A 66,611-nucleotide genomic window follows, 5' to 3' on the forward strand; every position below is an offset into this window, starting at 1 on the left:
CACCTCTGCTGTGGAGGTAGCGTATATTCTAAAGAGAGTCACGGAGGACAAAGCTGCCCACCACACATAAATGGAGAAGGCTACAAAGGCAGGGAAGGGAAAGGGGAAAGCTGGGGACGGGAGCTCTTCCCAGGGTGGCAGCAAGGCATAAGCCACAGAAAATTCTGCCAGAGAAGAGTTTGCCGGGGATAGCTTTTCCGGGCTAGATCCTCTGGCCACGGTAGCAAAGGAGCTCCAGGAGGGAGAGGAGACTGAGAGGGAGGGGAGCGTGGCAGCATCCCCTGAGGAGGAGGAGTGGCTTGCGGCAGGACCGCAAGCTCCCGCACCGGATCCAGATCTGCGTACCCATAGGCGCGTTGTGGCCCGGGGAGCAGCGACCTCCAACCCGGCACCACCCGCCAAGAAGGTGAAGAAGACTTCCGCCAAGATCAACAAGGCCGAGGAGGCATGCCGTCAATCCCCTCGTCTTGCCCGGGCCAGGGCACCTTCTGCCAAACGGCCGGTGTCTTCGGAGGAGGAGTCCAACTACCGCTCTGGCTTGAGTTCTTCGCAGAGCTCACCTTCCCCAGAGCTCCTGGTATCACGGCAGTCACCGAAGCCATCGGGAGGTTCCACCCTTCCATCTCTGGAGAGAGGACGGGAGTCCCCTCCTCCCATGGAGTTCAATTTGAACTCCATGCTCATGGCAGAAGAGTAAGGGAGATTTCTCTTTGTGGTGGATATCTTCCTAAGTAGATTTAAATGTTTTTTGTCGACTGACCTCTTGTCCTTGTCGTTGCTTGCAGGGAAGTGGAGGAGGAGGAGGAGACCCTTTTCCACCACTCCCGAAAAAGGCTCCGGCACCTCGGGTCGCTGAAGGGCGCGGAGGGCTCGGCTTCGGTAGGGAGGAATGCAGAGGATCACGTGTTGAGCACCCAGCTTAGCTCCCAGCCTGGGAGCAGAGACTTGACCCTGCCCGCCGGAGATGATGGAGCCGCCCCTAGCAGAGCACAGCTCCCCTGTCGTCCGAATCGAAGACATGGCCATGGAATCCTCAACGGCAGAGATAGCGCGGACGCCTGCCGATTCTGCCTCGACGGAGGAAGAAGTCTGTGACCCGGCAATGACTATTGTCGAGGGAGCGGAGACCCCTGCCCGGCAGACCTCTCCGGGTACATAACTTGAATCTTCTTTTGGTTGTATCTGTTGTCTTCTTCCCCCCCCCCCTTTCAATGCTTTCATCCTTTTGTTGGCTTACTGGCCCCTCTCATCTGCAGATCCCCAAGTCAAGGAACCAGATTTGTTGGAGGTGGTGGCGGATATTGGGAGGTCCACCGCAGATGAAACCGTGAGGGTCGCGGCTGCCGAGGGGCAAGATCTTGTTGCCATGGGAACACAGGGTTCCTTGGCAGTGGTAGGGCATTCTCTGGAGAGCACCTCGGTTGAGGGAGTGATTATCAAGGAGAAGATTCCTCTTCAAACCATGGGACCGCTTCCTTCTCCCGTGAGTGCTGCCGATGCCCCGTCGACCTCCTTGAACACGCTGGTGTGGTATCGCAATTGCCCGATATCGGAGCCCCCGGTCCGTCCCTGTCAAACATAGAGCTTGACGAAGAGTTGCAGCGTCTTCTGGCGCCACTGCATCTGGGAGGCGAGGAGGCTGATGATTCTATAGTCGTCAACATGGACTTTTCCTTTATGGAATCCATGGCGGCAGGAGTGAAGGAAATGCAGGCCTGGCATCGCCAGAATTGGCAGGAGCTCAAGGCACGGCGTGAATCCGCCGACAAAGTGGACCAGAGGCTGAAGGGCAAGTGTCTGGAGCTGCGCGAATGGCACGAGAAGCAGTTCAAGGTGCTTATGAGGCAGCAAGAGACTCTTTAGATGATGAGGGAGGATGTTGTGGCTCGGGAGAGGTGTCTGGCAGATCACAAAGCATCTTTGGATGCCAGGGAGCAAGAGATCTCCCTTTGGGAGGAGAATCTTGAAGCCACCCTCCGTGCTAAGGATGAGAGTTTGGAGACCTTGGTGCAACAGCGCACCAAAGAACTGAAGGATGAGCACGGGGCTGCTCTGGACACCCTCTCTATTGATCATGCTGCCCAACTGAAGAAGCTTGTTGATGGTCTGGATGCCGCATCCTCTGCCAAGGCTGAGCTTGAGCGGCAGGTGGTCAAGCTGAATGAAGACCTTGCCGGGAGTGCCAAGGAGGCGGAGGCACTCAAAGAAGACGTACGGCAAGCAGAGCTCCATCTGGCTGTTGTGCAGTCGCAGCTCTCCTCCAAGACCCAAAGCCTTGAAGCCGCCAACAGCAACATTTTTTACATGACGACAAGGATTGGCTCGCTGGAGCAGTCGACGGAGTCCCTTGAGTCCTGGCAGCAGCTGCTATCTAAAGAGTTGGAAAACGCCAAGCACCTTCGGCAAGATGCATAAGATAAGTTGAAGAATCGGGTCGACATGAGCAACCTCTGGATCAAGAGCCTGGTTGATGTTGCCGAACGCCTTGGCGCCCAAGCTGTGGCGATGGGTATGGATGGCCCAGTCTACTTAGCCAGCGAGGAGGAGGTCCCGAGTGTCAAGCTGGGGATCTTCTTCACTGAGTTGATCGACAAGCTGAAGGTGCATGAAGAAGGGAGGAGCGAGCGCTTCACGACTGAATCATGGAGGCTTGCTCGTAATGCCCTCTTCATGGTCTTGAGCAACATCGCCTGCTGCCACCCCGAGCTCGATCTTGACGACGGCTTCAGGAAACCACCAGTGGGTGCCGATGTTGCTGTCGCTGAGCATAAGGCCGCTCCCTGTGCTGACAGGGTTCTCCATGTCTAAGTTATTCCTTCTGGTCCTGTAATGAAACATGACGCATACTTTGTGTTTAGTCGCTTTATCTCTAGTGTTTGTGCGAAACTGATATTCCTAGCTAGATCTTTAAATGCGTGTTTATCCCATTGAACTCTATACGTTTGTGTTTGTACGATCAATTCCTATGTATGCTCTGGATGCCTACTGATATCATATTCTCGTGATTGTCGTAAGGGTCCAGTCCTTAACAGTCATCTTGGCGTGGATGCGTCCCAGCAGGTTTTTCCTAGGTAGCTCTCGATGCAGCCTCTCGTCCTGCGAGTGTGGCTCTGGATAGGACGATGGTGCAATCAAAGAAACTAGCCGAGGTTCCATTCGCATGAGGGCTTTCACAATACGAACACTCACTAGAGCCAAGGGATAAACGACAGCAAAAATCTGAAACGCATCAACAAGAAGTGATAGCATGGACTTAGCTTTCGTTTTGAGCTACTTTTCCACCTGCTGGGTCACGTGCGTTCGACGCGTCCGCTGCGCCTGAAGGAGTAGAGGGCAATCTGGTGGCTCCTTCGCTCCCGACAAGGGCCGGCAAGCATTTCTTGTGAGTGGCGGTCATTGGGGCACTGTGGTGAGCTTCACTGGTCCTCTTCTCTTTTGCTTCCCTCCCCTTGAGTTAGTACGATGGCTGCCATCGCACGGATCATGCCAATGCAGGGCAATCTGGTGGCTTCTTTGCTCCCGGCAAGCATTTCTTGTGACTGGCGGTCATAGGGGCATTGTGGTGAGCTTCCCTGGTCCTCTTCTCTTTTGCTTCCCTCCCCTTGCGTCAGTACGACGGCTGCCATCGCACGGATCGTGCCAATGCAGGCAGCCTCGCCGAAGTGTGCTTGTCGGGGAATCAATCGACGGACTCATACCAGCATTTTTCTCAGGATTACCCATGGCAAGGGAAATACTGGACCAAGTGTCGCGTGGTAATCGTCGACGTCGATGATGCCGAGGCTAAAGCAGTTCGACAACTGACGAGGTGGAGGGATAGGAGGGAGGGAGCTCATTCCTGCATGCCTTGTGCCCCTTTCCCTCGGACGATGCCCGGATGGTGATAACGCCATACGAGCCGCCGGGGTTAATATATTGCCATCGGTGGTGGCCTTGGTCATAACCGTCGCCACGGCAAATCCTGGGGAGCAACAACGCGGTGAAAGAGTGGATCTTCCCCCTGCTTTGCTTCCACATCGCCGCAGGTGCCACGGTCGACGGCTCCGTCGAAGATGGAGACGGTGCTGAAGATGACGTGTTGGGCACGCTTTTAGGTTTGCACAAGCGAGCCCCCTACCTGATGCGCCAAAGATGTCGCGAGATATCCGCGGCCACCTATGGGACCGAGCGGCCCCTTGCTGGTTCGGCGAGGGACGTCGTGTTGCACAAAGAGCAGACCAGTGCGTGGCAGCATGGCAGAGAGCACACAAGCAATTTAAGCAGGTTCTGGCAGCCATGAGGTGTAAGACCCTACTCCTGCTTTGGTGGATTGATGGTGGAAATGAACATGGTGGTGCATGGTACACTTGCCCGGCAAGGCCTGCCTAAGGGCTACGGTGACCACAAGCGTATGGTGGCTTGGGTTTGTCCACTTTCCAACCCTCCAACCCCCTCCTACGAATGCCATGGGCCTCCTTTTATAGATTAAGGGGTCACCACGGTGGCAAAACAGTCATTACCCACTAATATGATAGCAAACAGTGCTATCATACCTAACTCTGCGGGCTGGCAGGGTGCATTAAATGCACCGCTCAGAGCCACATCACTAGCTGCCTGGCAAGGCATGCCGGGCTTATCTCGCCAGCTTCGCACCTGTTCTCTTGACACGTCGAGCGGACGGGTGTCACGTGTGGGTTTCTTCTATAGGAGATGGCTGCCATGTGGCAAATGCTGCCACTTAATCACCTTGCGGCTTGACACCGCACTGACTGACGACGTGGGTCGTACTTGCGTGGTTGGCAAGGTGGTTCAGGCCCTGCAAGCCCCGGCAGGTGCTGCCGGGGAGTCTTGGTTGCTTGCTTCTGGTGGTGGCCTGGCCCCTTGCCGGACTCGCCTGCCCGGCGAGGGAGGCCCTTCTCTTGCGGATATCCTGTTCCTTTGGCTCGATCTCGATCTCTCTGAGTTGCATGTTGGTTCTTCAAGTCTCTTGGTTCTTCAACCTCTGTCTTGCCCTTGTCTTGTTCGCGCATGAGTTAGGGGAAAATGCCTGCCCCTGTATATTTCCCATGACACCGTTGTTGTTGCTAATGTTACTATTTTGACTGACTTTGTTATACTTGAGATGCCCGAGGACGACAACATGTCGATTATCCTTTGTAGACCCTTCTTGAATACTGCAAGGGCTGTTATTGATTGCAATAAAAGCAAGGTAACTTTTCATATCAATGGTAATGAGCATACGGTGCACTTTCCGAAGAAACAATTCCAAGTGAATGGTATTAATGTTATTGAAAAATCTCCGACAATCACTATTGGAAGTTTTCAAATACCTTTACCTACTCTCAAAAAGAAATATGAAATGCTTACTGTTGGGGACATTCATATCCCATTGAGGTAACTTAGTGATTTAAGAAAGTTCTTCGGTTCCATGCTAATCGAAAGTGGTTGTTAATAAGACTTGATCAACCTTATTAATGGATCATTTTTGAATGGTATGAAATTGATGGATTTAGTAAGCACTACTTTCTGTCCCTACTTTTTATTCTCCGTTTTTATTAGTTAAATAAAATAAAATTCCATGTTTTATCTATTTTCTGAATCTCCCATGCAATAAAAATGACCCAAAAATAAAAGTTCTCAGAATGCCCTGAAAATTTAATATGATTTTTTCTGAATATTTCTGAATTTTTGGTGCAAATAACATCAGAGGGAGGTGCACCAGGTGGTCACAACCCACCTGGGCGCTCCAGGACCCCCAGGCGCGCCCTAGTGGGTTGTGGTCCCCATGTGACCCCCTCACTTATCTCTTTACACCACATCATCACCTACCTCCAGAACAAATTCTCCATTGCTCCCTCTCCCGTGTTCTTGCTCTCAAACCCGTGGATTTCGATCTCTTTGCTTGAAGCTTCGTTTTCGAAACTATTTCGAGGGATTGTTGCTTGGTATGTGACTCCACCGTTTGTCCAATTAGTTTTTGTTTTAGTGGTTTATATTTTGAATAATTAGCTACTCGTGGTTCTGTTGTAGATGAGCTTGCATGTTGAATTCTTAGTGTTCTAAGTAGTTTGAATGCTTGCTTTGGCCTTTTTGTATCCCTATGAGTAGTTGGTATCATTTTTGTGAAGTTTTGTTGAGAAAATTTTGTGGGCTAATAAACTTCAGAATTTTTTTCATAGGAAAACCATGAATATCTTTAGGAAGTTTGGCTCCAAGAAGAACTCCAAGGGTGTTATTGGGGAGTCATCTGATAGTGATCTCCATCCTCTAAGGTTGGCGGAGGTACGGCCGTGTGAATGGCCGCACACCCCGTTCCTGGAAGAGGCTGGAATCCTTCAGGAGTTCATGCAATATGCTTCTAATGCCAGCCTCATCGACTTCATTGCAGATGAGTGTGAACAACACCAAATCCTCACAAACATTTTTTTTCAGAGCTTTACTTTCCTGCCTAGGAATAATCCTCCTGAAGTGAGCTTTCATTTATATGCTGAAAACCATCAGATACCACTTACTGAATTTTGTGACATATGCATGATCCCTTCTGATGGGAGCTTGGACGAGCCTAGACTGGTTTGAGGCCTTTTATCGCACTTTGACAGTGGGAGATGAGAGAGGGGTGTCAGCTACCACTCTCGCTGGCTTGCATTTTCCTGTTGTTCATTACTTTGCACTTTTCATTGCAAAATGTTTGCTTGCTAGGGAGAAGGTGGGAGCGCTCAGCTCACTAGACCTTGCTGTTTTGCGTCTTGTACTAGAGGGTGACAACACTTATAGCTTGGGAGCTATTGTGGCTCGTCGCCTCCACCTTAATAAATCTTAGGGTAAAATCCATGGTGGGATTTATGCTACTCGCTTGGCAGCCCACTTTAATGTTGGGATACGCCATCATGATTACCCTCTGACCAAGGTTTATCTAGACCGTGTAGCCATGGAACACCATCATTTTCTTGCACAAGATTATCCTAACATTCCTATTCCTTATAACCTGGTCTTTAGCATTGAAACTCGTGATATTATTCTGTTGCCTGCCCCTGCTTTGTTTGATTCTGTTGCCAGGGGTGGATATAAGATCATGCATGCAGACATCATCACCTACCGAAACGCTCAGGCTGCTGCGGAGGCAGCACGGGAGGAGCCTCCGTAGTGGGATCAGTGGATGCCTGCTCCTCAGTACCCCTACTACCATCCAGACTTCTGATCGACTACCAAGTTAGGCCAAAAGCCTAAGCTTGGGGGAGTATGTGTTTCTCACCGACCTTACATTCATGTCCACTTGTTCATCCTGTCGGTGTTCACACTTTTTCATTGTATCATTCATGTTATAATTTTATGTTTCTTACTTTCTTCTTGTGTGTTTAAAAACTTTAGAAAAACCAAAAAAATTAGTTGTAGCTAGTTTACTTTCCATGCATGCTTATCTATAGTATTAAAAAGAAAACCCAAAAAGATTTCCTTGTTCTTCTCTTGCTTGTTGGGAGCTTTCCCGTGTAAATAGTTTTTCTCGTTTTTGCTTTTCCCTTTTATTTGCTTGTTCAAGAAAACCAAAAACTCCAAAAATATTTCAGTATGTTTCTCTGAATTTCTTTTCATTTTATTCGAGTTTTGCCAAGGAGAAGACCATGATGAAAATGTTGAGTGGCTCTCATATGAATAACTGTTGAACTAATAAGGAGCCCATTTTACCTTGTCTTCTCCTGTTGAATAAAATGTTTGCAGATTCCAGCTTAGTCCATGGCACTCTTGCACTATTATTATTTTCACATCGTTCGGTCGTGCAAGTGAAAGGCAATAATGACGATACTCGATGAACTGGCTGTGGCAGAGAGAAACTGGTATGAACTTGACTTGTTCTATTTGTGTAAATATGTTTAACCTAGTGTCCATGATTTAGCCCATTATGATTAAACATGTTTGCAATAACAATTAGAGATTATAGTTCCTCATGCCATGCATAAGTAGCTGGGAGTGGATAATGATTTATCTTGGATATCAACATTGCGTCAAAATGATTGTGATGGCGTATGATGATATGGTATCCACCTCTAAATGTTCGAGTGGCTTGACTTGGCACGTGTTCAAGCATGTAGTTGAATCAAAACCAACATAGCCTCTATGATATTTATGTTCATGGTGTTCATATCCTACTCATGCTAGTGTCCAATGTTACTTATGCATAATGCATGATCATGATCGTTGTTGCTCTCTAGCTGGCCACTTCTCAATCTAATTGCTATCCTTCGCCTGTACTAAGTGGGAATTCTGCTTGTATATCAAAAACCCTGAACCCAAAGTTATTCCAAACGAGTCCACCATATCTACCTATATGCGGTATTACCCTGCCGTCCTAAGTAAATTTGCATGTGCCACCTCTAAAAACTTCTAAAAAAATTACCCGTTTTGTGTGCCTGGATCGTTCATGGAACGACAGGAGGCAGTCGGTATCTTCCATGCTAAGCGGGTTATTCTCAGGTCGAGTGTTTATACACTCGCCATCGCACGAGAAAAGGCGGTAATAGGGATGCCCAGTCCCAAACTGCAAAATACAAAAAGAGTTAATCGCTCGAATAATCAAACAAAAACTCCCAATGGAGTCAAAACCTTTACTTTTTATCGCTTGGGAGCCGCCACTAGCTTGTTTAGCATGGGAGATATTGATAACTGATAGTCGTGAAGTAAATGAGAAGGGTGCATGTCTCAAAATATCATTTACCTCTGTTTTAAAAACTTGAGCTCTGTCACCTTTGCAAATCATTACTTCCCTCCGCGAAGGGACTATCTATTTACTTTTATGTTGTGTCATCACCTTCTTAAATAAGCGCTAGAACCTGAGAGCACAACTGCCATAAATTATGCATTGCGTGTAGCTAATGTTGGGTGCATCATGACTGGATCTTTTCTACCATGAATTACAATGTTTAGTCGCTGCTTGGACTTTGGAGGTGCTCTGCGTTTATGTTTTGCGGTCTCAGAAAGGGCTAGCGAGATACCACTATTGTCATATTATATCATGGTTGTTTTGACAACGTGTTGCCATTTGAGATGTCTTATTATTGCTCACTAGCTGATTATGTCATTGATATGAGTTAATATAATTTTTAAGAGTTATTGTCGGCATGGTTAGTTATAATGTTGGCTGAAAACCTGGGTGCTGTTTAAGCTTATTTATGCAAACAAGAGCAAAAGAGTTCATAAAAGATTTTCATTTTCACTTTCAGTTTATCAACTAAATTGCTTGAGGACAAGCAAAGGTTTAAGCTTGGGGGAGTTGATATGTCTCCAACGTATCTACTTTTCCTAACGCTTTTCCTCTTGTTTTGGACTCTAATTTGCATGATTTGAATGAAACTAACCCCGGACTGACGCTATTTTCAGCAGAACTACCATGGTGTTGTTTTTGTGCAGAAATAAAAGTTCTCGGAATGGAACGAAACTTTGCGAGGATTTTTTATACAATAAATAAGAATTTCTGGAGCCAAGATCCACCAGAGAGGGGCACCTGGGTGGGCACAACCCACCAGGGCGCGCTTGATACGTCTCCAACGTATCTATAATTTTTGATTGCTCCATGCTATATTATCTACTATTTTGGACACTATTGGGCTTTGTTATCCACTTTTATATTGTTTTGGGGACTAACCTATTAACCGGAGGCCCAGCCCAGAATTGCTGTTTTTGCCTATTTTAGGGTTTCGAAGAAAAGGAATATCAAACGGAGTCCAAACGGAATGAAACCTTCGGGAACGTGATTTTCTCACCGAACATGATCCAGGAGACTTGGACCCTACGTCAAGAAACAAAGGAGGAAGCCACGAGGTAGGGGGTGCGCCTCCCCCCCAGGCACGCCCTCCACCCTCGTGGGCCCCCTGTTGCTCCATCGATGTACTCCTTCCTCCTATATATACCTACGTACCCCCAAACGATCAGATACAGAGCCAAAAACCTAATTCCACCGCCGCAACCTTCTGTATCCATGAGATCCCATCTTGGGCCCTGTTCCGGAGCTCGGCCGGAGGGGGCATTCATCACGAAGGGCTTCTACATCAACACCATAGCCTTTCCGATGAAGTGTGAGTAGTTTACCTCAGACCTTCGGGTCCATAGTTATTAGCTAGACGGCTTCTTCTCTCTTTTTGCATCTCAATACAATGTTCTCCCCCTCTCTTGTGGAGATCTATTCGATGTAATCTTCTTTTTGCGGTGTGTTTGTTGAGACCGATGAATTGTGGGTTTATGATCAAGATTATCTATGAACAATATTTGAATCTTCTCTGAATTATTTTATGTATGATTGTTTATCTTTGCAAGTCTCTTCAAATTATCAGTTTGGTTTGGCCTACTAGATTGATCTTTCTTGCAATGGGAGAAGTGCTTAGCTTTGGGTTCAATCTTATGGTGTCATTTCCCAGTGACAGTAGGGGTAGCAAGGCACGTATTGTATTGTTGCCATCGAGGATAACAAGATGGGGTTTTCATCATATTGCATGAGTTTATCCCTCTACATCATGTCATCTTGCTTAAGGCGTTACTCTGTTTTCATGAACTTAATATTCTAGATGCATGTTGGATAGCGGTCTATGAGTGGAGTAATAGTAGTAGATGCAGGCAGGAATCGGTCTACTTGTCTCGGACGTGATGCCTATATACATGATCATACCTAGATATTCTCATAACTATCCTCAATTCTGTCAATTGCTCAACAGTAATTCGTTCACCCGTCGTAAATACTTATGCTCTTGAGAGAAGCCACTAGTGAAACCTATGCCCCCCGGGTCTATCTTCATCGTATTAATCTTCCAATACTTAGTTATTTCATTTGCTTTTATTTTACTTTGAATCTTTATCATAAAAATACCAAAAATATTATCTTATCATATCTATCAGATCTCACTCTCGTAAGTGACCGTGAAGGGATTGACAACCCCTTATCACGTTGGTTGCGAGGAGTTATTTGTTTTGTGTAGGTACTAGGGACTCGCGCAAAACCTCCTACTGGATTGATACCTTGGTTCTCAAAACTGAGGGAAATACTTACGCTACTTTGTTACATCATCCTTTCCTCTTCAAGGAAATCTAACGCAGTGCTCAAGAGGTAGCAAGAAGATTTCTAGCGCCCTTGTCGGGGAGTCTATGCAAAAGTGAACATACCAAGTACCCATCACAACCCTTATCTCCCGCATTACATTATTTGACATTTGCCTCTCTTTTTCCTCTCCCCCACTTCACCCTTGCCATTTTATTCGCCCTCTCTCTCTATCCTCCCTCTCTTTCTCTATTTGCCTCTTTTTCCCGCTTGCTTTTTATTTGCTTGTGTGTTGGATTGCTTGCTTGTCACGATGGCTCAAGATAACACTAAATTGTGTGACTTTACCAATACCAACAACAATGATTTTATTAGCACTCCGATTGCTCCTCTTACCGATGCTGAATCTTGTGAAATTAATGCCGCTTTGCTGAATCTTGTCATGAAAGATCTGTTTTCTGGCCTTCCTAGTGAAGATGATGCTACCCATCTACATAGCTTCGTTGACTTGTGTGGTATGCAAAAGAAGAAAGATGTGGATAATGATATTGTTAAATTGAAGCTTTTTCCTTTTTCGCTTAGAGATCGTGCTAAAGCTTGGTTTTTGTCTTTGCCTAAAAATAGTATTGATTCTTGGAACAAGTGCAAAGATGCATTTATCTCTAACTATTTTCCTCCCGCTAAGATCATCTCCCTTAGAAACGATATTATGAATTTTAAGAAACTTGATCATGAACATGTTGCACAAACTTGGGAGAGGATGAAATTAATGATACGTAATTGCCCTACTCATGGTTTGAATTTGTGGATCATTATACACATTTTTTATGCCGGATTGAATTTTGCTTCTAGAAATCTTTTAGATTCGGCCGCGGGAGGCACTTTTATGGAAATCACTTTAGGAGAAGCTACTAAACTCCTAGATAATATTATGGTTAATTATTCTCAATGGCATACTGAAAGATCTACTAATAAAAAGGTGCATGCGATAGAAGAAATTAATGTTTTGAGTGGAAAGATGGATGAACTTATGAAATTATTTGCTAGTAAGAGTGTTTCTTCTGATCCTAATGATATGCCCTTGTCTACTTTGATTGAGAACAATAATGAATCTATGGATGTGAATTTTGTTGGTAGGAATAATTTTGGTAACAACGCGTATAGAGGAAACTTTAATCCTAGGCATTATCCTAGTAATTCCTCTAATAATTATGGTAATTCCTACAAAAATTCTTATGGAAATTATAATAAGATGCCCTCTAAATTTGAGAATAGTGTTAAGGAATTTATGAATTCGCAAAAGAATTTCAATGCTTTGCTTGAAGAGAAATTGCTTAAAGTTGATGATTTGGCTAGGAACGTTGATAGAATTTCTCTAGATGTTGATTCTTTAAAGCTTAGATCTATTCCTCCTAAGCATGATATCAATGAGTCTCTCAAAGCCATGAGAATTTCCATTGATGAGTGCAAAGAAAGAACCGCTAGGATGCGTGCTAAGAAAGATACCTTTATAAGAGCGTGTTCTTCTAGTTCCTATGAAAATAAAGATGAAGATCTAAAAGTTATTGATGTGTCCCCTATTAAATATTTGTTTTGCAATATGAATCTTGATAATGATGGGACTGAATATGATCCACCTTTACCTAGAAGGCGTTCCAAAAATTCGGAGTTTTTAGATCTTGATGCTAAATTTGATGAAAGTGGGATTGAAGAAATTAAAACCCTAGATGTTGCTAAACCCACTATTTTGGATTTCAAGGAATTTAATTATGAAAATTTCTCTTTATTTATTGTATTTCCTTGTTGCAATCCGTGCTAAATTCTCCTCATGCTTATAGTCAAAATAAAGCGTTTACTAAACATATCGTTGATGCCTTGATGCAATCTTATGAAGAAAAACTTGAGTTGGAAGTTTCTATCCCTAGAAAACTTTATGATGAGTGGGAACCTACTATTAAAATTAAAATTAAAGATAATGAATGCTATGCTTTGTGTGATTTGGGTGCTAGTGTTTCCACGATTCCAAAGACTTTGTGTGATTTGTTAGGTTTCTATGATTTTGATGATTACTCTCTAAACTTGCACCTTGCGGATTCCACTATTAAGAAACCTATGGGAAGAATTAATGATGTTCTTATTTTTGCAAATAGGAATTATGTGACCGTAGATTTTATCATTCTTGATATAGATTTCAATCCTTCATGTCCTACTATTCTTGGTAGACCTTTACTTAGAACGATTGGTGCAATTATTGATATGAAGGAAGGAAATATTAGATTCCAATTTCTGTTAAGGAAAGGCATGGAACACTTTCCTAGAAATAAAATTAAATTACCTTATGAATCTATTATGAGAGACACTTATGGATTACCTACCAAAGATGGCAATACCTAGATCTATCCTTGCTTTTTATGCCTAGCTAGGGGCGTTAAACGATAGCGCTTGTTGGGAGGCAACCCAATTTTATTTTTATTCCTTGATTTTTGCTCCTGTTTAGTAATAAATAATTTACCTAGCCTCTGTTTTGGTTGTGTTTTTTGTGTTTAATTAGTGTTTGTGCCAAGTAGAACCGTTGGGAAGACTTTGGGAAAGTCTTGATATCTTGCTGTAAAAAACAGAAACCTTAGCGCTCACGAGAATTGCTGCCATTTTTATTTGGATTTAGTTAAATATTTTTCAGATGATTAATAGATAAATTCCTCACGTCCAGCAATTTATTTTAGAATTTTTGGGGTTCCAGATCTTGCGCTAGATACAGATTACTACAGACTATTCTGTTTTTGACAGATTTTGTTTTTCATGTGTTGTTTGCTTATTTTGATGAATCTATGGCTAGTAAAATAGTTTATAAACCATAGAGAAGTTGGAATACAGTAGGTTTAAAACCAATATAAATAAAGAATGAGTTCATTACAGTACCTTGAAGTGGTCTTTTGTTTTCTTTCGCTAACGGAGCTCACGAGATTTTCTACTTTAAGTTTTGTGTTGTGAAGTTTTCAAGTTTTTGGGTAAAGATTTGATGGATTACGGAACAAGGAGTGGCAAGATCCTAAGCTTGGGGATGCCCATGGCACCCCCAAGATAATCTAAGGACACCTAAAAGCCAAAGCTTGGGGGTGTCCCGGAAGGTATCCCCTCTTCCGTCTAGTTCTATCGGTAACTTTACTTGGAGCTATATTTTTATTCACTATATGATATGTGTTTTGCCTGGAGCGTCTTGTATTAATTGAGTCTTTATTTGTTAGTTTACCACAATCATCCCTGCTGTACACACCTTTTGAGAGAGCCATACATGATTTGGAATTTGTTAGAACACTCTATGTGCTTCACTTATATCTTTTGAGTTATATAGTTTTGCTCTAGTACTTCACTTATATCTTTTAGAGCACGGTGGTGGAATTGTTTTATAGAAACTATTGATCTCTCATGCTTCACTTAGATTATTTTGAGAGTCTTAAATAGCATGACAATTTTCTTAAATAATCCTAATATGCTTGGTATTCAAGAATAGTAAAAACTTTCTTATGAGTGTGTTGAATGCTATTAGAAGTTTGATGCTTGATAATTGTTTTGAGATATGGAGATGGTGATATTAGAGTCATGCTAGTTGAGTAGTTGTGAATTTGAGAAATACTTGTGTTAAAGTTTGTGATTCCCGTATCATGCACGTATGGTGAACCGTTATGTGATGAAGTTGGAGCATGATTTATTTATTGATTGTCTTCCTTATGAGTGGCGGTCGGGGACGAGCGATGGTCTTTTCCTACCAATCTATCCCCCTAGGAGCATGCGCATAATACTTTGCTTTGATAACTTTTAGATTTTTGCAATAAGTATATGAGTTCTTTATGACTAATTTTGAGTCCATGGATTATACGCACTTTTCTTCCTTCCACCATTGCTAGCCTCTCTAATACCGCGCACCTTTCGCTGGTATCATACACCCACCATATACCTTCCTCAAAACAACCACCATACCTACCTATGGCATTTCCATAGCCATTCCGAGATATATTGCCATGCAACTTTCCACCATTCCGTTTATTATGACACACTCCATCATTGTCATATTGCTTTGCATGATCATGTAGTTGACATTGTATTTGTGGCAAAGCCACCATTCATAATTCTTTCATACATGTCACTCATGAGTCATTGCATATCCCGCTAAACCGCCAGAGGCATTCATATAGATTCATATTTTGTTCTAAGTATCGAGTTGTAATTGTTGAGTTGTAAGAAAATAAAAGTGTGATGATCATCATTATTAGAGCATTGTCCCAGTGAGGAAAGGGTGATGGAGACTATGATTCCCCCACAAGTCGGGATGAGACTCCGGACGAAAAAAATAAAAATAAAAAGAAAAGAGGCCATAAAAAAGAGAAAATGCCCAAATAAAAAAATGAGAGAAAAAGAGAGAAGGGACAATGCTACTATCCTTTTACCACACTTGTGCTTCAAAGTAGCACCATGATCTTCATGATAGAGAGTCTCCTATGATATCACTTTCATATACTAGTGGGAAATTTTCATTATAGAACTTGGCTTGTATATTCCAATGATGGGCTTCCTCAAAATGCCCTAGGTCTTCATGAGCAAGCGAGTTGGATGCACGCCCATTTAGTTTCTTTTGTTGAGCTTTCATACACTTATAACTCTAGTGCATCTGTTGCATGGCAATCCCTACTCACTCACATTGATATCTATTGATGGGCATCTCCATAACCCATTGATACACCTAGTTGATGTGAGACTATCTTCTCCTTTTTGTCTTCTCCACAACCACCATTCTATTCCACCTATAGTGCTATATCCATGGCTCATGCTCATGTATTGCGTGAAGATTGAAAAAGTTTGAGAATGTCAAAAGTATGAAACAATTGCTTGGCTTGTCATCGGGGTTGTGCATGATTTAAATACTTTGTGTGGTGAAGATAGAGCATAGCCAGACTATATGATTTTGTAGGGATAACTTTCTTTGGCCATGTTATTTTGAGAAGACATGATTGCTTTGTTAGTATGCTTGAAGTATTATTATTTTTATGTCAATATTAAACTTTTATCTTGAATCTTTCGGATCTGAATATTCATACCACAATTAAGAAGAGTTACATTAAAATTATGCCAAGTAGCATTTCACATCAAAAATTCTGTTTTTATCATTTACCTACTCGAGGACGAGCAGGAATTAAGCTTGGGGATGCTTGATACGTCTCCAACGTATCTATAATTTTTGATTACTCCGTGCTATATTATCTATTGTTTTGGACATTATTGGGCTTTATTATCCACTTATATATTGTTTTTGGGACTAGCCTATTAACCGGAGGCCCAGCCCAGAATCGTTGTTTTTGCCTATTTTAGGGTTTCAAAGAAAAGGAATATCAAACGGAGTCCAAACGGAATGAAACCTTCGGGAACGTGATTTTCTCACCGAACATGATCCAGGAGACTTGGACCCTACGTCAAGAAACAAAGGAGGAAGCCACGAGGTAGGGGGTGCGCCTACCCCCCCCCCCATGCGTGCCCTCCACCCTCGTGGGCCCCCTGTTGCTCCACCGACGTACTCCTTCCTCCTATATATACCTACGTACCCCCAAACGATCAGATACGGAGCCAAAAACCTAATTCCACTACCGCAACCTTCTGCATCCATGAGATCCCATCTTGGGACCTGTTCCGGAGCTCCGCTGGAGGGGGCATCCATCACGGAGGGCTTCTACATCAACACCATAGCCTCTCCGATGAAGTGTGAGTAGTTTACCTCAGACCTTCGGGTCCATAGTTAATAGCTAGATGGCTTCTTCTCTCTTTTTGGATCTTAATACAATGGTCTCCCCCTCTCTTGTGGAGATCTATTCGATGTAATCTTCTTTTTGCGGTGTGTTTGTTGAGATCGATGAATTGTGGGTTTATGATCAAGATTATCTATGAACAATATTTGAATCTTCTCTGAATTCTTTTATGTATGATTGGTTATCTTTGCAAGTCTCTTCGAATTATCAGTTTGGTTTGGCCTACTAGATTGATCTTTCTTGCAATGGGAGAAGTGCTTAACTTTGGGTTCAATCTTGCGGTGTCCTTTCCCAGTGACAGTAGGGGCAGCAAGGCACGTATTGTATTGTTGCCATCGAGGATAACAAGATGGGGTTTTCATCATATTGCATGAGTTTAACCCTCTACATCATGTCATCTTGCTTAAGGCGTTACTCTGTTTTCATGAACTTAATACTCTAGATGCATGCTGGATAGCGGTCGATGAGTGGAGTAATAGTAGTAGATGCAGGCAGGAGTCGGTCTACTTGTCTCAGACGTGATGCCTATATACATGATCATACCTAGATATTCTCATAACTATGCTCAATTCTGTCAATTGCTCAACAGTAGTTCGTTCACCCATCGTAAAATACTTATGCTCTTGAGAGAAGCCACTAGTGAAACCTATGGCCCCCGGGTCTATCTTCATCGTATTAATCTTCCAATACTTAGTTATTTCCTTTGCTTTTATTTTACTTTGCATCTTTATCATAAAAATACCAAAAATATTATATTATCATATCTATCAGATCTCACTCTCGTAAGTGACCGTGAAGGGATTGACAACCCCTTATCGTGTTGGTTGCGAGGAGTTATTTGTTTTGTGCAGGTACTAGGGACTCGCGGAAAGCCTCCTACTGGATTGATACCTTGGTTCTCAAAACTGAGGGAAATACTTACGCTACTTTGTAGCATCATCCTTTCCTCTTCAAGGAAATCCAATGCAGTGCTCAAGAGGTAGCAGCGCCCCCCTCTACTGGCGCGCCCAGGTGGGTTGTCCCCACCTGGTGGCCCCGCAGACCCTGAAACCGACGCTATAAAATCCTATTTTTCCAGGAAAAATCAGGGAGAAATAATTATCGTGATCCATGAGATGGAGCTGCCACCACCTCCTATTCTTCCTCGGGAGGCCAGATCTGGAGTCCGTTTGGGGCTCCGGAGAGGGGGGTCTTCATTCTTCGTCATCACCAACCCTTCTCCATCGCCAATTCCATGATGCTCCCCACCAGGAGTGAGTAATTCCTTCGTAGGCTTGCTGGTCGGTGAGGAGTTGGATGAGATTCATCATGTAATCGAGTTAGTTTTGTTAGGGCTTGATCCCTAGTATCCACTATGTTCTAAGATTGATGTTGCTATGACTTTGCCATGCTTAATGCTTGTCACTTTGAGCCCGAGTGTCATGATTTCATATCTGAACCGTTTATGTTATCACCATTATATCCATGTTCTAGATCTGATCTTGCAAGTTATGGTCACCTACTACGTGTTATGATCCGGCAACCCCGGAGTGATAATAGCCGGGCCCACTCCCGGTGATGACCGTAGTTTGAGGAGTTCATGTATTCACTATCTGTTATAACTTTGTTCCGGTTCTCTATTAAAAGGAGGCATTAATATCCCTTAGTTTCCTATATGGACCCCGCTGCCACGGGAGGGTAGGACAAAAGATGTCATGCAAGTTCTTTCCATAAGCACGTATGACTATTTACGGAATACATGCCTACATTATATCGATGAACTGGAGCTAGTGTTGTATCGCCCTAAGTTATAATTGTCTCATTATGAATATCATCCAACAAGTCACCTATCCAATGCCTATGAATTTATCTTATATTGTTCTTGCTAAGTTACTATTGTTATCATCACTGTTACACTTGCTACAAAACTATTGCTATCATTGTTACCGTTACCGTTACCGCTGGTACTATTATCAAACTATAATACTACTTTGCTACTGATCACTTTGCTATAAATAATTAATCTCCAGGTGTGGTTGAATTGAGAACTCAACTGCTAATACCTTCAAATATTCTTTGGCTCCCCTTGTGTCGAATATATAAATTTGGGTTGAATACTCTACCCTCGAAAACTGTTGTGATCCCCTATACTTGTGGGTTATCATGGTCCTTGCCTTTGGGCGGGCCCGTGGTCGCCACATCGACGTCCTTCATCTTTGCCCAGTGCATCTTGACATGGGCAAAGGCCATTCGGGCACCTTCTATGCAGGCCAAGCGCTTCACATAGCATCAATCCAGGGCAGCGCGTCGCCAAGCCGCTTCACCAAACCGAAGTAGCTGCTGGGAATTGGTCCGGCTGGCTAAATCCTGACTATTAGATCCTTCATGGCCAAACCAGCCACCCTATGCATCTCCATCAGCTGCTTCAGTTGGTCGTTTAGGGGCGTCGGGTGCTCCGACGCAAGAAACTGCGACCAGACCAACTTCTCGGCCGAGTTCCCCTCCTGGGCTCGGAAGAACTATGCAGCATCAGCGACAATCCTCGGAAGATCCACAAACGCATCTGGAGAACTCCACACTTGAGTGAGCAAAGCATATCTTTGACCTCCAAATATACTCTGTAAAAGAAAGGCCTTACCAGCCGCTATCTGCTTCGCCTGACGGATCTCTTTGTGAGCACTCCGGGATTCGACCCGCGCCTCTTTAGCCTCCTGGAGGGCTTTGGCAAGTTCGGACGATTGGGCCGAAGTCTTGTCCTCCAAAGCCTCACATTTGATGATGGCATCCTTAAGCTCCTGCTCGACTTCGGCCACCCGAGCCTTGTGTTGACAGCGGGCGGCCTACTCGGTCTTCATTTTTGCAGCCGCTTTGTCAGCGGCTGCCTTGTTCGCCTTCGCCTTTTTCTGGACTTGGGCAAGGGCGCCTTTGAGGGTCTCAACCTCAGCCGCACCAACTATGCTCATAATCAAAGCATTACACGAGTTAATCTCAGAATATAACTATCACTTATGATCAATATATACAACTAAATTTTTAAACATTATACGCATACCTTGCGTCTCATCGAACCGCTTGTTAATGCGGTCGATCTCTTCATCAGCCACCCGAAGCTTTCGATTGAGTTCGGAAACCTCGGCGGCCTGGGCGGTTGCCGCCAATAGGGAAGCCTATTGCAATAACAGAGAAGTATGTTAGCTTTCCCAAAATTTTATGTGGACCTCTCGGGGGCTACTATCTGTATACAGGTATATTCCTCTATATATGGAAAAGTGTTTAGAGCATTACATTGCATACCTCGAAGCCTGTCAGTAGGCTGGTAAAGGCTTTGTTCAGTCCGCTCTTGGCAAACTGAACCTTCTCCACCACCACACCATCAGGGCGCGGTGCTCTTCCACGATGGAAGCACGTTGCGGTGCTTCCGCTAGAGTGTTCGGCGCCTCCGGGTTAGTGGAGGTCGCCGATGGAGCTGATGCTCCCCCTCCTTCAAAGGGGGCTGCTCACCTGATCCCGGAGCCGCATTGGTCTCCATAATGGTGTCCGGCTGGGGCCTGGATTGTTGGGGGTCCCCACTGTCAGTTGTCATAGGGGTCGCCTCCCCTATGTCTTCGACGGCCGAGGTATTAACCTCGGGCACTTTATCGACAGCCTCGCCTGCCCCTCCACGGCCAGGAGAGGTCCTTCGGGACAACACCTCAGTGTCATCCATGGTGATAGGCGAGGGGCTCGTGGCGGCGTCAAGCTCTCTGCCATCTCAGGTGGCAGAGAACTCCCCTCCAATAATGAAGGGTTTGGGAGATCACGGGGAGGGCTGAAAGGCACATGGCATAAATTATACAATGCAAATTGGAAGATCGAAGATAGACACTAGATCTTTTGATACTTACGATTCGGCCAGGGGCTTCACCCTGGCAGGTCTCTTGGGGACTGGTTCAGACTCTGAGTCCGAACCATCCGAGAAGGCCATCTTACCCCTCTTGGGCGCCTCCCCCTCCGGGTCTATGGAGGCCACCTTTTTCTTATTCTTCCCCTTAAAAGGGGAGTCGCTTTCCACTTCCTCCTCCTCCTCCTCCTCATCTTCCTCGTGGGAAGAGAGGGCCTCGGTCTCTCCGGACACTGCGTCCGAAGGACCCTTATGGCGGGGGCCGCCTCTGGCCTCCTTGCCCTTCTTCTCCTTGGCCTTCTTCTCCGGCACCTGATAGGGCGCCAATACCATCATCTCTGTCAGCTGGGGTGTGGCTGGGTCTTCAGCAGCAGTGCCGGACACTTGATCCACTCCTCCTTTGTCGTTCAGCCCTATACAAAGAACATGCAATACATTATATGTAAACATATTTATCGAATAGGTACTCGTGAAAATCATGCTTACCGGCGAGACCGGATTCTCTATGTTGAGACCGATGTCTTCGGTCTTCTTCGGCCACGTTTTTTGGGCCTTGAAAAGCAGCTTCCAAATGTCTTCGTGCGTCGTGCCGAAGAAGTGCTTCAAGGTCCGTGGCTCCTCCGGATTAAACTCCCACATGTGAGAGGCCCAGAGTTGGCAAGGAAGAGTCCGATAGAAGAGCATCACCTGAACCACGTCTGTGAGACCGGTGTTTTTGCCTATCATGTTGGTGATGTGCGTTTGCAACATCTGCACCTCCACCGTGGACCCCCAGTCAAGGCCCTTAGCGGTCCAGGAGGTGAGCCTAGTGGGGGATCTAAAGTCGGGCGTGGCTGCCCAGTTGGCATTGCGGGGTTCGGTGATGTAGAACCACTCCTGTTGCCACACCTTGACCATCTCCACGAATTCCCCTTTGTGCCAGACGGCATTGGGAAGCTTGCTCACCATGGCCCCGCCGCAGTCTACGTCTTGTCCATCGATCACCTTTGGCTTTAGATTGAAAACCTTAAGCCATAGGCCGGAGTGTGGTGGGATGCAGAGGAGAGCCTCGCACACGACGATGAACACTGATATGTGGAGGAAGGAATTTGGGGCTAGGTCATGGAAATCTAGCCCATAATAGAACATGAGGTCGCGGACGAAGGGGTGGAGGGGAAACCCTAGCCCGCGGAGGAAGTGGGGAATGAACACCACTCTCTCGCCGGGCTCCGAGGTAGGCGTGACCTGACCCTTGTTGGGGAGCCCATGCATGATCTCCTTAGATAGATAACCTGCGCTCCGGAGATCCTTGATGTCCTTCTCCGTAACGGAGGAGGCCTCCCACTTGCCCTTGGAACCGGATCCAGACATGGTTGGGAGGTTGGTGGCAGTGGGAAAGATCGAAGTCTTGGGCGCTGGAGCTCAAAGGTGGGAAGGCAGGAGCTAGAAGAAGGCGTGGGGAAGAAAGAAGGGATCTTTTACCCTCTTATAGGCAGTGAAATACCAAACGCCCCCACTCAAGCCTTAAAACTCGCATGTTCCCAAAGAGATTGTGTGAATGGCGCAGTTGGATTACCCAAAACCGTATTGATGAGAATCCCACAATGGGCGAGCACGATCTCTGTTTTGACAAAATGTGCCAATGGAGGCTATGCCTCGAAACACGAAACGGGAGGCATGAAAACAGTTCAAAATGTTAAATAGCCAAAATGTGACCCTTCGTAGGAAAAAGTTGTGAGGAAAAGACATTGTTTTATTTTGATATCTTGCCTTTGTGGCTAAGGGTTGTATCAATTATACAGAGTCGGGTATAGTTCCTTTGTGTAGGAAATTATCCTAAAGTGATCGGGAGAAGGAACCCGCCTTGCAATGCCGAAGACAATCCATGTGTCGAACATATCATTATCGAAGACTGGTTCAGGGGCTACTGAGGGAGTCCTGGATTAGGGGGTCCTTGGGTGTCTGGGCTATTTGATATGGGCCGGACTGATGGGCCATGAAGATACAAGCAGAAGACCCCCCCCCCCCAGTGTCCGGGTAGGACTCCCATATGCATGGATGGCAAGATTGGTGTCCGGATATGTTATTTCCTTCCTCTACAAACCGACTCTGTACAACCCTAGGCCCTCGGGTGTGTATATAAACCGGAGGGTTTAGTCCGTAGAGGCGATCCGAATTCTCATAGGCTAGACAGCTAGGGTTTAGCCATTACGATCTCGTGGTAGATCAACTCTTGTAACCCCTATACTCATTGAATACAATCAAGCAGGACGTAGGGTTAATTACCTCCTTTAAGAGGGCCCGGACCTGGGTAGACATTGTGTACCCTTCGTCCCTTATTACCATTAATCCTCAGACGCACAGTTCGGGACCCCCTACCTGAGATCTGCCGGTTTTGACACCGTCATTAGCCCATATAGAGCCTTTTTCAAACTGAAAACTTTGTTAGGAAACTCAGGGTGTTCAAAGCCAGGTGGTTGTCTAACATAAACTTCCTCATCAATTTCACCATTGAGGAAAGCACTTTTCACATCCATTTGATAAAGCAAGATATCATTGTAATTTGCATAAGCGAGAAGAATACGAATTGCCTCAAGGTGTGCAACAGGAACATATGTTTCACCGAAATCAATACCTTCTACCTATGTATACCCTTGAGCGACAAGACGTGCTTTGTTTCTCACAACAATGCCATTTTCATCTTGCTTATTGCGGAAAATCCATTTAGTGCCGATGATATTGTGCTTCTTATGATTCGATTTATCAACCAATTCCCACACATCATTCAGTTCAAATTGCACCAGCTCCTCTTGCATAGCATTCATCCAATCTGGATCATTCATAACTTCTTCATACTTGGTAGGTTATGCCAATGAGACAAAGGAGAAACTACCACAATAGTTAGCTAAATGAGTGCGTGAATGAGTTGTGGCTCGATATCCTGGATTCTCGAGTTCATCGAGGATTATTGAAGGATCAACTCAATTATCCACTCATGGATGAGGATTTTCATCTTGATGATCATTATCATTTTCATCAGCATCAGTATTTGTATCGCCATTCCCTTTGGGATTTCCATTTTGATCGGCATTTTGGAATTTGATTGTGATTCGCATTCGGAGTGGCATTTGCTTTGGCAGTGGCTTGGGGTGTTCTGATTCGAGCCATAGGAGCATCATCATTGGAAGACCCGGGATCATTTTCCTCAACTGGCTTGATGCCCCCAATAGCCATTTGCCGAATAGTATCCGAAATTAGTGGTTCATCTATCACATTTGGCATGTGCTCCTTTTGGGAGCCGCTAGATTCATCAAACCACACATTTACCATTTCCATAACTTTCCCGTGGTGAGAGTTATAGACACGATAAGTATGCGAGTTCGAGCCATAACCACGAAGAAAACCTTCATGTGCCTTAGGTGCAAACTTGGAAGAATGATTCATGCCAAGAATATAATAAGGTGCACCAAAAACACGTAGATAAGAAACATTTGGTCTCTTGCCAGTGATAAGCTCATATGAAGTTTTCTTAAGGAACTTGTGAAGATAAACACGATTGATAACATGATAGGCAGTGTTAATAGCATCAGCCCAGAAGCGAATAGGAGTTTTATACTCATTGAGCATTGTTCTCTCCATTTTGATGAGAGTTCTATTCTTTAGTTCAACAACTCCATTCTGTTGGGGAGTGTAAGCGGCGGAGAACTCATGAGTAATACCATTTACGTTGAGAAAATCATCAATATTAGTATTTTTGAACTCAGTCCCATTGTCACTTCTGACATGCTTAATTCGCACATCATATTCATTATGGGCCTTCTTAGCAAAACTATTGAAGATGTCTTGGGTCCAGGTTTTGTCTTCAAGAAAGAATACCCAAGTGTAACGAGAGAAATCATCAACAATAACCAGGCCATAATGCATGCCACCAAAACTTGCATAGCTGTGAGGACTGAATAAATCCATATGAAGAATTTCCAGAGGTCTTGTCGTGGTCATAACAGTCTTTGATGAATGATGCTTCTTGGCCAATTTACCAGCCTCACATGCAACACAAAGATGATCCTTGTCGAATTTTACATCAGGAATGCCACGGAGATGATTTTTCCTCACTAGGGTCTGCAAATTTCTCATACTTGCATGACCAAGCCTTTGGTGCCACATCCAACCTTTGGTTGCTTTTGCAAGAAAACAGGTTGGACTAAAGGACCCTTAGAGAAATCCACAATATATAGATCACCTTTTCTAATTCCCTTGAAGATGAAGGAATTATTAGAGGCCATAAAGACAATTGAATTTGGATATGGACAATAGAACTAGCATGCCTAGATCACATAGCTTGACAACTGACATAAGATTGAATCCAAGAGACTGGACAAGTAAAACATCATCAATGGACTTGTCTTTGGATATGGCAATTTTATCTAGCCCAATTACCTTTCCTTTGTTGTTGTCGCCAAAAGTGATATACTTCAGAGGAGAAGCAGTTAAATTGGGGTCGACAAACAACGACTTGTCTCCGGTCATATGACTAGTGCATCCACTATCCATTATCCATTTTGTACACCCGGAGACATAGTCCTGCAGAAGAATTAGGCTTTCTTAACCACCCACATCTTTGCAGGTGGCTTTGAAACAAATGAGCGAGCAGGATATGATTTCTTTCGGTAACCATAATTGTTACTCGATGAGATGTGAGCATAATCAAAGGAGTAAGCATTGTAATTCTTCCCAAATGAATGTGTATAATGATTAGATGAGGTATGTGTACTCATTCTATCAAACTTTTTGAAGGAAGTAACGAGCATTTTGAGTCTGCATGGTTAGTAGCGTGGTAACAGATAATGCATCGATAGTTTTCTTAGGCACCCATATTGTTTTCTTTTGGGGCCATTCATGCTGTTTGGTCCAACATAGCAAGCAACAACCTCACCGTATTGGTTTTTGAACAACTTATAGTTGTCCAAAGAATCATCATCAGGGTATTCAGGGATGGGAGAGTTGTATCCCGAAAGCAAAGCTGGATCAAGTGTTTTGCTTTTGGCAGGCACCCATACAGTGCGAGGATATTGATCAGGTTCCTAGTAGGAGCCATTTTCATTCAGTTTCCTTTCAAAACTGATGCCTTCTTTCCTAGTTTTTTTGTGAAGAATGGATTTCTTCAGAACATCACAAAGGGTTTGATGCCCCTTGAGAGATTTTAACATTCCTGTCTGAAGAAGATCCTTCAACCTAGCATTTTCATCAGAAACAAACTCATTTTCCTCGACAAAGGGGTTAGCATTCACAGATGATTCAACATTTGATTCAGCATTGGTTCGTTCAAGGCACTTTATGCATGGTGGAACAAACACTTCAGGTTTCTCTTTAAGTTGTTGGGTGAGAAGAGAATTTTCTCTAATCAAATCCTCACGAGCCTCTCTCAGCGCCTTGAGTTCATGTTTCATTTTCAGGTAATCATAAGTCAATCTTTCATGGTCGACTGAGAGAAAATCATGACGATTTGACAGTTCTTCCGTTCACGACTTGAGAGTGGAATACCCTTCGGTCAACGACTGATTTTTCTTCATCTCCTCAACCAACAACCCTTCAAATTTCCTGAGGATTTTCTCAATTTTCTCAAGAGAGTTTTGTTGAATATTAGCAATTTTGACCAATTTAGCATGGTCATCCTCATTAGAAGAATATTGATCACTGGAGTGAACCTTGTGATGTTTAGAGGATACCTTTTCCTTCGTAGCTTTAGCCATGAAGCAGTAGGCAGGAGATTCATCATCACTTGACGGATTCCCGAAGAAGTTTGTCGCAGGGGAGGAGGCATATGCTATGCCAGCCATGCCAGAGTTGGAATCCTCATCGGATTCATCAGCTTCTTCGGAGTTAGATGATTCTTCTTCATCAGAATCCATCTCCTTGTCGATGTATGCATTGGCCTTGCGAGAGTTATTATTGCAGTTGGAGGAGGACTTGGAAGGATTCCTTGAGGAAGATCTTGACAAAGATTTCGATGTGGAGTTGCCCTTCTTCTTGAAGAACTTCTTTGTTTTCTTCTCATTATCAAAGTCGTAGTTATTGCTCTTGCTTTTGCCTTGATAGTTGCCAGAATCATATCTTCCACTAGCACGGATTTCAGCTTCCCAGAGAGGGCAGTCTGAAATGAAATGTCCAGGCTTTTTGCACTTGAAGCAGGTGTATTCTCTAGTAGGTTTTGATGAAGATTTTGAACCACCATAGTTGCTTGAACTTTTCTTCTAGAACTGGCTTTTCTTGTGAAAGCGCCGGAATCTTTTCGTGATCAATGCGAGATCTTTGCTAAGCCTACTGGGTCATCTGAATCTTCTTCGGCATTTCCATCGGAGGAAGAGTTAGCTACAGCCTTGAGAGCATGATTTTTGCGTTAACATGAGTCATAGAGGTCTCTTTTCTCTTTGTCGGATTTCGGGTTCCGGCAGACCCTTGAGGTTCGAACACTGGGGTGTGCGCGGAGATTTCGCCTTCTACCTACCTGCACCCCTCCGCCTCGCTAAGATCTAAGCCATGGAAAGAACAACACAAGAGACACAGGGTTTATACTGGTTCGGGCCACCGTTATGGTGTAATACCCTACTCCAGTGTGTGGTGTGGTGGATTGCCTCTTGGGCTGATGATGATGAGCCATACAAGGAAGAATAGCCTCGCGAGGGTCTGTTCTTGGCTGGGGCGATGAACTGCTGGGAGGAGTTCAATCACCCTTCTCTCTCCCTCTCTTCTCGATTCTCTCTCTGATTTCGATCCGATCTCCGGTCGCCCCTCTACCCTGTGGGTGGCTAGTCCTATTTATAGGCAAAGGCCCTGGGCCTCTTCCCAAATATTGAGCGGGAAGGGCGCCAACAATTGGCCATTTTGAAGGGGAACATCTGGTACACTTATCCTGACTAAAGTTGGTCCTCGCCTGCCAAAGGCTCTGGCGGTGACGCTGGCTTGGGCTCCACAATGACTTCCTCCCTGCCGTTGGACTGGTCTTGGTCTCGTTGCACCGAAACGGGTGCCTTTGCTTGATGCTCTCGCCTGCGCTTGCTCCCTTTGCACCAAAGAGGAAAGGAGGACACTGCGCGGCTGGCGCCCGCCTGGCACCCTTGGTCGTCATGGCTTGCGTCACGGGCACCTCGTGAGGTACCCCACCTTGATCTATCCGCCTCCTCGCGAGCCAGCCTGATGAGGCCGTGCCTGAGGAAGCTCCGTGTGGTCCGCCCCGCGAGGCTTGGCCCCTCGCGAGGGTCTTGGGTCTGTGTTGATGAAGACGGGCCGTGCTGGGCCCCCTTTGAGCACGCCGCAGGCCACAGGCAGGCAAGTCTGGGGACCCCCGTTCCCAGAACGCCGACAGTAGCCCCCGGGCCCAAGGCGTGCCCAAACTTGGCCGTGCAGGGAGGCGAAAGGGCAAGAGCGAAGCGCCGCGGGCCCTAACAGCCTGCGGCCTTGGGTGCCACGTGGCGGTTGATTGGACATGGGCGGCACTGTTCCCCCACGCCCCCTTATTTTGCACCATGCTAGGCGGACTCGTAGTCGTACACAGCCGCTCCCCTTTCTGTTGCTCGAGCGCCCTCTGTCCTTCCTCCACTCGAACTCCAGCTTCTGTTTTCAACCCAATCTTGAACCTTCCCCCCTTCCCATCGCCATGGCTCCGACGAAGAAGGGAAGAGGGAAGAAACCCATGCCTCCGCCTTACTCGCCGCCATTGGCGGCCCCCGCCGAGGGCTTGGGCAAGGTCAGCTCGGCTCTGGCCACTATCTTCAACGAATGCAGGAGGACGATGGCCTGGCCCGCGTCCCACTTCTCCATCGACGGGATAGTCACCGAGGTCCAGTATTTTGCCGACGCCCTGTGGGCGGGTCTGGTTCCCCCCTTTTCTGATTTCTTCAATGTCGTGCTTTCCCACTATCAGATCCACATGATGCATCTGGGTCCTGAATCCATCACCCTTCTTTCGGTCTTCGCCTTTGTTTGCGAGGCAATGATGGGCATCCTTCCTTCGGTTGCCTTGTTGCGCCACTTCTTCTCTCTGCGTCTTGTCGACCCTACCCAATGCTCGGCGTGCGTGAGCTTCGCTGCCGCGTCTGAGACAGCGGCCTCAGGGATTGACTTCAGGCTCCCTCCGCCTGCGGCTGGGTTCCGCAAGCGGTGGTTGTATGTGGATGTAGGGGTGCCCAGCCCCCTGCTATCGGAGCCAACTTCGCCTGCTGTCCCCAATTCGGGCTGGGGCCAGGAGACGCTTGAGAGCCCCCGGCTCGTCTTCATCTGGCACCGCTTCGCGTTCTTGAGGTCGCTTGGCGTGACAGCGCCCAAGGTGGTGAAGGAGTTCCTGCTTCGCTGCATTGCTCCTCTCCAACGCCACTCCCGCCGGATGTGGGCCTTCAGCGAGCGTGATGATCGTATGAGGCTCCAGGAAGAGGACCTGACGCCTGAAGTGCTGAGGACTGTGCTCTTGATCCTGACTGGGGACCCCAACCCTGGCAGCATCCAGCAGGGAGGGGCCTTGTTGTACCTCTGCCAGAACAGGGGCGATTTTGTGAATCAGATGCCTATATTTGATGAGTGGAGGCCGCGCCCCGCCGGCCTTCAGGGGCCTCGCGAGAACCCAGTGATGGTGACTGCCCTTCCAGTCGGCCAAGGCGACTCTTCCTCAAGTGGCGGAGCAGGGAGGCATGAGGCGCCAGAGGCCAAGGGGGCTCCCGGCGGGGTGACAGCGCCGGGCGATGCTCATGAGGGAGCATCTCTTAGGGCCCGTGCCGCTGAGGCTGAGGGTGGCAAGCTGCTGCCCTTAGCGCCTGCGACTGAGGCCCCTGAGGCTCTAGCCGCTTCTCTTGGCGAGGCGATTGGCAGCGCGCATCAGGCAGGCGCCCCTGACGCGGATCGCCTTGACGCTCCGTCTTCGTCGCAGGTTGATCCCTGCGCTCAACTCTTGGGCCGCTTCCGCGTGGACTTTGAGGCCCTCCGGAAGAGAAGGGAGGCCCTGGGCGACGATTACCCTTGTCGCCTGCTGAAGCGTAGGAAGTACTTTGCCACTGATGAGTAAGCCTTCTCCTTTCCCAGCTCCCGATCCTTCTATTGCTTTTACTGATCCTTGCTCCGCAGGCCCCTTCCAGCCGAGCTCGCAGAGACGGCTGAGGTGCCGTCCCCCTTGGCTTCGCCCCCTCCACCGTCCTCAAGCGCTCCGAGCAGTAGAGCCCTTGTGGTGAGGGTGTTCGGAGAGGCGAACCGTCCCGAGGCGCATCGTGGCCCTGTGCACCTCGCGATCCTCCTTCGCGGGCCTTCTCGTGGCATAGCCAGCCTGTCGTGGGCTTCTCGCCTGGTCGTGGACTGCGATTGGCTGAGGCGCTCCCTGCGCTCTTCATCTGGGGACGGGCTGGCTCCAGGCCGGGCTTCTGGCGTGGCGTGCCCGGCCGTCGCGAGGGTGCCAGCCCCCTGCCCCGAGGGGGAGTGCTGATTCGTGGCCCCCGGTGCTTGCTTGGGGCAGATGATGGTGTGGAAGACGTGCTCGAGCGCGCCCGGGAGCGTCGCGCTCTTCGCCAAGGATTCCTTCGAAGGGCGGCTGACGCGATGAGCCTGCTTGGTGAGGAGCTTGCTGATGAAGACGCGCGCCTTGATGCCGAGGGCCTGCGCCTGGCTGCAGAGAGGCGCAAGCTGGAGGGCGCCATCGCCCTTGCGCGCCATCAACGCGATCTTGACGACGTAAAGGCCAAGGCGTTGCTGGTGGCCTCTCAGGAGGCCCGATCTTGGGCCGCTGAGGAGGCCCGGGAAGCTGACCGGCGGCGAGAGGCGGCGGAGGAGCAGGCTCGGGAGCTCCTGGCCTGGTGCCACTCACTGGAGGAGCAAGTGGAGCTGCGCGAGGCAGCCCTCGTGTCGATGAAGGTGGCCTATGGCGACCCAGCAGAGCTCCAGAAGCGTGAGGAGGCGCTGACGCTGGAAGCCGCCGAACATACCCACGAGTACGAGCGTCTGGAGACGAGGGAGCGCTTGGTGACGCAGGCGGAGGATGATGTCGCTGCACGGGAAGCCCGTGTCTTGGAGGAGGTCGGACGTTGGGTGGCGATGGCGCGCTTGAACCTCGAGCACGAGTTCGAGGAGAGGCTGGGGTTGATCCCGGGCCGAGGCTGAAGGTAGGACTGCTGCCTTGAGGGCCAAGCTGGAGGAAGCGACGTGACGGGCTGATGCTTTTCGGGCCGCCCTTGAGGTAGCGCAAGGGGAGTCAACCACCTCCCAGGCCGAGGTGCTCCTTCTTCGCCAGTGGGTGGAGGAGGCTGAGGTCTTCGCACGCCAGAATGCGGACGAGATACGTCAGCGGCGGATCCTGGAGCATGAGCACGGCCCCATGCTCACCACGCTCCGGGAGAGAGCCAACACAGCCTTGGGCAACATCTGCGAGGCGGCTGTTGGCGAGCCGCACGCACTCAACTACGCCGGCAACCTTCAGTTCTTCACCGACGTGGTGACGCAGCTGGAGGCGCGGTCGGTCAAGGCTGACAGGTTGGTGGAAGAGAGGAGCCGCGCCCTGCTCGGGCGCGTCTTTCTCGCATCTTCAGCCATCTCCGGAACATGGATCCCCACTTCGATTTTGACGCCGCCATCGCCCCAGTCCCCCAGGCCGTCCGAGACGACCTGGCGCACTAGGTGGAAGACAATGTGGATGCTCTTGTCAGGGCCTTCGCTTCAGACAATGACGGCGTGATCGTGGCTGCCGACGAGGGTGGTGTGGTGAATGGCCCTGCCGCCGCCGGCGGCGACGCAGACAGCGATGGCGAGTCCAGCGACCCCAGCAACGGTTCGGGTGGTGCTCCTGAGGACGCATTGGGGGATTTATCCGACTGATTGTGCATCGTTCCTGCTTCCTTACCCTGCATGAATAGAACTCAGGTTTTGGCCTGATGGCTGTGAGAGCATTTTGGAGGGGGAGCCCCTCATGTAAAACTTGTGTTCATCGTATTAGTAGACGTTACATTGTCCATGCGCCCGCGCCAAGTGGTTGGCTTAAGCGACGCGCTGGTCGGCTAATTTACCTTTGTCCCGTGCGGGCCCTGAGGTAGCCTATGGGAGGTTGTGGTGTCCCGAGTGTTCCCTGGTCGAATCCGTAGGATCTGTAGTAAAAAAACCTCCTGAGAGGACGCGGCGGCGGCAGTCTGGGCTGCGCGCAAGCTGGGCCTGACCCGGCTCGCGAGGGGCTCACGAGGGGAGGCAGCTGAGGCGAAGTGGTAATCAAAACGCAAGAAATTGCTTGAACGAGACTAAGCACCCCTTCCCCGAACACACGCAAATCTCAAATTTGAATCCAACTTGAATCCAGCGGGGGAAAGTGACAACCAAAGGGAAAAGCAATGAAAGCAGACAAAAGGCCGCGTCCGGCACCTAATCTAGTCTTGGACGTCTTCTCACCAGCGCGGAGCTAAGTGCTGCCACTGGGCGTGGGAGGGAGCCCCAGGGCCTGAGGCCAGCACCCCTGAGACTCCGGGGCGTGTACAGCCCCACTCATTATTACGTGAGAGTGTCACGGGGCGGCGAGCTTCACAGGCACTGGGCCTTGTTCACAGGTACCGGCCTTGCTTCATATCGCCAGACGAGGGCCCCGCCTTGCGCCACACTCTAGTGCCATCAACGACGACCGGAAACCAGGATGCCGCCGATGGGGTAGAGCGGTCGCTAGCGGTTCCCCCGACGACCACGGGTCCTCCGCCAGGGGCAGGCCCTGAGGCACCTCCCCAGCAGAGGGCCTACCTCCTGAGAACACCTTGCTTCGAATGCCGCGGTGGTGATGTCGGATCTCGGCCCCTCTCCCGCAGCCCCCTGCGCCCTCCTCCCGAGGGGTAGGAGACTGTGGGAGCGGGGCAGCTGCTCGCTGTGGTGACCTGCACCTCCTGCGATCCATGATTAGCGTATGCCTTCTCCTGAGGAATTAGCGGTACCCGATAATCGTTGCCTCCAGCGTGGCCAGTGGGACCGTCCCGGGGCTCCTGGAAGGGCTCAGCTTCTGGCGCCTCGTCCCCCCAGCTTGGGCTGAGGAGCGAGCCTTGTTCGCCCTCGTGAGGGTGTCCTTGGTCCATCATGAGGGGCACGTATTCTTCTGGCGCCGTCATCCCGAAGGCCACGCCGTAGTGCTCCGCGTGCCACGCAGTCCTGCTTGACGCGCCCACCGTGGGGTGGTAGCGCGGCTGTCCACTGGGGCCGCGGGTCGCGTCGAGTCCTTCTTCCTCGCGGACCGGGAGCGGGGGCAGCGCCGCCGCCGGTCCGGTGCCAACAGCTTCGCCGGCGTTGGGGTAGCCTTGGAGCCCACGGGCGCGCGTGGAGCCCCCGCGCGGGCCGCCCTGGGCTTGAGATGGGAGCTGGGTGCAGAAGGGGTGAGCCTCCTAGGCGGCAAAGCCCAGGAGCTCTGCCACCCGCTCCAGCAGCACGTCGCGGCCGCCCTCCAGCAGCCTGCACTGCAGCAGCTCTCGGGCCACCGTGAGCGCGGCCCTCGAGTTCGCCTGCTCCCGACGGGTGTACGGTGTCGTGGTCGCGGCGTGATTGGAGGCCCTTGCTATCGACCGCGCCTACCGCGGTGTGAGAGCTGTTGAAGCCTGTCTGTGTCGCCCGCGGCCAGCAGCGCCCTGCGGACCGCAAGCTGCCTGGGGCACGTGGTCGCCCGAGGCGAGCGGCTTTGCGCAGGCGGGCCACGCCGCCCATGGATCTGGGTTGCCCGCCTGGTCACCGGACATGGTGATGACGACGCGACGGGACACGAAGCGGTAGAAGGTGGATTCCGGCGCACCCCTACCTGGCGCGCCAAATGTCGGATTTCGGGTTCCGGCAGACCCTTGAGGTTCGAACACTGGGGTGTGTGCGGAGATTTCGCCTTCTACCTACCTGCACCCCTCCGCCTTGCTAAGATCTAAGCCATGGAAAGAACAGCACAAGAGACACAGGGTTTATACTGGTTCGGGCCACCGTTATGGTGTAATACCCTACTCCAGTGTGTGGTGTGGTGGATTGCCTCTTGGGCTGATGATGATGAGCCATACAAGGAAGAACAGCCTCGCGAGGGTCTGTTCTTGGCTGGGGCGATGAACTGCTGGGAGGAGTTCAATCACCCTTCTCTCTCCCTCTCTTCTCGATTCTCTCTCTGATTTCGATCCGATCTCCGATCGCCCCTCTACCCTGTGGGTGGCTAGTCCTATTTATAGGCAAAGGCCCTGGGCCTCTTCCCAAATATTGAGCGGGAAGGGTGCCAACAATTGGCCATTTTGAAGGGGAACATCTGGTACACTTATCCTGACTAAAGTTGGTCCTCGCCTGCCAAAGGCTCTGGCGGTGACGCTGGCTTGGGCTCCACAATGACTTCCTCCCTGCCGTTGGACTGGTCTTGGTCTCGTTGCACCGAAACGGGTGCCTTTGCTTGATGCTCTCGCCTGCGCTTGCTCCCTTTGCACCAAAGAGGAAAGGAGGACACTGCGCGGCTGGCGCCCGCCTGGCACCCTTGGTCGTCATGGCTTGCGTCACGGGCACCTCGTGAGGTACCCCGCCTTGATCTCTCCGCCTCCTCGCGAGCCAGCCTGATGAGGCCGTGCCTAAGGAAGCTCCATGTCGTCCGCCCCGCGAGGCTTGGCCCCTCACGAGGGTCTTGGGTCTGTGTTGATGAAGACGAGCCGTGCTGGGCCCCCTTTGAGCCACGCCGTAGGCCGCAGGCAGGCAAGTCTGGGGACCCCCGTTCCCAGAACGCCGACACTCTTATTCTTGTTCCTCATGGGTGTTCAACCTTAACTTTGAAATCGGCTCATTCCCTTATCATCAAAACAAGAGTGTCGAACGAACTGTCAAGAGATCGGAGCAGTTTCTTAACAACTTCATGGTTAGTGATGTCTTTGGCGCCGAGACCTTGCAGCTCGTTGGCGATGGCATTCAGACAATCGAATGTTTGCTGCCAGCTTTCATTTCCAATGCGCTTGAACCTATTGAACTTTACTCGAAGGGTATCAATGCGAGCTTCTTTCTTAGTTGAAACACATTCATATATTTTCTCGAGAATGACCCACAATTCCTCCGGACGATACCGAAGAAATTAAGCACGAGAGAGATGGCCACCAATTTCATCTTTGGCCTGAGCGTCCAGTTGAATGAGTCTTTTCTCTCGATCATTTGGAACTTGGGGCACTTCAAGCGTGACTCCATTCTGCACCACATTCCACATATCATCACTAATTGCTCGGAGACGGATCATCATCTTCTCCTTCCCATCGAATATGGGAATCTTGAGATGCGACTTGTAGCTCACTAAAGACATACTTAAACTCCCGAGGTTGTTAGACCAAAATGAGCAGAGTCAAGGAGTACCTTGTTCTGATACCAATTGTAGGAACGAAGTAGTCTACCAGAGGGGGGTGAATGGGAGTTTTAAAATTTCTTCGGAAATCCCAAAACTCTCGGAACCCAGCATTAGAGTGAATAAAAAAAAACTACAACGAGCTATAACTAAGTACCAACTGGAAACTAAGACATGCATCGAGACAAATCACATGAAGGAAAACATATCGAATGTAAACATGGGTAGTAGAGGTAACCAGTGATGCTCGATGGCGACAGGGTATTTGTTCGACCAGTTCGTCCTTCTACACAAGGACTATGTCTGGTTGGAGGGGTGAATTAACACAGAAGATAAACTCTCTTCACCCTATTCTCCTTGACAATTGGTTCGTCAACCAATGCCGATCACTCGTGGTAGATACTTGAGGTGATCTCCGAACCTTTACAAACTTCTTCTTCGAGAATCATAATCACTCTTGATCTCTGAAGAAATTGACACCTAACCGTCTAGAGAGCTTGCAGCTCTCAAGAGTAATAGGTGGAGCGTACTAGACTTAGATTCAAGTGATGTTGAACCACTATATAATTCTTCGGCTCTAGGGGTTTTCTCTCGGTGGATTTTAAACTCAAATCACTCAGAGAGGGGGGTGCTCAACAATCTTCTCGGAATCAAACGGAGCAGCCACCGGACAAAGCCGACGCGGGTGGCTATTTATAGCCGCAGCCTTCCCTGGTCGGAAATGATCATTTTGGACAGGCGGTCCAGCCAATGGCCAACCGACACGTTCACACGGTCGAATTTTGGAGAAACAATAACATTACTTGAGGATCAAGTAATGCTAACTCCTCGGCCTGAGACAAATCTCTCGCAGGGAAGAAGATCATAGTCTCATGCTGGCAAGTATTTGCTCGGAGCACAAAGAGATTTCTCTCACAACTATCATAGGATTTGGGTTTAACATCAGAGAATCAAAGTTTCGAACACTGTATCCCTCTTAATAGTATGGTGGTCTTATGACACAACAAAGAGAAGAAGAACAATGAAATAAATGCTACATCTTCACTTCGTTTTCAATCTCCTCGGACACAATCATCTTCTTCGAACATGCATCGAACCAATTGCTTCACTTCAGCAAATTTTTAGGGGTCACTCTTGTTATCATAATCTTCGGTGATAACCTACACTGCAACACAGGCAGATTACCTTCATTGTTTACATCAAACTCCTCGTGATCTTGGGGACCTGTTACTCTGTGTGCACTAGCAAACACATAAGTCTCATACTGTTTATGTCAACAAAACTCCAAAACATAAGGGGCCTATCATTGCACCAACAAGTACATACATAAGTGCTCATATATACGTGCATACACTCATCCCTATAAATGCATACACGCACACCCTACCCCTATGAGCACTTTCGAGAGACTCGGCCGGCATATCATCTTGAGATTTTACGAAGTCACCGTAAGCATCTCGTAGTCAACGGGAACGTCTCCTTCCCACCGAACGTGCATCGTCGAAAATACTAAAATAAATTCAGAATAAATGCGAGCATCTGGACTTTTTTTGAATTGAGGGGCACATCTCGATTCCATTTAATTGATATGAAATGAAACCGCACAAATGAGCATCAGGACTTAACCCTGATGGACCGAGGATACCACTGTTCACCTAACTATTCAACTACAGGTTGGTTCGCTTCGCACTTTCGAGTTCACGAGTGAGCAGCGTCACAATGAAGGTTCGTTTGTGTCTCACGTGACGAAAACTCAACTTCCCCTTGCGGCGTGTGCCCAAACCGCCAAACCACGGGAAAACCCTGCACGACCAAAGCGGCGTGTCTGGCTAGCTGTGCGCACGACGCGACCGCACGTACACTGCAGAGAAACGCCCCTCCGCCTTACAAGCCAAACCACAACGGACGGGGCTTGCCTGCTCTCGTCTCGTGCTCCCATCTGTACTCCTCCACCGTTCACCTACCATCCTACGGTTTCAGCATCCCCCCCGCTTGCCAAAACAAATCGAAACTACTCTGTATTTGTTTTCTTCCCCGATCCCGTACGTGGCGCTCAGGCCGTCGCCCATGTTAGCGTCGCGTGTCGGCTTGGCCCTGCTGCTGGCGGGCTAGCCGCACGAGCAACGACGAGCTTCAGCTCGACATTGAGAGAGGCGACACCGGTACCAGCGCTCTTCGTGGGCGCCACTGAGACCAACACGTTCGCCGGCAAGTCGACGCCGTCGCGGCAGTCAGGCCCCGCCTCGTGAACTTTGTGCACGTGGGACGTCTGCCAGTCTACCAGGACGTCACCGGCGTTGAGACCGGGCTCCAGAGCCTACCCAACCGTGCACCGCCCAAGTTCGTCACCATCAACGACGGCTACTAGTCGATCGACACTCCTCATAGTTCACGACACTGTCAACTATGGCTCCATGCCCAATCTGATCATGTGGTGCACCGTCGAGTACAATGATTACATGCACAACAGAAGCATCTGCCAACGAGATGTCCTCAAGAATAAAGAGCTGTGGAGATCTCGTTTAGAGTCGTAGTGTCATCACCGTGCCCCGCCCGCATGGCTGCGCGACCGTGAGGTGCATGACGAGGTCAGGGAGACCATCCCGTTCATTGATGCGCAAGCTCCGTCGGATGCTGCTCGCCGTCAATGCCATAATTGCGCTCTCACCACCACTGGCGGAGCTTAAGCAAGGCCGAATGGGCCATGGCCCACCCAGCTCTGGACCTCCACCTCACATTTATAGCTAGACTATCCAGCCCACCAAGTCTGCTAGTAACAATACCTTGCTGCCAGGCCAACCCAGCCCACCCAGCTTTTCGGAGCAAGCTCCGCCACTACTCACCACGTTGTTGCTGCCGCCGTTGAACATCAAAAGCCCATGGCGCCGGAGCTGATGCACAACGATGATCAACGGAGACTTGGTTGACCGAGTGGTCGACCACGACGACGGCTTAGGCCGAGCGGTAGCAACCAGGCGCCGAGTCACAATCACAAAGGAAAGATACGAATGCAGTACCGGAAAGATAAACGAATACGGTTGTTTTGTGATTTGTTTTGGCAGCGAAAAAAAATGCGAGGTGAGAAAAAATGCTGGCACCGTAGGATGGTAGGAGCACCTGAGACGAGCAGGCAAGCCCCGTCCAACCACAACCACGGGCCGCACCGCCACTCCCACCCTCTGCAAACGGGGCCCAGGAGAAAACGTAAAGAGCCCCACCGCAAAACTTACGCCCTCCCTCGGCACGGCTACACCCACACGCACGCACGCGTCCCTCCGGCACACTCCAGGACTGCATACCCCGGACGCTGCCCTGGTGCCGCCCCAACGCCGCGCCGCCCCTCCCCCTCCCCCCTCCCCGCCGCCCCCGTCCCACGCCCTCGCGCGCGCGGCCGTAAACGCGAGGGCGCCCGTGGCCGCTGCCGCCGCCCGGATTGCCGGAGCGGGGAGGGCGGGAATCTAGGGTTGCCCCCCCGATGGACGGCGGGGAGAGGACGTTCAAGGCCAACTTCACCGCCGAGGGGGTGGCGCTGCTGCGACAGCGCGTGAGGGCGAAGCTCCATGAGCTCATGGGAGATTACACCGACGACACCCTCGTGGTGAGTGCCCCCAGCCTAGCCCACCCCCCGCCCGCGCGATGAGATGTGATCCCCCGATCCATCGCTAAAACCCTAGCGGTTATGTCGGTGTGATTTGGTCCCGTAGGGGTAGATAAGGTTAGCCGAATGTTCGGATTTCGCGGGATTGTGTGTGATGGTGGAATTGGGTTGGTTTAGGTTCATGCACAGTACCGTGCTATCTGCATTGTAGGTTTATTAGGTGCCGTTCCTATGTTCTAAGGATTGGGGAGTCGTTTGATTTTCCACGCAAGCCCAGTCACTGCACTTGACATGTGGAGTATATGGTTCTCGGTAGTATATGGGATGAGATTATGCATTTTCTAATGGAGCATGGGGAATTAGCTAAACCAATATTATTATTTCTTGTGGGGTAGATTGCTTGTTGATTATTGTTGTGGAGTACAAGCATTGGTCCAGTTTTCAGTACACGTCTAATTGGAGTGCTCCCATTGTCTGATTTGTCTTTCGGAGCTTAGTTTGTTTTGGATTGACCTTGCCTATACAGGTTGCTGGAGACATGGAGCCCTTAAAAGAGTTGATATTAAGTGTGCCTTCATTGTACAACCGCAAACCACTGAGATTGCTGATCTAACTATTTCTTTTTGCGTGACAGGAGTATGTCGTGGTGTTGCTCAGAAATGGAAGAAGGAAGGATGAGGCTGCAAAGGAGCTGCAGGTTTTCTTAGGCGATGACAACAATGCATTTGTATCCTGGTTATTTGCTCCATCCAAATCTTTGTAACTAAGTTTCTTTTGTTGTATACCGTTTATCTGGCTATACTGATAATCAATGGTCATGCAGGTTGTGGGATCACCTCTCCTCAAATTTGCACCTTTATGTGCAACCCAAAGCTGTCTCTGCTAATGATGAAGCTAAAAACACTCGGAGTACTGCTAGAGGATTGTCTGTACAGACTAGTCGTGTACCTGAAGCTGAAACTCAGAAAACAACAAGAGTCCAACCGAAGAGGGAGTGGGGAGGAATTGTTCGAGAACAATCAGACGTTGTTCCCCTTCGAAGTGTTGTAGCTCCTGTTTCGCATGCAGAGGAAAAAACTAATCATACACAGGCTGTAAGACGAACCCGCTCACCGGACATGCATAACCATAGAAAGAGAGGCAGAGAGGAGGACACACGGCCAGCCAAGGTCTCTAAGGCTCTCCCAATCGCATAATCTAATTTTCAAAATGTCGCCACATTCATGGCATGCCTTTGAAGTTGTTTTATGTTAGATGCAAGTCATATCATGAATCAGGCAGTCCCATATTAATAAACTAATATCTCGGCATATGCTTTCCTGTAATGTTGTAAGTATATTAGACAAACATGCTAATTGACTTTGTTTTTGTATTTCATTTGCCGAGTACATGATTGAGCAGTATTCTTTTTATGTTCACAACACATGTATTCTAATGATATTCTTATAATTCTTGAACATTTTGTCTGCCTTCATCAGTGAAGAAGAAATTCTAATAGGGAATGCAATTTGAAAAACCTGCTTTTGTGCTACTTGTGTTTGGGCATAATTAATAAATTTTATTGTTTACCTGTTATAAATTTGCAAAACCGTGATGTGCCTGCCTAATCCTGTTATAAGATTTTTATTTAGCTTCTGATAATTGATTTTTGTTTTTCTATGTAATTAAGTTAGTACTCCCTTTGTCTGGAAATACTTGTCGGAGAAATGGATGTATCTAGACGCATGTTAGTTCTAGATACATCCATTTTTACCCATTTCTCCGACAAGTATTTTCGGACGGAGGGAGTATATATATAACTCCCTATTCCATTTTGTAAAGCGTACTTTTGGAAGCTCCTAACTTTCAAGGAAGTCCAGTTCCACCCTCGACTATGAAACCTGATATTTAGCACCCTAAACTTTCAAAACTAGACTGACTTCAACCATGACAGACATGAAATTGATGGGCCAACCATATTACTTCCGCGATGTGTGTTGTCCTTGTTTATTTATATCACTATCGTGTATGATTTCTGAACCTACTGTACTGCTTATAGCTGTTTAATTTTCATACGCTGAGCAGCACATCAGTTAAATAAAGTGATAGTGTTGTAAACATGTTATATGAATTTTTTAGGCCATGCAATGCACATTTTTCTTGCTAGCAATACTCTATTGTGCACTTGCATTCATGTCGTGTTTTTTAATTCCTGCGGTTTGTGTTGTCCTCTCATCCTAGCTCGCCGTCTCTGCATTGCTCCTTGGTTATTGTTCTGCTTGAGCTCCATTTTTTCTAGCAACGCCTGTAAAAACCTGCTGCTCCATTAATTCTTGTTCTTTTTAGTAATAGTTTTCTTATGTTTTTTCCAGAAGACATCCCATGAAGTCATTGGTGCACCACGCCGGCTTCTTCAGTTTGCTGTTCGTGACGCTGTCAGACCTGTGCAGCCACCGACCCCGAGGTCGGAGTCATCATCTTCCAAGCGACTTCGTTCTGTGGTGTCTACCGTAGAATCAGATTCAGCAGCTAATGGTAGGTTGCAGAAAATGAAGTCTGATGTGAGAGTACCAGGTGCGACAGCAGCATTTAGAGCCGCAGCTGAGGCTGCTGAAGATGTTCTCAAGGACAGGTACTCCTCAGAAAGCGTCTTTGACAGGTTGGGTAGAAGGCCTCTGTTGACTACCACTGAAGAACCATTCGATTTCAGAGAAAAAGATCCAGAAGATGGACAATACAAGCACATAGATAATGTCCAAGCAGAAAATCAAGTAGAATCTCATGAAAGAAATCAGTATGTTGCCAGGGATACTTGTATGTATGACAGCGGAACTGAGAAGGCTGCTGATTCTGCATTCGATATTGATCGGTATGATGACACCGGTGCAGTTAGATATAATGGTGTGAATCCTTACCAGAATAAATTGTCTTCTAGTGGAGGCAGAGAGTCATCAGTAATGCGGTACAATAAGGCAGAAGGAGCTGCCGGGGTAAGAAGCAGAAGGTTGATAGCCCAAGACACACATGCTAGCTCAGGACCAAGACCATCTGAAAAGATCTTAAATATATCTGCTAACAATAATACGCGGAATCCTCCCTATCATGAAACTGCAAGAAATGCTGGCACATTTGAGCATCAGGTGCCCATTGGGAAGAAGGATGTTGGCTCAATAAAATCAAATGCGACAGTTGCACATGCTAAAGTTACACACGTGGCCGATAAATCCAAAGTAAGTTTCCAAGGGCTAGCATCTTCACTCCTTTTGAAAATATATATTTACCAAGTGCATGAATAACTAGATTATACGAAATTGTTTTCCATGGTATTAGCAGCTTGAGATTATCACCTAAAAATTTGAGCTTCTCATATGCTATGCTCAGAAATGTACTCTTTTTAAAATTTGTTTGAATTCAAATCATCCAGCAATGTATTATGTATCTTTGAAGACTAGTGTCAATTGGTACAGGAACTGTCCAACTCCTTAGAAACAGGAAATAAAGTCAAAATCAAGCCATGAGCTCATGAAGTAGAATCTATGATTTTCATGCTGGATATCTTATCGTAATTTTGTTGTAACACACATTATACGGACAGGTCAACAGATCTGATAGGTTTGTTGGAACATAAGCAGCGCTGATATATTTGCCTACATCATTTATGTATTATTTGCTTCTCTGTTTGTCTTCTGTGCCCCCACCCCATTTGTGCAAGAATTGTATTTTCTGTGTTGTTTTGTGAGGGATCCCCAAAGTAAAGGGGAATATCGCCTTAAAGGGCCATATGTCTATAGCTGTTATATAATAACCTTATTCTTAAAATTACATTGCAGGACTTGGTGGCGCACTCAAGTTCATTGTTGGAGGCAACGAAGGCTTCATCAGTTGGTATGTAAAGCATGCGTTGCTCAAGTGCTCATTGCTATAAATTGACTGCCTTAATCATCTGAACGGAATGTCCTTGTGGAAACTCCTAGGCCCCGTTTGGAGCATATGATGGGAAAAACTTGGAAATTGGGAAAACATAGGAATTGAGATGGCATTCCTCACAAATTCTATGGGAATAGAAAACGCAGGAATTCAGAAAAATAGACATTTGGATTGTAGGATAGGAAAAACATGGGAAACCTTTTGAGTTTCAGACCTAGCCACTCCCCATGACAATTAGCCGTTGGTTTTCTTCCTTCACCACTAGCCTCGTTTTCCTTGCATATGTGAACATATGCCTTCACAATGTGGTAGGGCTAGGGTTCCTACCGGCTCTACTCCGTAGGTTATACGGGCAGAACAGCGAGGGTTGGGGGCGAGGGCGGCGGCTCCGGCGCGTGGGCGCCGTCACGAGGAAGAAAAGGGCGGCGCGGCTAGGGCGAGGTGCGGCTAGGGTTTCCGGCTCCTCTGGAGCCGGGCAATAGGATAGAACTATCTTTATTGCTTAATTCTAAAAGGTATCTTACAATCTAATATTTATAACCTGAAAACGACTAGCCTAAGATAACTTGTGGGCCAAGCCCTTAATCTACTGCCCAGCGGGCCTCCTCCGGTTGTATTGTAAACCGGTCATAACATCTCTCCCCGCCTGCACAAACAACTCGTCCTCGAGCTGAAAGTTTGGATAGTGTTGGCGGAAATCCTCATGTGGCTCCCAAGTAGCTTCCTCCACAGGAAGACCCGCCCACTGGATCAAGATGAACCATACCCCGCGACGAAGTTGCGCCTTCAACACCTTCTCTGGCTCCGGAAGAAGACGTCCATTGACGGTCGGGGGAAGCGCTGGTGGAGCCGTCGGTGGCTCTCCATGAAAAGGCTTGAGCAGCCCCACATGAAACACATCGTGGATGCGAGCGCCGGCCGGCAGCTGAAGACGATAGGCCACCTGCCCAATGCGCTCCAAGATGGCGAAGGGTCCCGCGTAGCGAGGCCCGAGCTTGCGCTTCGCACGCGGGTCGAGTGACTGCGTAGAGCGGTGAAGAAGACGCAGCCACACCCAATCTCCCACCGCGAACTCCGCCTCGCGATGGTGGTTGTTGTAGTAATGCTGCGCCAGCTGCTGAGCCTGAAGGAGACGCTGACGGACCTCCGCAAGCATCTCGTCACGGGTGCGAATAAGGTCGCCTGCGGCCTCCGTCCTCGCCGTAGCCGGGTCCACCGGCAAGATCGGCGGAGGTGGCCGCCTGTAGACCACCTCAAATGGTGTCGCACGCAGGGCAGAGTGGTAGGAGGTGTTGTAGCAGTACTCCGCCCATGCGAGCCAATCCACCCAAGCACGAGGCTGATCACCTGTAACACAACGTAAATACATGGCGATCACCTTGTTAACCACCTCTGACTGGCCGTCCGTCTGGGGGTGGAAGGCCGTGCTGAAGCGGAGCTTAACGCCCGCCATCCTGAAGAGATCGCGACAGACATGGCCTGTGAACACCGTGTCGCGATCACTGACGATCGAAGCAGGAAATCCGTGCAGACGGACAATACCGTCGAAGAAGGCACGAGCCACGGACGCGGCGGTGTAAGGATGCCCAAGTGCGATGAAGTGAGCATATTTAGAAAAGCGGTCGACCATCGTGAGAATGACTGACTTGCCTCCCACCTTGGGAAGCCCCTCGATGAAGTCCATGGAGATATCGGCCCAAACCTGAGAGGGCACATCCAGGGGTTGAAGAAGACTAGCTGGCCATAGCGTCTCTGTCTTGTTGCGCTGACACGTCGCACAAGAGCGCACCCAATCGCGAACGAGGGCACAATCACCAGGAATGTAGAAGTCGGCACGGAGACGATGGAGGGTTTTCTGCACACCCTCATGGCCAGCCGAGTGGGCTAGCAGCAAGACCTGGTGACGGAGATCATCATGAGCGGGAACGAAGACACGGCGCCCATGGACCAGCAGGCCGTCGGAGAGGCGCCATGGCTCCTCCAGGTCGTCGGCCGCCAGCCGCCAGCTGCTGCTGCAGGAGAACCGCATCGGCGGCGGTCGCGGTGGCCCGGCGAATGTCGTCGAAGAGGCCGAAAGTCGGCCCTAAGCGGATGCAGAGTGCCTGCCCCTCGGAGTCGCCGGTGACGGAGTCGAGGTCGGCATCGCGGCGGGATAAGGCATCGGCCACGGTGTTAAGACGACCCGAGCGATACTCGACGGAGAAATCGAAGCCGAAGAGCTTGCTAATCCACTGATGCTGGGGCATGGTGGAGAGCCTCTGATCCAGCAAGAACTTGAGGCTGTAGTGGTCCGTGCGAATCTGAAAAGACCGGCCCCACAGATAGGGCCGCCAATGGTGCACCGCCTGCACCAAGCCAATGAGCTCCCGCTCGTACGCCGCGAGCTTGAGATGGCGCGGGGCGAAGGGCCGGCTGAAGAAAGCAAGAGGCTCGTTGCCCTGATGAAGCACAGCGCCGAACCCCACACTCGAGGCGTCACAGCCCACAACGAACGGTCGGTCGAAGTTCGGCATCTGAAGAACGGGCCCCGTCGTGAGGGCCCCCTTGAGGGCCTCGAAGGCTGTCGTCGCCTCCGCATCCCAGGCGAACGCGTCGCGGCGCAACAACCGCGTGAGTGGAGAAGCGATGACACCAAACTCCCGGATGAACTTCAGGTAGTAGCCAGCAAGGCCGAGAAACCCGCGAAGAGCCCGCGGAGACTGGGGCGTCGGCCAGGCAGCGACTGCGGCCACCTTGTCGGCGTCCATAGCGACCCCGTCGGCCGAGATGATGTGGCCCAAGTAGGCCACCGAAGGCGTCCCGAACGAGCACTTCGAGCGCTTAAGATGGAGATGGTGCGCCCGAAGCTCGTTGAAGACGATGGCGACGTGCTGTAGGTGCTCTGCCCAAGATGCACTGTAGATCAGAATATCATTAAAGAAAACGAGCACAAACCGGCGTAAGTAGGGTCGGAGGACGTCGTTCATCAGAGCCTGGAAAGTTGCCGGGGCGTTGGTGAGGCCAAAGGGCATCACTAAGAACTCGAAGTGGCCGTGATGAGTCCGAAACGCCGTCTTGGCGATGTCATCAGGGTGCATGCGCACCTGGTGGTACCCCGACCGGAGGTCGAGTTTGGTGAAGAAGCGCGCCCCGTGGAGCTCATCGAAGAGCTCGTCAACCACCGGAATAGGGAACTTATCCTTGAGTGTGATAGCATTAAGGGCACGGTAGTCGATGCAGAAACGCCATGTGCCGTCTGACTTGCGGACGAGAAGCATCGGTGCGGTAAACGGCGAAGTGGATAGCCGGATGATGCCCGCCGCGAGCATGAGTGCACACTGCCGCTCCAACTCATCCTTCTGCAACTGCGGATAGCGGTAAGGCCGTACCGCCACCGGTGCAGAGCCTGGCAGAAGATGTATACGGTGATCGTACGCGCGGGCAGGCGGCAGCCCCTGTGGCTCGGTGAAGATGTCGTCGTGCTGCTGTAGGAGGCTCTCCACGTCGCGGCGAGCTGGAGTGGAGGGGTGGGTGTGGCACCCCCAATGCCGGCCCACCGAATGCGGCGGCCTAACCGCCAGAAGGTCATCGTCAGCGCGTCGAAATCCCAGAGAATAGGACCAAGAGTGCGCAAGAAGTTGACGCCGAGGATGAAGTCGAAGCAGCCCAAGTCGATGCCGGCGCAGGTGATGGAGAAGTGCTCGTCGCCAATAGTGATGGGCACGTCGCGGGCGAGCCCGTGGCAGCGGAGACGGTCACCATTAGCGACGGTGACTCGCAACTGTTCACCGCCGGTTGGCTGTAACGCCAGGCGCCGCATGGTGGTCTCCGGCAGGAAGTTATGTGTGGACCCTGTGTCCACTAGGGCCACCAGGCGCTCACCCTGGATCATGACCGGTAAGAGCATCGTCCGTTCATCACGGATGCCGGCCAGCGTGTGTAGGGACACCACAAGGGCGGTGGCCGGGGCGGGCCCGGGTGCCGCTGCGGGCTCCGCAAGGGCTGGGGCGCCGAGGCCATCCTCCAGTGGCTCCTCCTCAGACTCGTCTGTCGTCTCCAAGTAGAAGAGGCGGGGACAGACATGACCTGGTGCATAGGGCGCATCACAGTTGAAGCACAAGCCCAATCGCCGGCGTTCCAACTGTTCCGCCTGGGTGAGGCGCTTGAATGGCCGCGTCGGTGCCGGAACGGCTGCGGGGGACACTGGTGCCGCCGGAGACGGCCGGGGAAGCTGTCGGCCCCCACGTGGCGCAGATGGACGCGTCACGGCCTGGGCGCGCTGCTCGAACGCCCGGGCATAGTACATGGCCGTCTGAAGGTCTTGGGACCCCTTCATCTCGATGTCCACGCGGATGTGGTCGGGGAGACCGCTGATGAGAAGTTCCGCCCGCTGTAAGGCCGTCACACCGGGTGCGTGGCACGCCAGGGCCTGGAAGCGATCGGCGAAGTCCTGCACCGTGGAGGTGAACGGCAGACGGCCCAACTCGGCCAAGCGGCTCCCGCGTGCCGGTGGCCCAAAATGAAGAAGGCACAGCTCTCGGAAGCGATCCCACGGGGGCATGCCGCCCTCGTCCTGTTCGAGGGCGTAGTACCATGTCTGGGCGGCCCTGCGGAGATGGTAGGATGCCAGCCAAGTCCGTTTCGACGCGGGCGTGCGTTGGCCGCGAAAGAACTGGTCACACTGGTTGAGCCAGTTAAGCGGGTCGTCGGAGCCGTCGTATGTGGCGAAGTCGATCTTGGCGAACCGGGGCGGCTGCTGGTGTGGCGCGCCCTGGCCCACTGCCTCGGCGGTGCGGAGGGCGGATGATGGCGCACAGGCCATGGTGGAAGGCCCGGCGTAGTTCCCAGCGGCGCCCGACACCGCGGGCTGCAGCGGAAAACCGGACGGTGGACGGGCCTCCGGGTAGGCCGATGGCTGCCTGTTGAGCCAGCCGGGGAGTGGCGATGGGGACGGCGGAAAGCGGTCCTCCTGTATTGGGAGCCCGCTCGGCGAAGACCTGCCCAGGTTAGGGCTGGGCGGGGCCGGTGGAGGACCCTGCTCCGAGGCCGCTGGAAGCTAGGGCGCGACGGAGGACGGCGCGGCCGGTGCGGTCCAGGTGGGCCACTGCGGCCCCGTGGTGGCGACGAGTGGCGGGGCTGTCGGCGCGATCTGCGGCGGCCACTGCGGCCAAGGCGGCGGTGCGGCCGCTGGGGCGGGAAGCGCCGGGTAGCCTCCGGTGATGGCCCGTGGTGCCGAGTACCACGGAAGCGCTTGCTGACCCGCGGCCATGGCTGGATGGAGTGGTGGGGGCGGCCCGTACGGACCTGCCAGGTAGAGGCGGATCCCTTGAACCGCGGTGACGAGGTCGTTGAGGACGCCCGCCATGGCCTCCGGCGTGAACTGTTGCGGCTGCGGGGGAGGTGACGGCGGCGGCGAGTGTTGGACGGGGGCCGGTGGCTGCCCTTGGCCCGGCGTGGTGCCGGGTGCCGTTAGGGCCGGCGCTGAGAGCGATGCCGTGGTGCCCGCCGAGAGCGAGGCCGTGACGCCCGGCGCAGAGGCGGCGGTGGTGGAGGAGTTGGCGGGCAGCGGTGGTGGTGGCGGTGGAATTGGCGGAGACATGGTCGAAACCCGGTTACCTGATACCAAATTGGTAGGGCTAGGGTTCCTACCGGCTCTACTCCGTAGGTTATACGGGCAGAACAGCGAGGGTTGGGGGCGAGGGCGGCGGCTCCGGCGCGTGGGCGCCGTCGCGAGGAAGAAGAGGGCGGCGCGGCTAGGGCAAGGTGCGGCTAGGGTTTCCGGCTCCTCTGGAGCCGGGCAATAGGATAGAACTATCTTTATTGCTTAATTCCAAAAGGTATCTTACAATCTAATATTTATAACCTGAAAACGACTAGCCTAAGATAACTTGTGGGCCAAGCCCTTAATCTACTGCCCAGCGGGCCTCCTCCGGTTGTATTGTAAACCGGTCATAACACAATGCCATTTGCAGGCTAGAATGTTTAGTACAACAATCAAGTCATGATATTTATCGAACCTGATGATGAGATCCGATCTGTTCTTGCGGCCCGATCTTTCACGGCACTTCACCTTCAGCAACAGCAACCTCTTGACCGCGCACGCGATGTACGTGAAGTAGAGGGATAGAACCTTAAGTTTTAGCACGAGAAAGCCAATCTCGATGGTGGTACTCACGCGCAAAACAATTCCCTCGTAGAGAAATCGCAACAGAGATTTTCTGAAGCTTCTTCCAAAACTCAGGGATTTTTTGACAGCTTCCCTCAAAACTCGATACGGGTATTTACCTTAAAAACATGTCGTGTCTATTCATAAAATATAACCTGCGTTACATGGTGCACCGACCAGACCTTAAATAGGAGATGGCCTACCTTGAGCTGCAAGCTGGCCAACTCAAACTTTCCTATCCTTGTCTCTTGGCTAACAAAAAATGAACTATACTTTCTAAAAATTAGATTACATGCCTTATATTTTCTGGCACATACTCCCTCCATCCGGTGAAGAGTGTACATCTAGAAATTTTAGGACATTATGGAGTTATAAGTAAAAAATGCATTGGAAAGGTGCAAGTCAGATCTCTCTCCTCTTTAATTACCCAAACCCCAATGAGCTAAGTGCATGTAGAAATTAAGAAGACCATGTGTAGATTGCTATTGGTCTTGATTACCGTGTGATGAGAGAGAAGTATTTTTTTCTATTTTAAAGTGCATTGGGAACATAGAAGTACACTCTTTTGTGGACAAATTTTGAAGCTAGATGTACACTTTTCACCAGACGGAGGGAGTAACCGTTACAGATCATCGAGAAAACAAACGACACTTTTGACCTAAAAAGAAAGACGCACCTGCAGGTGGACTCCATCCTGCAGTGCACAAGCACATCAAATCCTTCGGTCGACGAGGACTCCGAGCGAGCACATATGGCTGATCTGGTGACCTTCCAAAATAGTAGTAGTAGCAGCCATGGACTCGTTTCTGCTTCTTATCTCTTTGATTTGCATGCACGTGTACCTGGCTCAAAGAAAACAAATCCCTTTTGACATTACTTCGGTCCATGGCATAGTTAGGGGCTCCCAACTTCTTCTGATTCCCATGCAAAATATCTAGCAGTCAATTCTTCCAGATAAACACACGTACATGTCACATTAATTAGCTCCTCCTAAACTTCGTAATGCTTATCAACAATCTCCAGATTTGGCATAACAGAAACATCACTAGTGACTTGATCAACAATTGGATTAATATTGCTAATGATTGATGTGGTCGTATCAAGTCATCCAATGCATCAAAGAGATTGACCTTAAACAGTCAGGCGAGTTATGGTTGTATGTGACCTGCTAATCCCACCCAACAAATTCGCGCTAATCCAATCTGAGAATTTTTTACAATTGAATCATGGTACTCCCTCCTTTCTTAAATATATGACTTTTTAGATATGACTACATACGGAGCAAAATAACTGAATCTACACTCTAAAATATGTCTAGTCTGCATTGAAATATCTAAATTGGCTTATATTTAGAAGCGGAGGGAGTATTAAAAATATGAATCAGGTCTAAATTAGTCTGGCACATATAACACAGGTCATGCCTTTCTCACCATCCGCTGCCCTCGCAGGCCGTCGCGCCCTGTCACGAGTCCTGCTTGCCCCTCTGACTCAGCTGCCACCTGATGCCACAGACGCCCCTGTACGCAGCCCCCCCCCTCCCCCCCTCCCCTGCCGCCGCCTCTTCCTTGTGGCTTTTGGTGCAAGCGAAAAGGCAGCGGTGGAAGCGCCTTCAAGCTCTGTTTTCACGCCAGGAAATTTTCCATTAGATATGACTGGATGTTTATTTTCCTGTGAAGCGTGAAGGGTAGAAACCCAATCCTGTGGAATCTTATTTCATGTTCCTGTGTTCCAAAGGCCCCAAGGGTAAACTTTCATATGAAATTCATAACCTCTAAAATTCCTGCAAAAAAATAGTTCTCCAAACGGGCTCTTGTAGCTTATTAGAACCAACCATTGCCTTTATTACTACGAACTAATAACCCTAGTTGATCATGCAACACATCCTTTATTTCATGGAAAGTTTCTGCACCAATTTTTCTTTTAGATATCTTTATTGTGGAATGATTTTTTTAGGACCCTGATAAGTGCCACACGTGGCACGAACGCATGGCAACTCCGAACGTTTGTTATGGCAAGTTTAGTGACGCGAGGATGGCAACTTTACTTGTCAAAGCATGGCAACTTCTGTACTTCAAATCCCTAAAAAAAACTTTTGTACTTCAAAGGATGGAAACTTTATTTTTCAGATTCGTTCTTTTTTCTTTCTGGATGACAACTTTAGTTGTTAAAACTGTCAGGGCCGGAGTGCTTCATGCCACATGTGTGGTACTTATCATTTGTTTTTACCCTGTTAAGTTAACATGTTAGCTCTGTAGGTTTTCTACCCACTCATTTGTTAAGCAGATTCTTTTTTTGTTATTATTTTCAGCTGGTGGATCTACAGGCCAACCTGAAAGTGCCCCTGATTCTAGAACTGTCTTTGTTAGCAATGTAAGTATTTTAATTTCTTTTTCTTTTACCCTTCCGGTTATGAAGAGAAGAGTTTCTGTATCACCAGTGATTGTTTTATTGGCCTTTTTAGGTACATTTTGGCGCAACAAAAGATGGTCTTTCTTGTCATTTCAACAAGTTTGGGGCTGTGCTAAAAACTCTTATTGTATCTGATGGTGCCACTGGTCAGCCAACAGGGTGTGAATTCTGACTCCCCTCTGAACAGTCCAAAATATCATCATTTATTTAGGTAATATCCTAAGTTATTTATTTCTTTTTGTCTTATCAGCTCAGCGTACATCGAATTCTTGGAAAAAGAATCAGCAGAGAAGGCGTTAACGCTGAATGGAACATCTTTTATGTCACGCATTTTGAAGGTAAAACTTCCTTGACCTAACTTCTATTTTTGGATAGGTTTTGTTGAAACTTTTTTGGTTGACATTCATGATTGAGTTGCTCTAGTGTAAGATTTGGTATTGAACATCAAAATGATAATATACCTTTGTCTCTTTACTGGAAGCTCCTTTAGTTGGGCCATTATTTCATCAGTATGCTCATTAGTGTTCTCTGTCTTGCATGCGTGCGATCATAGCCTATCAATAAATATGGATGTAGAAAGTATATTCGAGCAATTAAGAAGATTTTGCACTTTTGAGTGTTCACATGGAGTACTTTTCATGACTTCTCATGCATATCTGTTAACTATATATAATGGTGTGCTACAGGTTGTTCGAAAAAGCTCTGTTGAAGTGCCTCAGCAGCCTGGCTGGTCACGTGGTGTTCGTGCATCACCATTTGCTTCCAGGCTCATTAGAACTGCATACCCAAGGCCGACATTCCCTGGGGCTATGCGTGGACGGTTAGCTATCAGAGGTAATGCTCGGAGTTTTCAATGGAAGCGTGGCGCTGCTGATTCCGTAGATGCCGGAAAACCAAGTCAAGCTACACCTGTAACACCTGGGAGTCAGATGGTAACTCCGGTAACACGAAGCTTCACCTACACACGCACCGAGCCAAAACAGGATGTTGGTGCGACTGCAAACGTCTGATTAGCTCAGCCACAGCATGCCTGTTGGTTCTGATGAAACTCACAGAGATAGCTCAAAATTCCTGGCCATTTCATAGTTTAGCCTCCTTTGGTAAATACTATTTAGTTGCAGAGCTTAGTGAGTGGCTGGTTTTATGGAACTGAATATTTGAGCCATATTCTGTGAGTGATTTTGTGTGCTCCCCCATCGGAGAGGCATTCATGCTGTGCTGGTTATGTTGAGTTTTTGAGAGTGGAGAAATGTCAAAAATGAGGCTGTAGAATGTTAGGCACATATGAACATTATTTATTATTGATAGATTATGCCAGCTTCCATGGAGTTCCTGTTAAAACTGTGTGATTGTGTATTCTTTCTTCTCCAGGAGTTTTAATACGCCATTCTTGTATGATTTTCCACTTCTGTATGTAGTGATCTTGCATGTAACACCTGTCCATTGATCCGGGATGTTATGTAGTAGTAGGTGTGGCAGTGTACATATTTATCCAAAGAGTAGTACATTCTCATCTTGGAACCAGGGAAAGCACACGGGTAGCATGAGTCCAAGCATTTCTGTTGTATTACTGAAAGGCAACAAACATATCTGCTGTCATACTGTCTTTCAGCTGAGTATTATTCTCTCCTTTGTTTGGGCTAGACTTGTGGCTTATGCTGGTAGGATTTCCATGATGCTGACCATTAAGGATTATATTACCAAGACATTTTTTACTGCCTTTACCTGCTTGTTTCTGCCCAATAATTGAAGTTAGCTTTCGTTTGGGCCATGATTGAAGTTAACTTTGTTTGACAATGGTGTAACCACTCGCGCACTATCTGCCTGGCCTATGACGGAGGCAGATGATTCTTAGAGTGGTTAGTTACACAGGTCGGAGTGATGCTCCAGTCGAATCCTGACTTTCGCCCTAGGCAAATAATATCCCGGGAAGGAGTGAGATCAGACTCCAGGGTCCATTTCTATCTATCCGCATCACTCGAGTGGGTTGCCTGCCTAGACGGCAACTACCAGTGCTGTGCCTGCGCTGCTCCTCTCGTCCCGTGATAACTCGCTCGTCACATCGCGTCGCGTCCAACAGGAAGGACAAGGGCGCCACTCCAAAGTCCAAAAGCGCCCGTGCCCCGTCCAAAAGTTCCACGCCGAATAACGCGAAAAAGTTGCCCCGTCCAACCTGACTCAGCCTACCAAGAAACAAATCCCTGCACAGCCCGCAGCTGACATGCTAGTAGCCTAGTGGAAAGCACATGTCAATCCCGCGCCTACGTGCTGCTCCTCTAGTCCGTCCAACCGCAGTGAAAACAGCTCTGCCCCACAAAACAGCCGGCCATTGACCAGCAGCAGCACGCACTATAGCTCGCTCAGTCGCACACTCACTCACTCATTCCTGCACCGCACCGCACCTCGCCGGCCGGCCGCCCGGCTCCCTCCACGTCCATGGCAGCCGCCAGCGGCGCCTGCCTGCCTCTCCTCCTGCTCCTCCTGTCGCCGCTGACCATCTCCTCGTATTCGGCGGCAGCGGCGGAAGCAGAGCAGCCGGTACACGACCTCCTGCTCAGCTTCAAGGCCTCCCTGCACGACCCCGCCGGCGCCCTCGCCACCTGGTCCCGCTCCACGCCCTACTGCAACTGGTCCCACGTCACCTGCACGGACCCCTCCTCCTCGTCCGCCTCCGCCTCCGTCGCCGTCTCGCTCCAGCTCCAGGGCCTCGGCCTCTCCGGCGACATCGACGCCACCGCGCTCTGCCGCGTCCCGGGCCTCGCCGGCCTCAGCCTCGCGTCCAACGCCTTCAACCAGACCGTCCCGCTGCAGCTCTCGCGCTGCGCCTCGCTCGCCTCCCTCAACCTCAGCTCCGGCGCCTTCTGGGGCCCGCTACCGGAGCAGCTCGCCGCGCTCGCCTCGCTCACGTCGCTCGACCTCAGCGGCAACGACATCGAGGGGACCGTGCCGCCGGGCCTCGCCGCGCTGCGGGCGCTCCAGGTGCTCGACCTGCGCGGCAACCGCCTCTCCGGCGTGCTCCACCCGGCGCTCTTCCGCAACCTCACCAGCCTCCACTACCTCGACCTGTCCGGCAACCAGTTCTTGGAGTCCCAGCTGCCGCCGGAGCTCGGCGGGATGGCCAGCCTCAGGTGGCTCTTCCTGCAGGGGTCAGGGTTCAGCGGCGAGATACCCGAGACCTTCCTTGGGCTGGAGCAGCTGGAGGCTCTTGATCTCTCCATGAATAGCTTGACCGGAGCCGTTCCTCCGGGGTTCGGCCTCAAGTTTCAGAAGCTGCTGTCTCTGGATTTGTCGCGCAATGGCTTCTCTGGGCCGTTCCCCAACGGCGTCGACAAGTGCCTCATGCTGCAGAGGTTCGAGGTGCAGGGCAACGCCTTCACCGGGGAGCTGCCCGCCGGCCTCTGGTCGCTGCCGGACTTGCAGGTCATCCGCGCTGAGAACAACCGCTTCTCCGGCCGGCTGCCCGAGTTCCCCGGCGGCGTGTCTCGGCTGGAGCAGGTTCAGGTCGACAACAACAGCTTCTCCGGTGCGATACCCCAGAGCATCGGCCTGATCCGCACCATGTACCGCTTCTCCGCCTCACTGAACGAGCTCAACGGCAGCCTGCCGGACAACCTGTGCGACTCCCCGGCGATGAGCATCATCAACATCTCCAACAACGCCATCTCCGGCTCGATCCCTGACTTCAACAACTGCAAGAGGCTGGTATCGCTGTCCCTGTCCAGCAACGGCCTCACCGGGACGATACCAGCCTCTCTCGGGGACTTGCCGGTGCTGACCTACATCGACCTGTCCAGCAATGGCCTCACCGGCGCCATTCCGGCGGAGCTCGAGAACCTGAAGCTTGCGTTGCTAAACGTCTCGTACAACCGGCTCTCCGGCCGCGTGCCTCCGGAGCTGCTCTCCGGCCTTCCCGCCGTGTTTCTTGAAGGGAACCCAGGCCTGTGCGGTCCCGGGTTGCCGAGCGATTGCGATGCGCCATTGAGGAAGCATCAGGGACTAGCACTGGCTGCGACGGTGGCCTCCTTCGTTACAGGATTGGCGCTGTTGGCCGTAGGGGTGTTTGCAGCTTGTAGGAGGATACATGGCAACAGGCCCTCCTCCCCATGGAAGCTGGTGCTGTTCCACCCAATCAAGATCACCGGAGAGGACTTGTTCGCCGCGTTCCACGACAAGAATGTGATCGGAAGAGGAGCATTTGGAAAGGTCTATCTGATCGTGTTACAAGACGGGCAAAAAGTCGCGGTGAAGCGGCTGTTCAGCTCGGGCAAGCTGACATTCAGAGAAGTGAAGAATGAGATGAAAGCGCTGGCGAAAATCAGGCACAAGAATGTTGCCAAGATTGCAGGTTTCTGTTACGCGGAAGGAGAGGTCAGCGTCATATATGAATACTTTCAGAAAGGAAGCTTACAAGATATGATCTGTGCGCCGAAGTTCGCTGTGGGATGGAACGACAGGCTGAAGGTTGCACTGGGAGTGGCTCAAGGATTGGCATATCTTCACCATGATTATACTCCTCGCTTGCTGCATCGCGATCTGAAGTCGAGCAATGTGCTACTTGCCGATGAATTTGAGCCCAGGGTCGCCGGGTTTGGAATTCATCGTGTCGTGGGGGAGAAGGCGTATCGATCTTCCTTGGATTCGGATTTCAATGACAAGTGCTACATCGCGCCAGGTATGCATTTCTGTAGTTGAATCAGTACACCAGGTTTTGAAGAGCCTGTTACCCTATCCTATCCTATGCATTTGCAATGTGTTCATCTTGTTACCAATTTGTTTTAGTAGTAACCTCACTGGATAATTGCACCTTATACTTCTCGTAAAAAATGAACCTTATTATACATATCAAGAAGGTAGAGTTGGTACTATTACCATTGAGTAGATTTATAGCTGCATAAAATTGTACTGAAGTTCTCTTCTGTTTTCCTGAAACCAGAGCAAAACTTCACAAAGAGCCCAACGAACCTCATGGACGTCTACAGCTTTGGGGTCATCCTCCTGGAGCTGGTCACCGGAAGGCCAGCAGAGCAGCCGGCGTCCAAGGACTGCTCAGACATTGTTAGCTGGGTGCGGAGGCGGATCAACCTGATCGACGGCGCATCGCAGATACTCGACCCCAGCATCCCCCGCACGGAGCAACAGGGCATGAAGGCTGCCCTGGAGCTCGCGGTGCGCTGCACGTCGGTGAAGCCTGACCAGAGGCCGGACATGTATGCAGTTGTGAGGTCGCTGCAGGCGCTGTAGTTTGTACCATTCATCCACGGACACCACCATACTCTGAAGTTGCTATGTGATCTTTGGCTGGAGAAGCACTTCAGTTTGTGATGTTCTGAGTTCAGACCATCTGTTACTATGTATTTCGTGCCTGTTGTGTATATTTGTGTGATTGTCATGACATTGACAGAATAAATAGAAATAAGACGCCTGTGTGATTCGCTTGTTCATTCAGCCAGCAGCTTTCAAGCACAAAAAGAGCTTCAGTAGAACAAGTCAGTGAGCAGTTTTGAAGTATACAAAACGAGCTTCAGAAGAACAAGTCATGCATACAGCGATTAAACAACAATTCCAACTTGCAAATATCTGAAAATCCTCTTCTCTTATTCCATCATAATATGATGAACATAAGTTTTACAAACATCGATTATTCCATTACAGGACATAAACACACAAGGATGATAGGGACTAGAGTACAAACCAACAACAGTACTGAAGCAAATTATTTTAGGAAACAGATGAATTAAAACAAACTATTGGCTACAATAGGCAATTACCCTCTGCCAGTTCTTCAGTGCCTCTCCATATGAGGGGCTCTTTGCTCAGGCATGATAAACTCTTCAGTGCCTCTCCATATGAGAGGCTCTTGCTCAGGCATGATAAACATAACTTCCACAGATGTGGCCGGTGGTGCTCACTATGTCCCCAATCTGCTTGGCGACGCATCAATCCTCCAAATCTTGCTCGCGTTCAGCCCGGACCCTTGCCCGGGTCTGATAAACTTTTCTTCCTGCACTTATGTTGCAGTTATTCACTATGTCGCTGAGAAAGTACCAACAGATTGTGCTTTGTGGAGGCCCCGGAACGACACCAGCACCAGCAACGGGAAGGCAAAGTGTAGACCTCCCAATCCCCATGTCAAAGACCATGCCCTGATCCCTGCCCCTCCCGCCGATCCAGTACACACAATTACCCTTCAGTCCTGGAACATCTTCAGCATACATCGACACGGCATTGTTCCTCCCAACAAACACCGAGTAGCCTCCCAAGTCTGTCACGGCATCCCAGCATGGTTGGCGCCGGGGATAATACCTCAGAACAACTATTTCATTCTCGGCTACACGGCAGTGACCGCCTCCTGGCAGCTGCAAAGTGACCGTGCAGCTTGCATTTCTCCAGATCTGGTACAGGTTACCGTCACAGAACACCAGGTTCTTGGCACTAGTAAAAATGGACACCGTGTTGTATGGCGCGGCAAAACAGGTAGCAGGATCGAACGGTAGGTTGCACTCAGACAACATGGGCTCGACTGTGGCCGGTGCATTTAGGTCCGGTCCGACAGATCCAGGAGGAACTCTCCTAAGAGGCATAAACACATCTTGGCAGAAGGTAGCCTTCATTGTGGCAATTGGGAGCTGCTGCTCTCTCCATCTACGATGTTCATAGCAGAGCATACGCAAGTTGCGCTGTCTTCTTCCCTGAAGACTGAGTGCGGGACGTCCTAAAGGCATCTCTGGCTCTGATGGGCCAGCCGGATCCTCGACGACGATAGGCTTCCTGCGGCGGCGCTCCGGCAGGCGGAGCACGTGGACATCGCCATAGCGGGTGAGGCAGTAGACCCTACCTTTTTCATGGTAGACGACGTCGGCGAGCTGATCTCCGCTGGAGAGGCGGACGGGATCGAGGATGGCCCACCTCCTGGCCCCCGCGGTGACGTAGGCGAGCCTGTCGATGTCGCAGATGGCGGCGGCGGCGAAGTCGTCCCTGGCGGGGTTGGGCGCGAAGACAAGCTTGGAGACCCAGCGGCTCTCGTAGATCAGCGGCGGCAGAAGGATCTCCGTGGCGGTGATGGGGTTGAAGAGGCTGAACATGCTCTGGCCGCCGTAGAGGCAGACGGAGAGGGCGAGCCAGCCGTTGCTGGAGCCGACGCATCGGCCCCCCGAGAGGATGTTCTTGAGCTCGAAGGAGCGGTGGGTGGGGAGCGACGCGGCGGAGGGGCAGCACCTGGCGTCGTCGAGGACGACGAGGAGCGACGGGGAGGGCGGCGAGAGCGCGCATCGCCAGGCCGTGCAGGCGCCCCGCGCGCTGGCGTAGCACTTGAGGTCGAGGCTGTCGCCGATGCGGCAGAGGAGGTCCGCCGGCAGATCCGCCCAGCGCCGGAACGGCGGCATGGCGGCGGCGGCGGGCGGGCTGTGTGTGGGAATGGTGGCTAGGCCATCGGGTCCTAGGGTTTCATCTGCCGGAATGGAGGCGATTGCGAGGTTGGGGAATTTTATGCTCCATTGTCGGGTGGGCATCTTTCGGACAAGCCCCTGGGGTTCTTCCAGATTGGCGAGCTGGTCCGGGCGCCGCGAATGAGGGCCGCGTGTCTCCCTGCCCGTCCTAACGGGTTTCCCACACCTGCCGGATCTCACAGCTCGACGCCGTTGTTCGGGTCAAGGCGGCGACCGGGCCACTCACTCTCGATACAGCCCAGCTCGCCATATGGTGGGCTTGCTCGGCCTTATTTCTGTTCCGGCTTCCGAGCCTCAATATGTTGCGATCCAAGTTGTTGTCACCACAATGAGAGGGATTGCCTTTTTTTTGAAAAAAAAAACACAATGAGAGAGTGTGCATTCGCTCAAGAAAAGAAAAAAAAAAGATAGAAAAACAATCTATGCATTACTGATAATTTCTTGATTCTCATGAGTGCAGATGTATTAAATGTAACTTCCTTACAGAAAGTTATAGATACCTACATTCAGAATTCGGGCCAGTTGGTTAGCTTGGCAAAATCTAGTTTTTTTTAGTGCTAACACTTCTGGTACTGCATGATCTGAGATTTGTCAAATTTTGCATATTGATGGTGAAGCTCTTTCTAACAAGTATCTTGGGTTGCCTGCCATGGTGGGTGTAGACATGGGTGATTGTTTCAGGCACTTTATTTGAGATAATAAAAACATAGAATTCAATGATGGATGGGAAAACCGTTGTCTAGTGGAGGTAACGAATTGTGGCCCAAGCTAAACTAGCGTTTGCTATGTCAGTGCTTTGTCTGTCCAAGGGAATTTCTAAAGAGATTACTGATATAATTGCCTAGTTTTGGTGAGAGGGGAGGTGATGAGCAGCATAAAAAGATGCATCGGTATTCATGGTGGAAACTTTGCTATCTTAAAAGTGAAGGAGGTATGGGAGACATGGATCTTTACTCTTTTAATCTTGCATTGTTGTCTAAGCAATGTTGGAGGTTAATTACAAACCCAGAATCTCTTTGTGCTCAAGTGGTGAAAGCAAAATACTATCCCAAAATGAAGGCTTATTGCAAGCTAGCGTCAAGAGTGGCTCATCATTTACATGGTAGAGCATAATGAAAAGGGTTGGGTGTTTTTAAGCATGAACATATCTGGCGAATTAGTTATGGTGGTGAAGTTAATATATGGAACGAGCCCTAGATCCCTTCGAGCCCAGATAGGAAGATTATAACATACATATTTTTAACAAAGTTAATGATATCATTGAACCTACGTCCAGGTTGTGGGATGAAGAGCTAATCCGGCAAATATTCAATCCAGTGGATGCTCAAAGAATCTTACAATTGTGCTTCACTACCAAGCATTTGAAGACTATCACATGGCATCCTAACGGGAAAGGAATATTTTCAATCCTCTAGGCTTATCACATCCAGAGGATTCATACTTTCAGGTGCCATGAAATAACCTTTTTAAGCTTGGAAAGCTCCATGACTCCGGAGGTCTAGATTACTACTAGTCACGATAGAGTTGTCAGATTTCCCCGAAGATAGTATTTCCCTCGGTTAAGAACCAAGGTTTATCGAACCGGTAGGAGGCAACATACGAACCTTTAGCAGCACCTGCACACAAACAAAATGCACCCAACAAAGGCAAGGGGGTCGTCACTCCCCTTGTTCTTTCCAGCCACAAGACTAAAACTGATAGTTATATGCAAAGTAATAAAAAGTAAAAATTAAATAAAAGAAAGCAAATAGCGCAATTTTGGAGACTTAGTTGAAGGAAATATGCCCTAGAGGCAATAATAAAGTTGTTATTTATATTTCCTTATATCACGATAAATGTTTATTATTCATGCTAGAATTGTATTAACCGAAAACTTGATACATGTGTGGATACATAGACAAAACACAGTGTCCCTAGTAAGCCTCTACTAGACTAGCTCATTAATCAAAGATGGTTAAGTTTCCTAACCATATACATGTGTTGTCATTTGATGAACGGGATCACATCATTAGGAGAATGATGTGACGGACAAGACCCATCCGTTAGCTTAGCGTAATGATCGTTAAGTTCTATTGCTATTGCTTTCTTCATGGCATATACATATTCCTTTGACTATGAGATTATGCAACTCCCGGATACCGGAGGAATACCTTGTGTGCTATCAAACGTCACAACGTAAATGGGAGATTATAAAGATGCTCTACAGGTATCTCCGAACGTGTTTGTTGGGTTGGTATAGATCGAGATTAGGATTTGTCACTCCGAGTATCGGAGAGGTATCTCTGGGCCCTCTCGGTAATGCACATCATACTAAGCCTTGCAAGCAATGTGACTAATGAGTTAGTTGCAGGATGATGTATTACGGAACAAGTAAAGAGACTTGCCGGTAACGATATTGAACTAGGTATGAAGATACCGACGATCGAATCTCGGGCAAGTAACATACCGATGACAAAGGGAATAACGTATGTTGTCATTACGGTTTGACCGATAAAGATCTTCGTAGAATATGTAGGAACCAATATGAGCATCCAGGTTCCGCTATTGTTTATTGATCAGAGAGGTGTCTCGGTCATGTCTACATAGTTGTCGAACCCATAGGGTCCGCCCGCTTAACATTCGATGACGATTTTGTATTATATGAGTTGTGTGATTTGGTGACCGAATATTGTTCGGAGTCCCAGATGAGATCACAGACATGACAAGGAGTCTCGAAATGGTCGAGAGGTAAAGATTCATATACAAGACAATAGTATTCGGACACCGGAAGTGTTCTGGGGGTACCGGGTATGTATCGAGTCACCGGAAGGGGTTCCGGGCAACCCCCGACAAACTATATGGGCCTAATGGGCCAAGAGAGGGACAGACCAGCCCCTAAGGGGCTGGTGCGCCCCCTATAGAACGAAATAAGGGGGAAAGGAAAGGAGGGAAGTGTTGGGGATATGACTATCAGATATGACCCGCCCAGGAGGGGCCGGGTCAACCACATGGCGGTTCATCTAAATGAAGCCCAAGAATATACAAGATGGCGGTTCACAGTTAGGCTTATAAGAGGCCCAGGCCCAGAGGCGGCTTAAGGCCCGTAAGTATAAATAGCCATGTATGTGTAGACTTGTAATGTAAGGCATGTAATATACGTCACCGAGCCGGACACGTTGTATGAGCCGACCGGGACTCTGTAGGCCGCAGGGCGTCAACCCATGTATATAAGGGGACGACCCAGCCATGACTTAGGGCAAGAAACATCAAATCGAGAACCAGGCAAAGCGTGTTTGCTCCCTGGTAATCGAAACCCTAGCAATACCACCTCAAACTGGAGTAGGCCTTTACCTTCACTGCAAGGGGTCGAACCAGTATAAACTCTCTGTGTCCTTTGTCCCGTTTAAACCCCTTTAAGCTAACCTCGTCGCAATGGCTCCGATACGTCTCCGTCGTATCTATAATTTTTGATTGTTCCATGCCAATATTCTACAACTTTCATATACTTTTGGCAACTTTTTATACTATTTTTGGGACTAACATTGATCCAGTTCCCAGTGCTAGTTCCTGTTTGTTGCATGTTTTTCGTTTCACAGAATATCCATATCAAACAGAGTCCAAACGGGATAAAAAATAATGGAGATTTTTTTGGAATATATGTGATTTTTGGGAAGAAAAATCCACGCGAGACGATGCCCGAGGGGGCCACGAGGCAGGGGGGCGCGCCCCTGACCCTCGTGGGCACCTCGTAAGGCGGTTGGTGACCTTATTTCGCCGCAAGAAAGCTAATATCCGGATAGAGATCGTGTTAAAATTTCAGCCCAATCGAAGTTACGGATCTCCGGGAATATAAGAAACGGTGAAAGGGCAGAATCAGAGAACGTAGAAACAGAGAGAGACAGAGAGACAGATCCAATCTCGGAGGAGCTCTCGCCCCTCCCATGCCATGGAGACCAAGGACCAGAGGGGAAACCGTTCTCCCATCTAGGGAGGAGGTCAAGGAAGAAGAAGAAGGAGGGGGGCTCTCTCCCCCTCGCTTCCGGTGGCACCGGAGTGCCACCGGGGGCCATCATCACCACCACAATCTTCACCAACAACTTCACCGCCATCATCACCAACTCTTCCCCCTCTATGCAGCGGTGTAACCTCTCTCTTAACCGTTGTAATCTCTACTTAAACATGGTGCTCAACGCTATATATTATTTCCCAATGATGTATGGCTATCCTATGATGTTTGAGTAGATATGTTTTGTCCTATGGGTTATTTGATGATCAAGATTGGTTTGAGTTGCATGTTTTATTATTGGTGCTATCCTATGGTGCTCTCCGTATCGCGGAAGCGTGAGGGATTTCCGCTGTAGGGTTTGCAATATGTTCATGATTTGCTTATGATGGGTGGCGTGAGTAACAGAAGCACAGACCCGAGTAAGTAGGTTGTTTGCGTATGGGATAAAGAGGATTTGATACTTTAATGCTATGGTTGGGTTTTACCTTAATAATCTTTAGTAGTTGTGGACGCTTGCTAGAGTTCCAATCATAAGTGCATATGATCCAAGTAGAGAAAGTATGTTAGCTTAAGCCTCTCCCTCATATAAAATTGCAATAATGATTACCGGTCTAGTTATCGATTCCCTAGGGACAAATAACTTTCTCATAACAAAAAGCTCTTTCCTAAAACTAATTTAGTTGTGTCTTTATCTAAACATCCCCTACTTTTTATTTAAGTAATCTTTATTATCTTGCAAACCTATCCAAAAACACCTACAAAGTACTTCTAGTTTCATACTTGTTCTAGGTAAAGCGAACGCTGAGCATGCGTAGAGTTGTATCGGTGGTCGATAGAACTTGAGGGAATATTTGTTCTACCTTTAGCTCCTTGTTGGGTTCGACACTCTTACTTATCGAAAGAGGCTACAATTGATCCCCTATACTTGTGGGTTACCAAGACCTTTTTTTGGCGCCGTTGCCGGGGAGCCATAGCGTGGGGTGAATATTCTCGTGTGTGCTTGTTTGCTTTATCACTAAGTAATTTTTAATTATTGTTCTTAGTTGTTTTCTATCTTTAGTTATGGGTAGGAAACGCAAAATACCAAAAAAATTAGTTGTACCTACTGAACCAATGGTTGAAGAACCACTCAAAATCTATCACACTCCTGAAGCTTATTACTTGGATCATCTTCGATCCCTATGTGCTCGTGCTGAAACCCCAACTAGCTTAGTTGAGGGCAAATCTTTAGATGAGCATGCTTGTTATGTGCGACACCGCATATCTGAAAAAGGGAAACGTTTACTAGATCAAATTCATTATTTACAATGCTATGCTTGGAATTTATGCGAAATATATGATTATACTTGTTGTTCTGAAGACCCTAAGGAACACCTTCCCTACCAATGTTTGTTTAGTGATAATGGAATCATATCTTCTTATGCTAAGGGTGTTTATAATTACTATGATGTTCAACAAATTGAAGAATTTGTTGCTTTTAAGGGTGCTTATGAAATTGCTTCTTTGATTGAAAAGTATGATGCTACTCTTTACAAGTCTGAAAATATTGCCATACTTGAATATTGTTATGATAATTATGCTTCTAATGCCTATGTTAAACCATATAACGAGGTCTCCTCCGCTGTCCAAGAAGAGACTAATATTTTGCAGGAGTCTATTGAAGAAGAAATTGATGAAGCCGTGAGCTCATTGGATGAAAAACATGATGAGGAGAGCGAAGAACAAAAGGAGGAAGAGCGGATTAGCTACCCGTGCCCACCTTATAATGAGAGTAACTCTTCAAATCATACATTGTTTAAATTCCCTTCGTGCTTACCGAAGGATGATTGCTATGATGATTGTTATGATCCCGTTGATTCTCTTGAAATATCCCTTTTTGATGATGCTTGCTATGCTTGTGGCCAAGATGCCAATATAAATTATGCTCATGAAGATGAACTTGCTATAGTTCCTTATGTTAAACATGAAATTGTTGCTATTGCACCCACACATGATAGTCCTATTATCTTTTTGAATTCTCCAAACTACACTATATCGGAGAAGTTTGTGCTTATTAAGGATTATATTGATGGGTTGCCTTTTACTACTACACATGATGATTTTGATAGATATAATATGCATGTGCTTGCTGCTCCTACTTGCAATTATTATGAGAGAGGAACTATATCTCAACTTCTCTATGTTTCCAATACGATAAAATTGCAAGAAATTGTTTATACTATGCATTGGCCTTTACTATGTGTGCATGAATTGTTCTTTTATGACATGCCGATGCATAGGAAGAGAGTTAGACTTCGTCATTACATGATATATGTTACTTTGCGCTCACTACTAAATTACAAATCATTCTTAATTAAAATTGGATTTGATATACCTTGGGATCCGGGTGGATCCATTACTTGAGCACTATATGCCTAGCTTAATAGCTTTAAAGAAAGCGCTGCCAGGGAGACAACCCAGAAGTTTTAGAGAGTCATTTATTTCTATTGAGTGCTTTTATATAGTTTAAAAACAACAAAAATAAAGAGGGGAACCCAAAACCTTTTCAAAAGAAAAGCGAAAGTGAGAAAGACAAGCATTGTTGAAGTGGGAGCTAGCCTTGAACTTTGTTCATGCTCACGGAAACTTTGTGAATCTTGATTACAGAAAATTTTCAACAAAAATAATTACCCCCTGTACAATTCCATGTATAAAAATAATGTGCCAAGGTTTGCCTTTAGGATGTTTACAATGCTTGTTGGTTTGTATGGTGCAGGACAGAAACTTTGGTTGTAGGGCGCGATTTTTCGTTTTTTACTGGAAAGTCAAATGGTTCTGATTCTTTTTGCACTGTCTTTCTATACAAATTGTTTATTTTTCCTAATTTTGGCAGAATTTTTTAAGTATCATAAGTATGGTGAATGTTCAGATTACTACAGATTATCCTGTTTAAGACAAATTCTATTTTTGATGCATAGTTTGCTTGTTTTGACGAAACTATCGATTTCTATCAGTGTATTAAGCCATGAAAAAGTTATACTAAAGTAGACACAATGCAAAAAAAATATGAATTGGTTTGCAATAGTACTTAGAGTAGTGATTTGCTTTATTATACTAACGAATCTTACCGAGTTTTTGTCGAAGTTTTGTGTGGATGAAGTGTTCAATGATCGAGAAGGTCTCGATGTGATAAGAAGGAAGAGAGGCAAGAGCTCAAGCTTGGGGCTGCCCAAGGCACCCCAAGTAAATATTCAAGGAGACTCAAGCGCCTAAGCTTGGGGAAGGCATCCCCTCTTTCTTTAACAAATATCGGTATGTTTTCAGATTCGTTTCATTCATGTGATATGTGTAAATCTTGGAGCGTCTTTTGCATTTAGTTTTCATTTTTTCTTTTATGCACCATGCTGGTATGAGATACTCCTTGGTTGATTTATAGAACGCTCTTTGCACTTCACTTATATCTTTTGAGTATGGCTTTATAGAATGCTTCATGTGCTTCACTTATATCATTTGAAGTTTGGATTGCCTGTTTCTCTTTACATAGAAACCCGCCATTTGTAGAATGCTCTTTTGCTTTACTTATATTTGTTAGAGCGTGGCATATCTTTTGTAGAAATAATTAAACTCTCTTGCTTCACTTATATCTATTTAGAGAGATGACAGGAACTGGTCATTCACATGGTTAGTCACACTACAAAAGAAAGACACATCCGTGACATTTTGGACCGAACGAATTTTTTTTGTCATACATATGACACTTCTATGACGATAATTGTGACAAAACCCGGTATCATCATAGATGTGGTGGGCTCCTAATTCTATGACAAAAAAATCATAACAGAAAATGGGCTTTTCGTCCTGGGCGGGCCGGAGACGCAGCTGTATGACATTCTTTGGGCCGTCCATGACGGAAAAAACCATGGTAGAAGCGAGTGGGAGGAAAATTTCGGGGAGTTCCCGGTTACGGTGGGAGGTCGGGGGCCGAGCGATGCGCATTTCTCTCGTACACGTACGCGCGTGTGTGCGAGGCGTTGGCTCTAACTGAACCCGAGCGAGGCGTTGGGCTCTAACTGAACCCGAGCGATTGCACTGCAGGCTACGCGTTACTGAACCCGAGCGACCGATCGATGGCTGTTAACTAAACCTGTCGAGCGATTCCTTGGCTACTGCTGCTAACTGAAGCCGATCG

General features: G+C 48.7%; 3 protein-coding genes across 4 annotated transcripts; 2 read left to right on the forward strand and 1 right to left on the reverse strand.

Annotated features, from left to right (window-relative positions):
• The first annotated feature begins 38,274 nt into the window (after positions 1-38,274).
• LOC119355457 (protein gar2-like) lies at positions 38,275-52,354 on the forward strand. Of its 2 annotated transcripts, none has more exons than XM_037622261.1 (9): positions 38,275-38,553; positions 39,188-39,288; positions 39,377-39,722; positions 40,908-41,762; positions 42,363-42,417; positions 50,913-50,974; positions 51,066-51,172; positions 51,264-51,351; positions 51,700-52,354. In XM_037622261.1, exons 1-9 carry the CDS (start codon positions 38,431-38,433, stop codon positions 52,021-52,023), a joined length of 2,061 nt encoding a protein of 686 aa, XP_037478158.1. In that variant the 5' UTR covers positions 38,275-38,430; the 3' UTR covers positions 52,024-52,354. The 2 variants fall into 2 exon arrangements, with proteins under 2 accessions (XP_037478158.1, XP_037478157.1); XM_037622260.1 differs by having other exon boundaries at positions 38,277-38,553; positions 40,905-41,762.
• Positions 52,355-53,279: 925 nt separating this feature from the next.
• LOC119355458 (probably inactive leucine-rich repeat receptor-like protein kinase At5g06940) lies at positions 53,280-56,458 on the forward strand. Its single transcript, XM_037622262.1, has 2 exons — positions 53,280-55,685; positions 55,947-56,458. Exons 1-2 carry the CDS (start codon positions 53,450-53,452, stop codon positions 56,252-56,254), a joined length of 2,544 nt encoding a protein of 847 aa, XP_037478159.1. The 5' UTR covers positions 53,280-53,449; the 3' UTR covers positions 56,255-56,458.
• A 122-nt stretch (positions 56,459-56,580) lies between these two features.
• On the reverse strand, positions 56,581-58,502 carry LOC119355459. The gene has a single exon (XM_037622263.1). It carries the CDS (start codon positions 58,393-58,395, stop codon positions 56,950-56,952), a length of 1,446 nt encoding a protein of 481 aa, XP_037478160.1. The 5' UTR covers positions 58,396-58,502; the 3' UTR covers positions 56,581-56,949.
• Positions 58,503-66,611: the final 8,109 nt, after the last annotated feature.

The sequence above is a fragment of the Triticum dicoccoides genome, chromosome 2A (genome assembly GCF_002162155.2).
Source record: "Triticum dicoccoides isolate Atlit2015 ecotype Zavitan chromosome 2A, WEW_v2.0, whole genome shotgun sequence".
Lineage (NCBI taxonomy): Eukaryota > Viridiplantae > Streptophyta > Magnoliopsida > Poales > Poaceae > Triticum > Triticum dicoccoides.

Coding starts and splice junctions, on each gene's coding strand:
- LOC119355457 (XM_037622260.1), top strand. CDS start 38,431: ATGGACGGCGGGGAGAGGACGTTCAAGGCCAACTTCACCGCCGAGGGG. Junction 38,554..39,187: donor ACACCGACGACACCCTCGTG/GTGAGTGCCCCC, acceptor TTTGCGTGACAG/GAGTATGTCGTGGTGTTGCT. Junction 39,289..39,376: donor AACAATGCATTTGTATCCTG/GTTATTTGCTCC, acceptor ATGGTCATGCAG/GTTGTGGGATCACCTCTCCT.
- LOC119355459 (XM_037622263.1), bottom strand. CDS start 58,395: ATGCCGCCGTTCCGGCGCTGGGCGGATCTGCCGGCGGACCTCCTCTGC.
- LOC119355458 (XM_037622262.1), top strand. CDS start 53,450: ATGGCAGCCGCCAGCGGCGCCTGCCTGCCTCTCCTCCTGCTCCTCCTG. Junction 55,686..55,946: donor CAAGTGCTACATCGCGCCAG/GTATGCATTTCT, acceptor TCCTGAAACCAG/AGCAAAACTTCACAAAGAGC.